The sequence below is a fragment of the Rutidosis leptorrhynchoides genome, chromosome 8 (genome assembly GCF_046630445.1).
Source record: "Rutidosis leptorrhynchoides isolate AG116_Rl617_1_P2 chromosome 8, CSIRO_AGI_Rlap_v1, whole genome shotgun sequence".
Classification (NCBI taxonomy): domain Eukaryota; kingdom Viridiplantae; phylum Streptophyta; class Magnoliopsida; order Asterales; family Asteraceae; genus Rutidosis; species Rutidosis leptorrhynchoides.
In genome coordinates, this window is record NC_092340.1 from 135,336,568 (window position 1) to 135,408,656 (window position 72,089).

General features: G+C 34.0%; 2 protein-coding genes and 1 pseudogene across 3 annotated transcripts; 2 read left to right on the plus strand and 1 right to left on the minus strand.

Annotated features, from left to right (window-relative positions):
• Nucleotides 1-12,321: 12,321 nt before the first annotated feature.
• On the plus strand, nucleotides 12,322-16,653 carry LOC139862550 (uncharacterized). Its single transcript, XM_071851165.1, has 17 exons — nucleotides 12,322-12,500; nucleotides 12,592-12,683; nucleotides 12,981-13,019; nucleotides 13,123-13,176; nucleotides 13,266-13,340; nucleotides 13,519-13,584; nucleotides 13,726-13,768; nucleotides 13,947-13,992; nucleotides 14,133-14,226; nucleotides 14,517-14,569; nucleotides 14,667-14,751; nucleotides 14,858-14,960; nucleotides 15,178-15,270; nucleotides 15,377-15,443; nucleotides 15,593-15,659; nucleotides 15,778-15,831; nucleotides 16,343-16,653. Exons 1-17 carry the CDS (start codon nucleotides 12,461-12,463, stop codon nucleotides 16,481-16,483), a joined length of 1,212 nt encoding a protein of 403 aa, XP_071707266.1. The 5' UTR covers nucleotides 12,322-12,460; the 3' UTR covers nucleotides 16,484-16,653.
• A 701-nt stretch (nucleotides 16,654-17,354) lies between these two features.
• Nucleotides 17,355-36,264, plus strand: LOC139863830 (folate transporter 1, chloroplastic-like; annotated as a pseudogene).
• LOC139864821 (D-2-hydroxyglutarate dehydrogenase, mitochondrial) lies at nucleotides 35,941-41,251 on the minus strand. 2 transcript variants are annotated; one of them, XM_071853391.1, is made up of 15 exons: nucleotides 41,084-41,251; nucleotides 39,159-39,481; nucleotides 38,969-39,070; nucleotides 38,487-38,534; nucleotides 38,231-38,301; nucleotides 38,002-38,120; nucleotides 37,833-37,928; nucleotides 37,630-37,739; nucleotides 37,459-37,539; nucleotides 37,208-37,308; nucleotides 37,000-37,108; nucleotides 36,809-36,914; nucleotides 36,599-36,684; nucleotides 36,393-36,518; nucleotides 35,941-36,270 (listed from the first exon to the last, which is right to left on the minus strand). In XM_071853391.1, exons 1-15 carry the CDS (start codon nucleotides 41,235-41,237, stop codon nucleotides 36,181-36,183), a joined length of 1,722 nt encoding a protein of 573 aa, XP_071709492.1. In that variant the 5' UTR covers nucleotides 41,238-41,251; the 3' UTR covers nucleotides 35,941-36,180. The 2 variants fall into 2 exon arrangements, with proteins under 2 accessions (XP_071709492.1, XP_071709493.1); XM_071853392.1 differs by lacking the exon at nucleotides 41,084-41,251 and having other exon boundaries at nucleotides 39,194-39,382.
• Nucleotides 41,252-72,089: the final 30,838 nt, after the last annotated feature.

Below are 72,089 nucleotides of genomic sequence, written 5' to 3' on the forward strand. Positions count from 1 at the left end.
ATTTAAGTATTGCTTCCGCTGTATATCTGCTACTTTGATGATGATTGCTTGCTATGCTTGGAGTCTTCATTACATATCATATCAATTAAAGACATTTAATGTTCTAAATACAATGTAATCTATTTATCTTCCGCTGTAAAACTCAATAAAATGTCTCATATAGAGTCGTTCTCGTTTATACAACTGTAATTTGATATAATTAGTCACAAATACCCCATACCCTATTTGGGGGTGTGACAATTAATGAGTCTGCACTTCTGCCGAGTAGTTGTTAGGATACATTAATAAGTCAGGACTTGAACCTGGTCTGCATGTCAAAAGTTTTGCTTACCGTTCTTTATCGAAAAATATCTACCTATCATTTTCAGTCTCGACACGTCTTATTGCAATTATTGCATAGATGGTGTACAGACAAATTCATATCACATCACATTAAATCTTGTCTGACACATTTCCTTAATTCCCTCCGTAATCTATGGGATCTTCTGTACTATATACAGGTATTCTATGTAATTAGAATATCATCCGATATCCGAAAATCATTTCATATCAAAATCCTTTAACTGATCGTGAGAGATGGATCCTACATCTAGCTTGGATTCCATTAGTTCCGGAAGCGATTTCGAGAGGTATATTGAAGTAAACTCCAAAGTCAATGAACCAGAAGTGCCTCAACCATTTAGCTATTTTTCTTTCTGGAGGAGATGGGGGTGGGTCCGAGACTTACTCAGTCGATGGAGAAATGAAGAAGGCGAACCCTACCGTGAACCAAACTTACCTCCTAACATCGGAGAAAATGATATACTCATCGGTGAACCTATGCGCAACACTGTTTTCACCCTTCTTGCCAAAATATTCCGCCTCGAAGGTCGCATTACTGCAATCTCAAAATATATTCAACCTCTACTTCCGAATACCAATCGAAGGGGAATAGTAGAAGAAGTTAGGGAACTTCGAATTGATAATCAAGATCTATCGAATCAGATGAGTGGGTGGATAGAAATGATAGAGGGTAGGATAGAAACCCTGACAAGAATGGTGCGTGATTTACAAGCTATACTTATTACACCACCATCATCACCAACCTCAGCACCAACAACACTTGTACCACCGACAGCAATATCCACATCACCAGCCTCGACATCACCATCTGTACCGCGAGCATAATCTTCGTTCTACCTATCGTTCTATCTACTTTATATTTGTTCTACATATCAATCTACATCAATTATCTTCATTCTACATGGCGATTATGTAATCTCTAAGGTCTTAAAGATTATATATTCTCATTCTAACGGTAAACCAAATAAGATTAATATCATATTGAGTCATTTGATTACATCTGAAGAAAATATATATGTAAGTATATTTTCTTAAAGATCGTAATTAAAAATTCTTCTGTACAAATTATTAATGACGAGGATATTTTAACGGGTAGGTAATACCCTAGAAATATTTAGATTTCACATTAATATATTACACTGTACATTCTTCAAATCCGATTCAAAAAGTCATTTGCTATCTTATATACAACCACAGATATACGTATTCATTCACCAAAGAATAACCATTTTTATTCCAATTCAATTTCAATATACAAGTTTCTACCGATCAAAATTCAAGTCAAGATTTGACAAGTGGCATAATGAAGAAAATAATGAATAAACTAAAATTGATTAGTAACCAATTAATTAACTACGTAAAATTTTCTTCAACATCTTCAGATCTTAAGTATTTTAAATTCTAAGATTATATATTGGACTATTGGACTACAAACATTGGACTACTAACCTTTGACAATTAAAAAGTGTTAAAAGAGTAGGAAATATTAATTATAACATTGTGACTTAAAATATCGTTAATAAGTTACACCTACTACAATTAAATAATTCCTCAAGTTTGCCACTTGATTTCACCTTAAACATCCTTTGTATCTTGACGATTACAATCAGCGTTTAATCATCTAAAAACACAATCCTCTTGAAACCACCTCGGATTGATAACCGATGATTCAGATATGGTAGCATTAAATGCAGAGGAAACGGCAAAATTGTAGATGGTCTAAATGGCTAAAATTTTGATGATAAAGAATGGAGTGTTGGGAACGCTCGATAGAAAATTTGGTATTGAAAAACGGATTGAGCTAACCATGAAGGAGACCAAGGATAAATACAAGGACCAAACCCTATATTCAAAGAATCCAGGTAATTCTGGATCTGATAAAATCTTTGGAGAATATCCTGCTCCGAAGTCATGTTTAAATCTTGTGGAAAAATTTTCTTCATCAACTTTCGAACGTAGAAATTCCAAATATCATCATAAATATCTTTGATATTTCTGAAGATATTTTCACAAATATTCTTATATGAAATTTTATACCTCTTCGTGCTATCTGTATTACATTATATTGGGAACTTCTGTAAAACCTAAGTATAAATTATGAATGAATTCTGGAGAAGTGTTAAGAATTAGAGCATGAGTTAGTATAATATAATGACACTTGGCCAACGTGATTATATTACAGTAAGTCATGCTGGAAGTTCTAATGAAACATGATGATTCACAGATCACAACGTCATCATGTGCCATGTTACATGACTCATTCAATCTGTTCAATCTCCGAACATATCAAGAAAATATATTCTTGATAGTTCTATCCTCAGTGAATCTGGTAATTTGACAAATCAAGTCGTGAAAAGATGTTCCTTCATGTTTAGAACGTTATAATCATTCGAAACTCTATATCTACGAATTCTGGATCATTATTTGCTTGACTTAAAATCGGGAAGAGAAAACAAGAGCACGGAGCTCCGAAATATAAAAGGAAATATAAAGCCGATCACAAACACAGAAATTACAAACCGTGTATATCAATACGTATAGCAATATAAAGACACGAGAGAATGATAAATACAATAATCCCTAGAGCATAGTAGAAATAAACAGATTCCTCTGGTGGTAGTTGAAAGAGAAGAGTGATTGATACGATAATCAAGAAAATATCAAGGATTAGAACTGGATTATGCATGTTCACAATCTTAGGAATAAGAATTAAAGAAAGAAAGTATTTGAGTGGTGAAAATAATGAAACGGAAGAGGACAATTTATAATGAAATTATCGGATAAAGCAATCAAGACAGATCATCGCACTTAAGTAAAAAGATCTTAATTTCCTTGATTTTCGAAGAATCGGATCTTTTAGATTTTGAAGATTATTTTTAAATCCCTTGAATTCTGAATTTCAACTGTGACTACGTCAAAAGTTAAGACGAATTCCTATTACCTCATTTCACTCTTTTGTGATAGCTTCACTCGTACGCTTCGAGTAACCGAATCGTTTTATCTATATTACTCAATAAATGATAAGACTCTATTTATCAAATCATATTCGTCATGAAAACATTTTAAGAGTTAACCATGACGACCTCGATCAAATTTCGGGACGAAATTTCTTTAACGAGTAGGTACTGTGACGACCCGGAAAATTTCGACTAATTTTGAACCAAACTCTCGATACGATTTAATATTTTTGACACGATAAGCGAAGTCTGTAATGTTGAGTCTCAAAAACTTTGAACTGTTTTTATATATGCAATTACCCTTTGACCAGATTCGACGATTCACGAACAACTATTTGTAAATAGATATGTGTGTGTATATATATATATTTAAATAGTAATTGAAATATAATTTGAAATATTATATGATTTAGTTATTAGAATTAATTATATGATTTAATTATAAGAATCAAATTGTAAAAATAATAAACGATATAAAATGTTGTTATTGTGAATGAATCTATTTATATATTTATATATATATATATATATATATATATATATATATATATATATATATATATATATATATATATATATATATAGTATATTAAAAATAAATATTAAATTATTGTAATACTGGTTCGATGTTCCGATTGATATTAAGCAAGTTAAATTCAAACTTATGATTTTAAAAATAAACGGTGATCCGAAAATGAGTGATATAAATTATAGACGTATTAGAAATTTATTTAGGATCTAATTATTAAATTTTAACACTTTTTATATTTTACCTGGGATCGAACGCGGACAATTGATTTAATTTTTAGTTAATAAAATATAAACAATTAATGACTGTTATTATGACTAAAATAATTAGAGAAACTTAATTTAAAAATATAGGATTTCTGAGTACTTTTACCTATCAATGATTAACCACGGATCCCAAAATTTAGTCCGCAAATGATGACGGCTAACTCATCACACGTGTATATTTTAAATTATATTATATATTATTATATATTATAATTATTATATTATTATTATTAAAATTAATGATTTCTGTTTTCAATAGATAGAAACGTCTAACCGTAAAGTAAATCACTCAAATGGTGATTGAATTACTGTAGTTAATTGAAAGTTGATTGATCATTATTTGCGAATTCTAATTATGCACGTTCATGAATCAATGGATTAATAAATAATAATTATTATTATATTATTCGATCACTGTTTGATTATTGAAATCAGTGTTTGTTGATTGTCTTTATCCTTCCACTAGCTAGCACATAATTATCTACATTGATAACAAATACACTGTATATTGAGATATAACTACAAGTCCACTTGCATTTCTTTTCTTTCATGTTCTTTTTTTTCTTAACAAATTTCAAACATCAACCATCACCCATCTTCTTCAACAATTACCTTCACCACACCTGCACCATCTTTATGTTTATGGTCGTAATCTACCACGAGATCATCTCCATTGTTCTTGCTTGTACATCATCGTGACGGCTCACACCACCATCACTCGATTTTCCTTCGAACCCGTTGTTTCTGCTTGATATCATTTGATGCTCGTTCTAAACAATCAAATGAAGAAGCAAAGGAAACAAATCTCCATTTAAACCACCTTACTACTAACCTCGGCTATTAGGTATGATTCTTGTTTCTTATTTTCATACGATCACCATCACCCAACCATGACAAATCACGAGCTACTACTACTATTGTCTTCATTGTTTCGGTCTCGAACAAACACTATTACCATAACCACACCACCCATTTAACCATTCTTAAACTACTCCTTTCGTTTTGCAACCAAAATCACCACGTAAATCAGCCATCACTTCACCACCCTTGAACCCACTTAACACACCTTCTTTTCATCTTCCTATTTTCGTTTACAACCAACATAACCACCTCCTTTCTATCTTTTCTCTTTTCTTTTTGGACGTGAACACCACAACCATACTTGTTTCATCGAAACCCACCTGTTTCGAATGGTTGCAACTCATTAAATTATCACCAACCCAACCTCACATCTTCAATAACCGAAACCTTTTCTTGTTCCTTTTGCTTATCAACCCAACGTAACACATCAAGCATGCTGCTTCTATTATATATGAAAGTAATGTCCACTGGCCGGTGCACCACCCCAATTGCGTGGCCACCAAATGCTGCACCTTGGTTTTCTAACTTAGAAAATAACTATAATATAATTGTGGGCTCATTACAATTTGATTAAAGGAGACAGCGAAATTGTTTACTTTATGATTGATAAATGGAGTGTGGGACAACTTACATATTAAAGAACTCTTCTTTTATATTTATCTTACACCCACCATCAAACAATTAAATGAGGGAACTGTTTCTATTTTTAAACCTTCCCAAAATTCGTCGAGCTACTACAGCTGCATTAGCTGTTTTCATTTTACATTACCATTTAAAATAATGTTGATTGTTTGATCTTTTGTTCGGAGCTGGGACCCTTGGATGTCAAGTTGCACGCATGCTTATGGCTTGGGGTGTAAATTTGAACATGTCGTCTGGCACTAAATGTCTTTTGTTGGGTTAATGTAAATGGGCCCCTAAAACCTACCGAGCATGTTACACTCTTTCTTCCCTTTGATCGAATCCCAGTAGCTGCAACTTCTGTTTTGTTTTAGCGGGCCGGAGATTGGAGTTGGGCCACCATAATCTATTTGGGCCGTGTATAGGACTTACAATGTTGGGCCACAAATTTAGTTCTGTTGGGCTGCTGTTATCAATGTGAGACGTCACCAAGGACCTCATGCACTGCAGGTAATTTCTCTTGCGAAACCCACCTACAGCTGCACGAACTTGTTTGTTTCTGTGTGATTTAAAACTCACGAAGGAAATGAAGTTTGATGATGGCGAGTTTAATGAAACGGGTTTCGAATTATTCTGATCATTTAAGAAATGATTATAATTATGATCATAAGGATAAGATTATGATTATGATGTTGATAGTAATTAAATGATATATTTGATCATGCGGTGATCGAATGTTAAAGAAGAAGAAAGGAACAATTCGAATTATGGGTTATATATTTATTTTCGCGAGTTATAACATATAAACAGAAACAGTTCAATGGTTAGGGGCATGTGTTTGGTAAGCGAGAGGTCTTGTGTTCGAGCCCCGGTTGTAGCATTTTTTTGGAAAAAGAATTAGGGAAAAACATAAAAAAAACAAGGGTTATATATTATTTAGATAGGAATTATTTCAGAAAAATCTAAATGGATTGATGGTTAAAGGTGGTATTGGGTTAGCGGGACGTAGCGGGTTCAAACCCGGATTTGGGCATTTTTTAAGGACTACTTCTAAGAGGTAGTATTACTATTACCATTAGTATTATCATTGTTATCATTATTATTATTACTTTTATTATTATTATTATTGATATTATTATTATCACATCATTATTATTATTAAAGATAAGTATTAGTATTATCGTCACTATTAGAATTATCATTTTTTAAAAACTAACATTAGTATTATTATTAGAATTATCATTATTTTTATCATTATTATCTTTATTATTATTTATATGAAAATGATTATAAATATTAATTTTATGAATATTATAATTTTTATTATAATTATTATTATTATTATTATTATTATTATAATTTTTAACATTAATATTATTATTAACATTATTATCATTACCATCATTTTTACCATTACTAGTAACATTATTATTATTATAAGAACTATATATTTATTTTTACAAAATTACTATTATTATTATTATTATTTAAACAAACAAATGATATTTATATATTACAAGTATACTAATATTACATAATAATATGTTTTAATATATTAACTAATATATTATTATTTATATTAATATAAAATTAATTAAATTATATATACATATATATATATATATATATATATATATATATATATATATATATATATATATATATATATATATATATATATATATATATATATTGGTAGGATCAAGAGGGAAGTAACCATTCGGGGGGAAGCAAAAACTTTTTTTTTTCATTTTTTGAAAAAACTTTGTTCACGAACATTATAGATGAAATGAAAATATGAACATTTAGTAGAGACACTTTGTGATAAATGTTTTTATTTTGACGGGAAAATGCTCGAAGAAGTAATATATAACAATTATCGTATTTTTCGAGCGTATTTTGAGGTTTTAGCTATTGGGGTTTAGATATTAGGGTTTAGATATTTGGGTTTATAGGGTTTAGATATTAGGGTTTAGAAATTTAGGGTTTAGGGTTTAGATTTAGGGTTTAGATTTAGGATTTAGATTGAGTTTTTAACACGAACGGTTTAGAGTTTAGGGTTTAGGGTTTGGTATTTTGGATTTATGGAATAAACCCAAAACACCAAACCCTAAACCCTAAACCCTAAACTCTAAATCGAGCTAAATTTTACTTCACAAAACATGAAAAATAAAACGTTCATATTCTTCACGAACAATATTATCTTGAATGTTATTTTTGTCGATCATTTTCCCGCCTAAATAATAATATTCATCACGAGGTGTCTCTTCTAAATGTTCATATTTTCGTGTGATATTGATGCCGGAAAAAAAAATTCAAAAAAAAAATGAAAAAAAATGCTTCCCCCCGCTTCCCCCCGATTGGTTACTTCCCCATTAATCCTGCCCCTATATATATATATATATATATATATATATATATATATATATATATATATATATATATATATATATATATATATATATATATATATATATATATATATATATATATATATATATATATATATATATATATATAACATTTAAAATAACAAAAATATTATTAAAATAAATAAGTAATATATTATATATTTAAAATATATAAAAAGTTGTTTGATTGTGATTATATGTGTTAATATATATACTTGATATAGGTTCGTGAATCCGACGTCAACCCTGCATTGTTCAGTTCCGTCGTATGAATATTTTTACTACAAAATATCGTATTGTGAGTTTCATTTGCTCCTTTTTTCAATGTTTTTGCAATATATATTTTTGGGACTGAAAATACATGCGCTGTTTTTATAAATGCTTTACGTAATAGACACAAGTACTCAAAACTACATTCTATGGCTGGATTATTAAATCGAATATGCCCCTTTTTAGTCTGGTAATCTAAGAATTAGGGAACAGAAACCCTAATTGACGCGAAACCCTAATATGGCTGGATTATTAAATCGAATATGCCCCTTTAGTACTTCGAATTTATCATGTCCGATGAGAGTCCCGGAATGATGGGGATATTATATATGCATCTAGTTAAGGTCGATTACCAGGTGTTCACCATATAAATGATTTTTAATTCGCGGGTTACGCGTATTATTTTGTACTCGGGTTACGTGTACAATTAAATATCTGAAATCTTGTGGTCTATAAAAATGATGGAAATGAATATTGATTATGATAAACTAATGAACTCACCAACCTTTTGGTTGACACTTTTAAGCATGTTTATTCTCAGGTATGAAAGAAATCTTCCGCTGTGCATTTTCTCATCTTAAAGATATTACATGGAGTCGTTCATGGCATATAGAGGTCAGAACCTCGCAATGGGACCATCTGTTAAAGACTTCGTCCAGGAAGATTAGGACGGGTCGTTATAACTTTTTTTATTATCATCAGAGAGAAGGGAGATCGTTTCCTGTTCCCGAGCAAGGGACGCCTTCGAAACTTCCAAGGCCTCCCGAGCAACCCGTAACTCATCTCGGGTAGGGTCCAAGGCTTCCTTTGCTGACACCAAATCCCTCTCGAGACGGGCTATGGTCCTCGACAATTCCGCCACACACCAATTATCATTTTCAAACATCACACAATGATCGTGAATACGGCGAGCATCAGCCTCGCTCCTATCTAAATCATCCGCCGCAAGATGTTGGGTAAACACGGAAAACTGAGAGTGCAAATGTCGTGCCTGTGTGGAGGAAAGAGCAACGAATGCCTCTTTTAGGGCCGGAAAAGTAATGAAGTTCAGATACTCCCTGTAAACTGAATAGTCGGAAGAGGTACAACGAAGAAGATCACGGAACAACTCAATATTACAGCCGAGCAAGACATAAACATTCTCCCCAGCATTGGTCGCTAGCCGGGGGCAAGAATCTGAAGCCTCCACAACAGGCTCTTTGCCAGGACGGTGCCCTTGAACCGACTCCCTCTCAACAACCGGTTCTTCCTCAGCCACCCGTCTCTCCTCCACAATCGGTTCAACTCTTTCCCAGGAAATAGCCCCTTCCAACAAGGGTACCACGGGAACAGATGCTTGCATCCCTGCTGGAGCAACACCGGTACGACCTACACAGAAAACCTAGTTAGTACACAATGTTCAAACAAGACACAAGCTGACAAAACTATGAAGAGCGTATACCTTCATTCACCACGGCCGGCTCAGTTCGACGCCTAGTGCGGCGAGTCAACCTATCTTCTGAAGAGCCGCCATTTGAAGATTTCAGGTCATCAGGAGAAGGCGCCCCGCGACGGCTAGTGGATGCCGGGGCCACACCCTCCACCACATTGTCGGTAAAGACCATCCCGTCTAGACTCTCCGACCAGAGAACCTCCGAAACGGTCAGCTCTGCAAAACTCATAAATGTCATCCAATAAACCACAACTATGAAAGCATAGGAAAAATTGCATGGATGCATACCTCTTCCACCCCTACGAGCAACAGGGATCCTGTCAGAATGTCTCCAATTATTGCTAATGTTTTCCATCACCAACACGTTCTCGTTATATATCCTTTGAGGGATTTTCAGGCCCCTCAATTGGTCAACCATCTCCTCACCTAATTCCGACAGCTGTCTCGGTTCTCTCACGGTCACGGACCTAAACAAATAAGACTGCTCATCCCTCATCGGGAAATCAGCACACTTCGCGAAAACAAACGATTGCACCCAATTATCTGCAATCACCGACGGCTCCCCAAGGAAATCAATCTCGTCAGTAAACGTATACCACCCTTTACGGTATGACATCAGTCGGAATATGCTTCTGAAAATATTTAAACTCAGGACCATCCCTAGACCATTGAAATACATTTCAAACAAAACAATTGAGCGAACACCTGAGATGGTAAAAGTTAAGGACCTTCTTGAAGAAACGCGTGAATGTATACCTAAGATTTGACACCTCGAAAGGTCTCAAATAAATAGCACAGTGATTTGGTGGGGGCCCACACGCACGATGCTGCGATCTGGGTATCACCAACCCCAACTCTCGTAATCGAGGGCATATATAATAAACCCTATCAAGATAGGCCTGATCAACGTTGCTGGGTGCACGAAACACGTCATGAAGAATGTTAGCAGGTCTGGGAGGCATACTGAATGAGGAAGAAAACACAGAAAGATTAAAAATCAAGGAGGATAAGAAAACCTTTTATGTATTATGCAAAATGAAGAATATCGAGTGGAAAAATTTAAGTGAAGATAAGTGGTCGTTTATATAGGCAAACGTTCTATGCGGGCCCCATAAAATTCAAAAAGGTGCATCGAAACATGCGAAGCACTTTACTATGATTAAGACAGCATGTAACGCGCATTAATTGCATGTCAAATCACGCGCGTGGAGTATGTCACTTTAAGTTTGGCAACGCAGCTGTCCCAGCCGACCTCACCAAACTGGGGGGGGGGGGGACTTGATGATACGCATAATGATCCGTCTCAAAGAGACACTAATTAACAGCATCCCGGCTAGCGTCCTTACCCGGCACAAGCCTATCCCGGAAAAGAACGTCTTATCGGCATCACCTCAGAAACCTGACCAGAAGATTACTTACACATGCACCCGGGAAGAACCACGTCGGACAGCAGCTAGCCGGGAATGTCATCCAGCCTGGATAAGCATACACGCTACCAGCATCATCTAGCCGGATGCAGAGCCATTAAGAAGATAAGGATTATATTAACCAGTGGCGGAACATAGAGCAACCCAAAGGGGGTATCCGCCCCCCTGGATTTAACTGGAAAAAAAATGTACACTAAAAAAAAAATTACCAAAAAACCGGCAACAATTCTGCCCGGTCATGACCCCTCCCGACTAATCAAGGCATTCACCCGTAATGACCTAGTCGGGGCTACCACACTGCCGGAATTATCACAACTTCCCGGTTTGGTATTCTGACATGGTACAAGGATAACGTCCCGGGACAATCACGCTGTACCGGAGCAAGTGCGTTGTCCCAGGGTAGACACGTCATCCCAGGATGAGTGCACTGTCCCGGAACAAATACTCGATCCCGGAACAAACATACAAACAAGCTGCACGACACGTCAGCCCATGAATCCAGGAAAGTTTGTTAGGATCTGCTCGATTATTCCCATGAAAGGGACAGGTGCCACGTCACCCCTCAGGATTGGCGAAGTTTGTTACAACCATGAAAGGGACATGTGTCACGTCACCATTCCCTGATAACATCTATAAATACGCAAACAAGGTCATTTACTTGACAACACTGGATGCATTAATGTTACTCTGCCCAAATTAATTACGTTAGCATTTCTCCAGTCGTTAATACAATTCTGATCAATACCCCGGTCATTATCAGAATTAATCTTCACCTTAAGATATTAACTTATTCGATTCCGATCGAATAAGGTTGATCTAATCGATTGTTTTACGCGTTAGAAATCCAGATTCTAAATCGGGGTTTGCACAATTATTATTGGAGTTAAAACATTCAATCTATTCTTTTTCCCAAATCTAGCACTCAAACTCGAAATCTATTAACACCAGATGATTTTGGTTTGGTCAGTGATCAAGAGATTAAAACCATTATACATGAAATTGAATTAAAGAACTTGAAAAAGATGGTGTTTTTAGCGCGGATAAAATCTATATTTATCGTTACCGTATTTGGGTTTTTTACGAACGACCCGTAACCAAATTTGACCCGAAGTAGACCTGAATCCCAAATGGGTATTTCCCCCAAATTCCAAAAACCCAAAACCAATACAAACATAAAATAACTGCAGCTCAATATAATCTCATGATCATCATCAGTTATTCGATTTATCACATTTAATAGTGAAAATTACCAGGTATCATATCCTTGATTTATTCATCAGATAACGAATATCAAACCTCAAATCTGTAAAGTTACAGCCTATTACTTCCCCTAGTTTTTGTAATATGAAGCGCAAGATCAGTTTCATCCTAACAATTATCACTGGTAAAAAATTAATTTCATTAGTTACATTATAGCCACGTTTTATTTTCTACCATTTTTTTTATAATTTGTTAACGTTGTTTTATATTTCCAGCTTTGGTGTATCAAACAACAAGTGTTGCTTCAGTGGTGGTGCCTGCTACCAACTGTTATGTTCTTGACAATTCAAGCCACATTTATGACTTTGTATCCTACTTTAATCCATTTGCATCAATGGATAACTTTTTGTGACGTTAGTTTGGCTAGTGGCGGAACTTGAACCCAAGCACAGATAGATAGGGCGAGTGCAAAAATTTATTTAATTTTTCGTTGAAGCTAGGGCGAACACAAAAAAACCTTATTTTTTAGTATAATTTTTTTTAGTGTAAATTTTTAAAAAAAGAAAATTCAGCTGGGGCGGATGCCCCGCCCTGTCTCCACAATGCTCCGCCCCTGAGTTTGGCTATGGCGGGAAAAAATTGGTTTCTTTAAGATATTATGCAGAGTGATTGGCTTGGACATCCGTTCGAGTACGATGGAGTGGTAATATCTTGTATAACAATGAGTCATTTTGATTGTTGTAGTTTGTTGTAAAAAATTGAGTATTTTGTTTAGTTCAAGCTGAGTGTGGTTATATTATGTTTAGGGTACTGACTATGTAGTTCGGTTCTGTAAAGATGTGGAAACTAGAGCACAACAGGTAAATTTTAATTCATGTTACATAAAATAATGTTGTTTGTTAATGAATAATGGTATGATTGCAAATGTAAATGTATGGGCTTACTGCAGGGGTATATTAATTTTGGCAGATTCGATGATTTCAACTATTTTGTTGCTAATTCAGGAAAGTATAAGTTTGTTCAAGTAAGCTGAACTTTAGAATGTTGGCTACATCAATGAAAAAAATATGAATTTTCTTTATTTTATTTGTCTGTTTTAATTGCTTCCATAGGATTTATAGTTTAAAGAACTATATGTTGTTTTATTGAGGAACTTTGTTTGTTAGGTATAGTCTTGATTCTTAGATTGTTTATTATGTCAGGAATTTTACAACGGTGATCTTCAACATTGTGAAACAAGTTATGATAAAAGAGGGCGTACAGCTCAGGTAAGGTTAACGACATACTGCAGAAGTTAAGTTATACTAATACAGTTATTTAAGCCTTTCTGGTTTGGTAGGGGCAGAATCATAGATATAGTTAGTTTTCTTTTTCATTTGCCTAATGCTTGATTCATTCATTGATTACAGTTAAACGTCATATGTGGTGATTGTCCAAATGCACGGTGCAAAAGTATGTGAGTTTACATAGAATGTTTGACTTATTATCCTTTTAGTTTATTGACATAAACTGATAGATTAATTGTAATGGGCTACACTAATTATGCCTTAAGAAACACGAGCTTTGAAGGTACTATTGCTACATTATCACCAACGCTAATTACTATCATGTTTTTCTCATCGATGCTCAGGTGGACTTGAATGTGTATGCAGCGCCACACTTGACTCGGATTGCAGGTTTTTGTAGCAAAAAATCTTGTTTTTCTTTGATGATGATTTTTGTAATTCTACATGATACTTCAAGTGTGATAGTGTAGCTGTATATAAAACATTGTTCTCAGATAAAATTACAATTTATTTCCAAATTTTGAGTGCAGAGTTATTGTTGAACTTGCAATTCCGTGTGAAAAACCGGGTGCACGCGTGTTTGAGGGATTTACAGTGGGTTTTCATCCACGGTCATGGGAAATTGTAAGATCTTATGCTAAATTTTTCTTCTTAAACCATCACTTAATACTTACATTGACAAAAAATGTTGCAGAACTCGGGAGTACTCGGCAAAAAAAGTCTTCCGAGTACTCGGATTACTCGGTCAAACTCGGCCAAAACGCGGGATTACTTGGGAAATGGTCAAAGTCAAACTTGGTCAACATCCGAGTACTCCCTAAAAATTCCTGACCGAGTACTCCCCGAATAGCGATTTTTGCAACCTTGATGACAAATGATATTATATAATTGGCTCACTGTTCAATGACTCGTAGGTTTACAATGGCATGACTCAATACGGTTATGAAAAAGCTTACAAAGACTACAGGTCCGTACCCCTTTTTCCTTGCTTACGTAAATTATTATTACTATTACTTCACATTATCACATACTTTTTAAATAATGCTCAACGTTGTTTATTGCAGTTTTGGCACCGACGAGACTCAAGTATCACTCTATATGACCGCAATTGCTTCACTTTCTCAACTAGTACAAAAACCAACCATAAAAGTATATTCATCCTTCTAGATAAGCAGATATACAAATTCTTCTTCTTTTTTTTCTTCTAATGACTGAATTCGATGTTAAGTCGTGTTTGATTTCGCATTGTTACTAGGTTTCACCTGACACTGGTTTAGAGGTTACGTTGTCTGGCTCGGGATCAACTGGGAGTCCACCTACAACTTTGTCTCCAACGTTGTTGAATATTAATTGGAGATGTACGTAATTTTATGTTATGTTTTATAGGTGGCAATAAATATTTAACTCTTTTTGTCCAGAAGTATAAATTATTATATAAATAAACAATGTGTGGAAAAGGTTAATCTATTATATATATAATCAAATATGTCAAACTAATCTAGTGCATGACATGATATAGGAGTTTTTTTTTTTTTTTTTTTTTTTTTTTTTTTTTTTTTTTTGCATTAATATTAGGTGAAACGGCACGTGATACTCCATATGAGGTTCAGGTAACAATCCCAGTGGAAGGTTATGATTCTATCCAATTTAGCCTTACAAAATTGTGTGGTAATACTCTGTTTCTTATCTTCCAATTTTAAAATATAATTGACTTTTGATCGGTTCAAAGTCTAATTAATTTACCTGATACATAACTTTATATAATATATTGCAGAATTTAAGCAAAACGGAACAGGAAAATCTACTAAAGGATGGACTGTCTTCGGAATTATTTCATGCATGTACGTCAAATATATTTATATGTATTTGTTCGATTCTTATATCCTTTATCTGTTATATAGTCTTTCTGTTTTATCGTTATTTGGAATTTGGATGATTGATTTGTTCATTATTACAAGTTCTTTCGTGCTAACATAATGTCATGGAGCAGATTCTTTGTAATATTAACTTTGTTCTGCTGTGGTGGCTTTGTTTACAATACTCAAGTACAAAAACAGGTAGGCTATTCAATATTAATTACTTTATTATTATTTCTTTTATGTTTATATATAGTATACAATGGTATTCTTAACTTTTATTTTCTGCTTACAAAATCCGACTTATTATCAAATGTAGCATGGAATTGATGCACTGCCGGGGATGACCATTTTATCTGCATGTTTGGAGACTGTAAGTGAACATTTTAGTACTAGGATAAATACATACACATAAATTTTTACTTTGTTGTAAAAAACCCCGATTACTCCTTTTTTATCCGTTTGATTATTCGGTCAACATCGGTTAATGGCTCAAAATCAGATTTGTTGGACAAAGTCAAAATTGGTCAATATTTTAACATGTATTTCAACTAGAATTTAAGAGTTTTTCAACAAATGAACGATTTTGTTTATGTTTTTACACAATTATGTGAAAGTTTAGATTTATGTTTATGGTTTTCTTCTATATTTACACATATAATTTTGAATTTTATTATTTAATGTATAAACTTTGCAATCCATAAAACATAAATTAATCCCCGAATTGCGAATTACTCCCACCAAAGTCCCGACCAAGTACTATCCGTGTAGTGAGTTTTACAACCTTGAATGCATATGTCTATTAGTATATAACTAGTATATTATTTAATGATATACTTATATTTATTCCTTTGTAAGACTTTATTGACCCCAAAACGATGCAGATGAGTGGTGTTGGAGGAGGGTCAGGTTACATGCGGCCAGATGACTTGAATAATGCTTATGCTAGTGAAGCCTCATGGACACGTGAGCCTGCTGCGGTTCCAGGAACTTCTAGGACAAATGTGAGAAGATACGGAACCTAATTACCCTTTTGCACTATTATACCATTTCATTACTTCGGTTCTGATACGTTAATTTGAAGAGACAAGGTAGAATCAGGCATCCAGATGGTGTAAAGTCGCATGGCGTTTCTTTTACTGTTACACCCTCGAAATATGGTTGAAGTGTTCTCAACATGAGTGACGGCCTATATAGTATATTTATTTATTTGTGTACTCTTCTCTATGGAGTTGGAATTTTGATATGGTGTAGTAATTTAGTACTTGAGCAAAAATTTTGTTGTCAAAGAACCAAGCTATTTGGTACAAGTTTGAAATTCCCCTATTATGTTGTTTAGAAGCAAGCTATCTGGTATGGTTTAAAATTACCATGTTTACTTATGAGGGTCCAAACAAATCAAAACAAAACCTCAAACCCAACACAAACTCAAAGCCGAACCCACACTCCCGCTCAAGTACCAGTTGCGGTAGGCCCACTTAGTTGAATCCCTAGAGTATTGACATATACCTTATGTGATTCGAAGCATTAATTAGTAGCTCATAAGTAAAAGTCTTCAAATTTATACGGGGATACTTCGGCGTCTCATCGTTCCATAGACGTTGATGTGCAACTTCAAGCTCACCGGAATGTAAAGTCGTGTATTCCATATCGGATAGAGAATGAAAGTTTATGTACTTTATAAACTTATAGTAGTGGCTAATTAGTATTTTTCACCATGTTTTTAGTTGAAATCTGGAGGTATCCGATTAGTCCACCGCTTTAACTTGGCGATTGTCTCTCGAGTTGCGACGCGCACTCGACTCGTGCATCTATTTGGACTGATTTGCGGGCCGTTTCATGTAGAGGGACGTGTGGTTGAAAGGATGAAGATTAAGATTGACCAACATAATTTGAATGAAACCGACTATCATATTGTCTTCGGGTTCATTCGCAAATACAAAATCATATGACTCGATTTCTATAGTTTCTCGACGACGGTTTCGGCTTTGGCAATGGGAAAACGCCGTCGCTGGGGCGATCGCCGGACTTGCTACAATCACCTTTACTCATCCCCTTGATGTTGTCCGTACCAGATTTCAAGGTAATTTTTATCAATCTGTATGCTCAATTACTCTAATTTTATTATTTCCAGCTTTATTTGATTTATTTAAAGTTACGATTACATGAAATTGAACAGTGTATGATGGTCGGAATCCTAATCTTCCGTGCTATAAGAACACTCCTCACGCTCTCTTCACCATTGGCCGATTAGAGGTCCGTTAATTATTACGTTTAAATCATAATTTCCATATTTCTAGGGTCGGAACTCAGAATAGGATTTGTTTGTAATCACATAAATTCATATTTATTACGTAGTATTATTGTTTGTTAATGTTTTACATGCAAATTATATGAACGTAAATTGATTGATGTTGGGACACAGGTACCAATTAACTCAAAAAATAACAAGTGTATTAATAGAAACAAAATGGAACTTTCTGTTTACGTTTTGAAGTGCAAACAGAATTGAACAACTAAAACCAATTTGTCTACATTTTTAATCACTGCATATATTGTCAAGAACTAAAGTGGGCTATATATAGCCAAATAGAGAACCACGTGCATACACTATAATAGCACTAGCACACTACTCACAATCATCCTAAAGAACCGGTACATCGTATCACCTCTCAATCTCTCATGCAAATGTACAACTTCCACATTCGACATATACGGTCCACTATGCACTACTGATTCAAACTACAAATAATTAATTAAAACATATAAAACAAATTCTTCCTATAACTATGTTATGATCCTTTTACTATTAAATTTGAGTATAGCACGGAACAAGTTGGATTTTCTCTCTTCTCTCTCCTAAAAGGGCGATCCAGATCTGGTCACGGTTCACCGCCTCCCACCACTCGAATTTTTAGTTTTTTCTTTTGATTTTTGCATCTCACCACCCCCGCCAATCGATTCAGACATACTCGAATTGCAAACTCTGAAATTTTCACTCAGTTCCGACCACCACTGCCATCCCACGCGCCGCCTAGTTCCGCTGCCGGTATTCCACGCGCCGGCGCGTGAGCATCTGTTCCACCGCCGTTCGCTGCCGTTTTCTTTCAGTACGACTGTCTTGGATCTCCGACCAAAACCCTGGTGAGTATTGGTCTGATTTGTTGCTTTCAAATTTGAGTTATAGTTCTGAGATACCTGCTATCTGCTGCTATTGCTATCTGCTGCCATTGCCACTTCATAGAAGTCTCCATGTGGAACGAACCGGACTTACTAAAAACTATACTACACTACGATTAGGTACACTGCCTATAGTGTTGTAGCAAGTTTTAGGTATACCCATCCGTTAAATTAATAAAACTTGTGTAATATTTCGTCGTATTTTGTAGTAAAATATAATAGTATTTCGTACCCTACTCGCAACACATCAAGTTTTTGGCGCCGCTGCCGGGGACTCGGCGAAACGCTATATTTTTAATATATATTTGTGTAAATATTTTTATATATAATTTTTAGAAAAACAATATAAAATCTATTTAAAAAAAAAAAAATACTGGAATCCAATCCCATGCGATCGCATGAGCTGGCCGTGATAATTCCATGCGATCGCATGGTAAACTCTGACACGCCTGATCAAACCCTATTCCAGCATTAATTACGTATTATTAATTATTATTATTATTAAAACCCTAATTAGGGTTATATTTAATAATAATTTTTTTTAGTTTTTAATTAATTTGTATTATTTAGTTTAATTAGTTTTATTAATATATAAAAATTAATAATTTTATAAATAAATAATATAAAAATAATATTTTTATAAAAATTGTACTTTTTACAACTTTAAGTTTATTTTTATATTTTATATCTTTTTATTTGTTTTAGCATAATATTTGTATTTTTCGCTCGTAATTAGTTTTAAGACATAGTTTTTGCCGTAGTTATTTTTTATTTCTAGATTTTTAGGCTTTGCCGTAAAATCCTTTAAGTGCTTTTTCTTTAGAATTAAGATTTAGGCGCTTTAGAATTTTGCGACGTCGTTTTTCGCTTTAATTTTTTTAGTGCCTTATAAGTAATTGCCGTTTTCCGAATAAAATTGCATTTACCTTTAGACCTTTAGGCGCAACTTTTTAGATTTAGTTTTTAGACTTTTAAGTTTCGACGTTTTTCTTTCTTATTTTTATTTTTCGACGTTTTTCGACGCGTAATCTTTTTCTTTCTTATTTCTCGACACGCTAGTTTTTAGGACATAGATTTTTATTTTCCAAACGAAAAATTATTTTAAGCGGTTAAATTGATAGACATCCAAATTTTCTGCTTCGTAGTAATAGTTGGATTTGTTAGTGGCTGAGTTGTGAGCTTCCGATTTAAAGGGTTCTGGCTCCCTGCTGCATCTATTGGCTATTCGAAACGTGGGCAAAAGCAGAAAAATCTATTAATTTGATAACTTATATAATTTTTATTTTTATAACTAATAGGATAATTAAGTAAATGCACCACATTGTAGCTAAAATTTGGTAATAAGCGCATTATGGAAAATTTCGAGAATATTTTGGAAACTCTTTATGACATGCGAAATCAATTTAATCAATACTCTCAAACGGGTGTTGATGACAATTCGTTCGGTCAATCTTGGATCACGAATGACGAAACAATAACTGGTTGTGAAATCTGTGGAGATTATCACTCAACATGGGAATGTTATTATTACGTTCCTATAGAAAATTATGCACTCATGGAACCGGAATGGAATGATTATGAGGAATACAATTCTAATTGGGATTATTCCCAAGAATATATCCAAACTCAACAACCAGAAGACGAGGAAAATTATGTGCCTGAAAATTCTTTAGATTATATGAAAATCAAACTCGAAGAACTTGATGCTCAAAATGAACAAATGAGAGAGTTTGTAAATCGGCAAGCTGAAACTCTATCAGATTACACACCTGTTGATCTGAGGAGTCGTGTGCAAGAAAATCTCATATCATCGAATTTTGATGAATTCGAGAGCTCCGAAATCACCTACTATCCCGATGATACTTTTTATTCAGCTTTACCAATTTCACAACATATCGACACATTAGCCTCTACGTATGAAATCATCGATCCATCAATGGATGAAGAAGAAGTAAGGGTGACAAATTGGTACTCTTGGGAAAACGATAACGTTGAAAATTTTACCCCCGAGACCAAAGTGGAGGAACCGATAAGGACCGTTAATGAAGAAGAATTTGCTTCAATCCAGCCACAATCTTCCAACCCAATATTCTCAATAGATGAGTCATCTACCGAAGAAGAACTACGAGCTGTAATAGATAATGACACCTCGGATTTCACCCAATTGGGTAATAGAGGTGAAAACTTTGATCCCGAGAATAAAAGGAAGGAAATGTTAGGAATTGTCCACCCTATAATATGTATGTCGGTGTATATCGATCCATTTGACCAAGAACCAGAAAAGAGACAAATCCATTTACTAAAAGCTACACTTAAAAAAGAATTAAGTAGTGACGATCGGGTGAGTCTAAACTTTAAACCCATTGATATATTTTATACCACCCGAGATGTAAATAACTGGCTCACTATTTTAATTCGTGGAACTTATTCTACTGACTTCACATGTCGTCAGCTAAGTATGGGGAAGTCTAACTCCACTTAACATTAAATTAGGGGTTCGGATTAGTGCATAACTCGTCAATAAAAATGCATGATGTGTAAGGGTAAAAGACGCATTTTCAAATATTAGCAAACAGTTCAGAAAAGCAACCGTTTTTGAATAAAAACATGTGTGATAAAACAAGAAGGAATGAACGATGAGGCGCGCCATCTATCATTCGACGAGCTTTGTAATTACAAATTGGGTATTTTTAATCACTTTCTACACTAATCACCCTCATGAATTTATAATTAGAGTCTGATTTCATGCTAATGAGGGCATTGCATGATCTCAAGTGTGGGGAAGGGTTATAAATTCTCTCGGGTTTATACTTAATTTATTTGCCAAATTTTGTGAAAATTTTAAAAATTTTCAAATAAATGAATTCAAAATCATGTTTATACATATTTATGAACGATGAAAACTAGGTGTTAATACCGAAATTATTGTTACCTCGAAAAGGACATAAATTGAGAAACAACTAAAACGCTTGAATTTATTTATTAGGTTATAAAAAGACGCATGAAAAAAAGCCAAGTGTGGGGAGAATGTACCAAGTTATTCAATTAAAAAACTATCTATCACATGTTTCTGTAAAGTTATTGCAGGTGCTTTTGTTTTGGACTAAATTGACTGTTTTACCCGCAATATTATAATAAAGATAAAAGAAAAGATGGATCTACACGATGAATCAATTCCATCATTAAAAGGAAGTAAATTCTTTCGAAAAAGACACGCGCTTCTTGATTTAGGTCAGGAAGTTGTCGTCCAGACCAGCTGTAGGTTGACGAAAAATCTAAAAAAGTCATCTCTAAAATCAGCAGGAAATCCACGAAACTCAGCATCAAACAGGGTCGCCAAGTGGTCAGACTTATCCTAACCATGAGAGGATCTGTCTCGTAAAATGGGGAGGACGCCGTGCAAATTACCTTGATAAGACTAATGAATCAGACCCCTAGAAAGGATAATCTCCTTAAAGATTAAAAATCAGCTTTTAAGCCTGATATTACTCAATCCTTGAGATTGACCTTAAAGATTGAGAATTACAAACTCATGGAATTCGATGAAATCTAAACTCGAGCTTGAACGAGAAAATATTCTGATCAAATTAAAACCGATTTGTTTTCTGAAAACCTATTTTCAATGCGTTCATTACCATTGAACGTAAAATCCTAGGAATTCACCTGGAATTCATTAGGTCACCTGAACCAAATCGGGTGTCAACCGTAAGAACGGTGGTTGCATAGCATGGTCAAAGACAGGACCTTGTGCCAGACCGAAAAACCATAAGGGTGAGCTTTACTATTGCTCTTACAAAGGATAGTAATTGCATCTGACACGTTATATACCATAATTAAAAGCATGTCAGGGGACATTGCCTTAACAGTAGCTTGTTCAACGCTTTCCTTTACAACCGGACGGTAGTTTATCGAAAGGTAATATACGGAGCAAGTATACTGGACGTGTTGCTTTCCTAATACAAGGTTAGCAAGTGGGTGACACAAAACCATAAGTTTTAAGCTAAAATTTTCAAATCTGAAACCCACCAAACCCACAAAAACAATTTGCAAACACCGGTGAAGGGTTATTCCGGAAAACTTATCTAGGATAAAATCTAGAATGAATTTTCAAAAGATCAAATGTTTTCATAAAGATCCAATTTCCTTAAAGGATCTAAATTTTCATAGTCATGTGGGACTGTAAACCACATCGTTACTATCATTTTTATACCACTGTATCAAAATCACTGATGTATAAAGTGTGAGAATAAAAAAGTGATTCGAGTGAAGTGTGATTTTATTTCAAGTTATGTATTGCTTGAGGACAAGCAACGTTCAAGTGTGGGGATATTTTATAGTGTTCCAAATGAACATATATTTAGTAACAATATCCTCCCAATATGTAAATTATTTAGTTGTAATTGTCCTATTTTAAGTTGTAATCGTTTATATTAAATAAGTGCGAAGACAAAATGCGAAAACGACGATTTGAAGACGCAAATGACCAAAAAGCTCAAATGTACAAGATACAATTCGAGTGGTTCAAATTAATGATGAGAAACGTCTAAAATTGACAAGAGTACAAGTTACGAAATGAAAAGCACGAAGATTAAAGAATTGAAGAAAAAGCGTCCTAAAACTGGAAAATTGAGTTAAAAGACTTGCGCGGATTTTGGGAGTTAAGGAAAATAATTTTTTGTGCAAATTTCAAATTGCAAAACGCAAAGTACAAGATATTAAATCGTACGAAAGGACGTTCGAAAATCCGGAACCGGGACCTGAGCCAACTATCAACGCGCGACGTAACGGACTAAAAATTACAAGTCTACTATGCACAAGAATATAATATAATATTTAAATAATTATATAAATTATTTATATATTATATATATTTAAATAAAATGTCGACAAGCTAGGAAACAAACCAAGTTTGGCTGGATCCAGCTGGCCATGCGATCGCATGGCCTGGCTGCCTTATTCCCATACGATCGCATGGCAGGGAAAAGGTGGTCACATTGCTATAAAAAGGCAGTTTGTCGAACGAGTTTAAACACACCATATCTACATATCTCTCCCTCTGTTAATATATATATATATATATATATATATATATATATATATATATATATATATATATATATATATAATATATTAGTTTAGTTTTATATTAGTTAGTTTGGGTTATGTAAAAGTTATTTTACGGGTTTTAAAGTCAAAGTTCTGTCTGTGTAAAGCTACGCGATAAATACTCAATGTAAGTTATGTTCTCCTTTTTAAATTAATGTCTCGTACTTAAGTTATTATTATGCTTATTTGAATCGAAGTAATCATGATGTTGGGCTAAATATTAAAGATGGGGTTATTGGGCTTTGTACCATAATTGGAGTTTGGACAAAAGAACGACACTTGTGAAAATTAGACTATGGGCTATTAATGGGCTTTATATTAACTAAATGATACCTCATTAAATTAATATAGAGATTTACAATTTGACGTAGATATAAATAACCACATACGCTCGATCGGACACGATGGGCGGGATATCTATAAATACCAATAATTGTTCATTTTATCGGACACGGAACTGGATTAATAGTTAATAGACTTGTTGAAACAGGGGTGGATTACATTCAAGGGTAATTGGTGTAATTGTTAACAAAGTAGTAAAACCTTGTTTTACACGCAGTCGATAACCTGGTGTATTCATTAAACAAAGTATTAAAACCTTGTTACAATTCGAATCCCCAATTAGTTGAAATATTTGACTTCGGGAATAAGAATAATTTGATGAAGACTTTCGCACTTTATATTTATGCCTGATGGACTATTATGGACAAATCCGTATGGACATATTGAATAATCCAGGACAAAGGACAATTATCCCAGGGTAATAAATAAAAATCAAAACGTCAAACATCATTAGTACGGAAGTTTAAATAAGCATAATATATTTTATTTCATATTTCCTCGTACTTTTATTTTTTTTTTGTTATTTTAATTATTTTTATTTATTTTACGCACTTAAATTATCGTAATTTATATTTTGCATTAGGTTTTAATCGTGACTTAAAATATAAAATCGACAAACCGGTCATTAAACGGTAAAACCCCCTTTTATATATTATTATATATAATTATATATATTTTGTTCAAATATAATTGTTTAAAAATATAGTGTAAAATAAACCGTCTCCCTGTGGAACGAACTGAACTTACTAAAAACTATACTACTCTACGATTAGGTACACTGCCTATAGTGTTGTAGCAAGGTTTAGGTATACCCATCCGTTAAATTAATAAAACTTGTGTAATATTTCGTCGTATTTTGTAGTAAAATATAATAGTACTTCGTACCCTACTCGCAACACATAAGAAGTGCATCACAAGCTATTACGAAAGTGGGTGCCATCACAACACCACACAAAAAAGTGCAAATAAATAATAATGTGTGTCCTAACAAAAAGCAGTTAACACAAAAAGATTTAGAGGAAAAGCTCATGAAAAACTTGTGCCTCTATTGCGATCAAGGATATGTGCACGGGCATAGGTGTAGTGGACAACGGTATGTGATAGAAATATTGGGAAAAAATGAGTCTGGAGTGCAATCTGGTGACAAGAAAGTAAAAGAAGAAGAAAAAGAATTAGTGATTGAGAATAAGAAAGATAAAAATGCATTAGTACCATACCTTTCTATTAATGCTTTACATGGAACCAATGCGTTTCAAACAATGAGGGTTATTGGACGTGTCCAGCAACAGGTGGTTCACATCATGATTGATTCAAACAGTACGCACAATTTTTTGAATCTAAGCTCGGCAAAACGATTTGGTTGTCGATTTAATTCGTTTGATCCAATGCAAGTGATTGTACCCGGAAGCAACAATATTACTACTACTAGTGAATGTGAAAGATTTATGTGGCAACTTAATGGTCAAACTTTCGCGAGCAACATGGTTATCACTTCCTTAGGTGGTTGTGACATGGTATTGGGAATCCAATGGTTGAGGACCTTAGGAGACACCCTATGGAAGTTTGATGATCTTAAAATGTCGTTCATTTACAAAGGTCGCCGGTTAGAACTACGGGGTACACAACAATCAGGGATGTACAAGGCGAAATTGAAAAGGGTGGAACTAAAACAAGTTCACTTAACTGCCAAAGAAGATAATGAAGAGTGTTCAGAACAAGAATTGAGTGAGGCATTGTTGAAAGAAGATACAATAGCGATAGTTAAACGTAGGACTAAAATCTTTGATAGTCAGCTTCGTGATTCTGCAATTGCAACTTCTGTTGAAAAAAATGAAATTGAAGTTACAAGTAATGAAGGAAGTGAAAAGACTAAAGTGGTGGATATCTATGATGAGCTACCTGATGAAGATTCATGTAAGGGAGGATGTGCTAATTCTACATACATTGAACATACACGGAATATATATCAAGGCAAGCAGGATAGCATGTCAAAGAAGGAGTATGGACTGAATAAACATTACACTTCAGATTCTAATACTTCTTGCCTTGCACTACACAAAAATTTTCAAAGAATTAAGTGTCCATCATGTCCTACTGTACATTCAGAGTCTGATATTGAACAAGTGAGAATACAATCTGAATATGAGAAGTCTCAAGAACTGGTGAAAATTGGCGTGATCACTGGAAAGGTCCGTAACAGATTCGAAGTCGAGCTTATAGAAATATGGGTTAGTGATGGTCCAAGGTATGAAGACACTAAAATTGCAAAGGATGGATACTCTACTACGTTTAAGCACCCAACCCTTTATATTACTTATGAAGTGTTGTTCTTAATTAGAGAATTGGGTCAGATTTCAAATTATCGATCCAAAAGTAAGAAAATGATGCACTTGTGGCCCAAATAGAAATCTAAAATGCCTTGTTTATACAACATTGTTGCAGCTTGTTACCAATACAAAGAAAACAAGAAGTTTGTATCACTGATTCAAGACATGGATATTGATAAATAAGGTGTTAATTCTTCTATATGCACATGCTATTCATCCTTTTGTTCAATTCATGAGAGAAGTTTTCATAGGGAGCTTGACTTCAAGTTGGAGAACTTACATGGGCCTGATTTCAAGATTGTAGTGTTATTGTCAACAAGTTGTTAGAAGACTTGGAAAAAGGTTGTAATCTTCAAGGATTCTTGAGGACAAGAATCTCTTTAAGGGGGATGGATTGTTATGATCCTTTTACTATTGATCACATGTGTAGCACGTGACAAATATAAGATCAGTTAGTGAATATAAATAGATTGTAGGATAGGGATTTAATAGCTTATGATTTTGTATTGTGTGAAAACACATTTCCTCTCTCTAATTCTCTGTAATTGTGAACTGTCAATTGAATAACATCAATAAAAAGTTCATTTCGATTCAATTCCGAAGCTGATTCTTCCTTCGACGCTTCCAGGTTGTTTCGAGATCTTTCTCGATTCATTTGAATTCAGAAAGATCGTATCAAACTAAAACATAAACGTGGCACTAGCAAATTACCCATTATTCCTATTATAACTTGGTCGACATATACCACCAAGTCATAATACTCCAAATGTGATGAGACGTGTAAAATCGATTAACACCAACAATTGAAACTTGAAATGCTACTCCACTAATCTACAATTAAAATAAAATATTTTCGTTCAACATGTATATAACTCTTTTTTTTTTCCTCAAATTTTGCAAAGATTGAAGATACACTCAATTCGAAATAAATTTGTAATCCTAATGCATTGTGTTTTTGTAATTTAAAATTTTGCAAAGATTGAAGATACCACATCAACTGTCAGAGGTGTATATCTAATTAAGGAGAAAGGATCAGATCATCAATGCATCAGTAGATAACCAGAAAGGGACTTTCATTGCATCTCAATAATGCATGCACATGTTTTATTTGATATCATCGTCTTTTATGCTTGTAATTAAATTGTTACCCATATTTTTCCAGGGTCTCGGAGGGCTATATTCTGGCTTTAGTCCTGCAGTGTTAGGTTCAACCGTCTCATGGGGTCTATACTTTTATTTGTACGTCAATGGATATCTGGTGCTTATTCTAGAGTTCTATTATTTTCATGTGTTAGAATTGGCATGCAATTTTCATGCGTAATTGACTTCTTGACATATAGTATTTCCGGTTTATAGTTATAACACTGCTAAACAGAGGTATATGAAGAGACATGACAAAACAAGTGCATATATTCACCTTGCTTCAGCAGCAGAAGCAGGAGGGTTGGTTAGTTTCTTGTACTAACTAAAGGGGTTCGATTTGTTTGATTAATCACAAAACGAAAGGTGTTCAATTTGTTTTTCAAATTTAATCTTTTACTTATGGAATAATTATTACTTTTTTAGGTATGTCATATTACCAATCCTGTCTGGGTTGTCAAAACAAGATTACAACTTCAGACACCTCAGAATCAATCTCGGCCATATTCGGGTTTTGGGGGTATGCTCAATCAGTCAATCTCTTATGTTAAACTGGACATAATGTGCTTTTTGAATTATTATTTTTTTAATTTCCATCTAGCTCTTACTTAATCACTACTGAATTATATAAATTTGGATCTGATTAACCTAATTGTATTTATGGCAGATGCTTTGAAAACCATATTGAAAGATGAAGGATGGAGAGCATTATGCAAAGGGCTTTTACCTGGACTTTTTCTGGTTAGATTTGGTATCGTTATTACTGTTCTAGATGCTATGAGATATGTTATGTTCTTTTGTTGTCAGCTGCAATGCTCGTTTTATATTGGTCAATGTTACCATAATAATTGTCATGCTATAGTTTTCCAATAAATGGATTACACGCTAACATATTCTCCTGCAGGTCACTCATGGTGCCATTCAGTTTACAGCATATGAGGAGCTTCGTAAAATTATAGATGATTTTAGGACTAAACGTAATCCGTCCGTTGCTAAAAATTCAGAGTTACTAGTAAGTTTATCTTCAGAATGACTTTTCAAGGGTCGTGCCCATTGTTATCTATCTATCTATCTATCTATCTATCTATCTTCTATCTTCTATCTTCTATCTATCTATATCTATATCTATATCTATATATCTATCTATATATCTATATTCTATATCTATATTCTATCTATATTCTATATCTATATCTATATCTATATATCTATATCTATATTCTATCTATACTCATACGTGTCATCCCCACATCCCTCCTCCCATTTATCTAATTTCCTGATTAACTTGAATTTTCTCCCTAATTACGAGGTTATGCCACGTGTCTATTTCCACACCCAATCCAAACTATAATCACACTACGTAATTAACAACAAAAACCAACCCTCGATCGTTAGAATAACCAAATCAATTCAACCCAATTTTCATACCCTAATTCAGAACAATTAATTCACTCTGACGTTCATCCATCTAGAAACACGAATTAGGGAGTGAATTCATCCATGAATCTACCCGAATTTCATCCATCTATCAACAATTCAAATTGATGACGTGATTAGGTCTCACGGAAAGATGAGGCATACATACTTCAATAGAGGTTCGATTTTCAATTGCATTAATTACAAACCAGTTTATTTGATCTCACAATATCAATTTTGATAGATTGTAATTTTACTCTTTTTATAACTTGATTTATTATGTTTTTATGAATGAATTTGACGAATTGTGCAAATGGTATACCATTTGATATCACATGATTCATGTAATTTAAAGATCAATTTATGTTTTTTACAAAATCATTACTCTTATTGTATTGCATTTTATGTAAATTGATTCATACGTCAGGCTTACAATCAGAAGTATCTTATAGTATTGATGTATAAATCACAACCAAATATATGCATGTGCCTGATAATATTTTTTCCCAATCATTTTATAATTTTTGCGAATTTTTTTACTTATTACGAAATTATATTTTTAATCATGTTTGACAGCTTGGTTAACGTGTTTTTAGTATGTCATATCCTTCAAACTCGCATATATTTTTTGGGTGATGATTTATAGATGTTTCACCGAATTGATCCACCGTTTTTATTAAAGTTTTCAGGTATATTTATTCAATTAGATTTCGATTTGTATCAATGATGTTTCATGACTTGAAATTTAATCTTACAGTTTATAATATTGATGTCAAAAAAGGTAAATGATTTGAATACAATTTAAATTTGTAATAACTGATGTTTTTTTGTTAATGTTGCTTTTTGTATGTAATCAAAAGTTAATGATTATAAACACTTTAGAAGGCCGGATATGCATCAAGGAATAATGAAACATGTATAAATGTTTTTGCAGGCATTTTTTTTTGTTGATAATTTAGGCTAGCTCTATCATCAAAATCTTGTGAAATTAATAGCATGTATTTTATGGTGTTCACATACTTAACTGTCTTACGTTATTTTATATTAGTTAACATTTATAAAAGGACTGAAAGTTTTGACATGGAAGTAGATAAATGGAATAAGAAAAAAGGTAAACTGATTGGCTCTACCACTGTCCAATTTATTTTGCAGGTCTCTATTACTTTGTCTGCTCAATGTCACGCCTATCGTTTGAATGATTTTGCCACCGCTTAAACTAATTTTATCTCTCTTCTTCATCAGTATCCCCCAAGATGGAGTTTAATACCAAAGACGAGTTCCCTTTCGATAAACTTAATATTCAAAATTATAAGTTCTCCTTTTTTTATACGGATTTTATATCAATATGGCTCATTTGATATCACTGGTAGGTCAAAGTACCACCAATAACAGCAACTTAACAGTCTCGGTTGCAATGACTCCTTTGCAAAGGTACATTTCTTTTATGATAGATCACAAATCCTGGATTTGCATCGAGTTTATCAGATGGCTTCTTTCAGCTCATTAATGCTGAAGGCACAACTTGGTAGGATCCTAAGTTCTAACAAATTTAAGAACTTTCTTTCTCATGTAATAACACTTGAACTTTTAATTAATCATATTCTACAATAGCTTTTTATATATAACTTAGGAAAATGCATATGAAAACACGAGTTGCTAATTTAAGTATATATAAGTGGTCTTCTCAATTTATATGGCACCTTATTCTTTTTCCATTTTTTTTTTTTTTTTTTTGTTTAATTGAAGAAAATATAACCCTTGTAAGATCTTATTATGTGACATTAAATTCTTAGTTTATAATTTCAGGTATCTACTTGCTCAACGTGTGGTGGTGATGGTAAGATCGTAACTGAATACTGCAATTTTTGTTGAGGCGAAGGTAATGTTCAGTCACCTAGAAGTGTCAAAGTGACCATCCCCGCTGAAGAGGTTTACCGGGATGCACAAAGTGTCAATCTGATTTGCAAGGTGCAGTTGCCACTTTCCATGACGAGGTTTACCGGGATGCACAAAAAGACAAGTTTTTAATGAATCTCTGTTACTAAAAGGTAAATACAATACAAACGCTTTTTCGACCCGTTTATTTAAAAATGGGTCAATTTAGTCTTTTTTGTGCATAATGATCCAAGTGTTTTTATGTGTAGTTTGCGAGACTCGTAAACCATTGTATTGTACCCACTAGACTCATTTTTATACCCATTTACTGATTGACTCATTTTAGGTGTAGTTTTACCCATTCCACAAAGTTTATATTGTATCTTCATTGGCAAATGATTTAGATTATGACAATAGTTTTTCTTTTGCTTATTCACTATAGGTGTAATATTATTATATGCACATAAAGAGGCATTTGAAATATAACCGCAAGGGTGTTGCTGGAACTTTCAGTACAGAGTTCGTATATACCTGTGATGAAAGGTAATATCCAAGTTTAATTCATTTGTAAATTGTAAGCTGTAAACTTGCTTGCTTTCTTATATACTCCATAATATGATATATATCAGTTACTTAAAAGAGTACAAGCAATGATGTGTATTAACGAAGTGCATCAATATGAGTCGGATGATATGCATTTAAGGTAAACACATTACCATCTACCCCTTCTCACATTTAGTTATGTGCATTTGCAATTTTAACATTATTGTTTACCTTTTTGAGTTTTTGCAAAGCATCATGTGGGATTGAAAAGTTTAGGGATATATTCTACTGTTATAAGGTACAGTTGCCACCTTCCATGACGAGGTTTGCCGGGATGCACAAAAAGACAAGTTCTTAATGAATCTCTATTACTAAAAGGTAAATACAATACAATCACTTTTTCGACCCGTTTAATTTAGTCTTTTTTGTGCATAATGATCCAGGTGTTTTTTATGTGTAGTTTGCTAGACGCATAAACCATTGTATTGTACCTACTAGACTAATTCTTATACCCATTTACTGAACTCATTTTATGTGTAGTTTGACCCATTTTATGTGTTCATTTGGGATATATTCTACTGTTTAGGGATATATTCTATTGTTATAAGAAACAGTTGCCACCTTCCATGACGAGGTTTGTCGAGATGCACAAAAAGACAAGTTCTTAATGAATCTCTATTACTAAAAGGTAAATACAATACAATCGCTTTTTCGACCCATTCATTTAAAAATGGGTCAGTTTAGTCTTTTTGTTCATAATGATCCAAGTCTTTTATTGTCATTGTTTCATATTGGTACTTTTGTATGTTTGAATGGTGGCTGCAACTTTGAATTATTTTTCTCTTAATGTCATCTTAGTGAAATGAGCTTATTCAATTGTCATTCAATAAATTATGCAAGTTCATGCAAGTTCTTTTATGTGTCTCTAATTGTCATTCATTAAATCATGTAACTTCTTTTATGTGTCTCTATAGTCTATACTAACTTCTTTTATGTCATGTCAGTTCAATGCTTTCATAATTACTTGCAACTAATAAATATATATATATATTTTTTTTATCTTTTTATTCATAGTGACGATGTTGTCTTGTCTTGCACTTTGTGGTGAAAGTTACATAAGAATTTTCTCGAGTATATGCAGCAACATGTTGATCATGAGTGTGTCTGATCATACAATTTGGAAGGACCAAGAAGTTGGGAAGTAAGTTATTCCAAACTAATAACTATACATACAATTATCGGCTATGCATTTGTTGATGTCTATATTAAGCTACCTTGACAGTACACTTTTATCAGAAAGTTCAATCATATCATTTGATCATTGTGCTTTCAAAATTGTAGAACAACTCACCGTTAGTATAGAATGGAACTTCACCAACATACTGATTGATGCCAACGTCCAGCCTGTCAAAGATTTCAGAACACGGTAAATACTATTATATTTTCACTATAATGGTTATTATTATTATTATTATTAGAATCACTAGCATATAATATTTAATTAGTTAGTCTAAACTTTAAAAACTTCACATTTCAGCCCGGTATCTATGTGGTTCACGCACAAATAAAATGCCTGATGAACCATGGTCTTATATAGGTTGCAAAAAGTGCCACTGTAAAGCGCACATTGTCGATCCACAAGTCGACTTGACACTCGACATAGATGCATTGTTGTCCTTGAAACGTAAGTGTCCTACACATGGCAACAATTCACCTGTCTCTTTAAGGTCATTATATATATGAAATGGTAATGTTTACAACTAAATTCTGGGATCTTAGGATACAATTTTGAACTTACATTCGCTTCTCATTCAGGTACAAAGTTAGTGTGCTTGTGGTGGAAGTGACTGAGGACAATCCTAGGACAACCCCCCTCACGTTGTTTGGAAGTTAAGTGATCAAGTACGTTCCTCAGTCTGCTTATCAGTAGAAGAAAACTATACCTGAGAATGTTGAACGGCCGGACGAATTGGATTTGCTAATAGGCAACACTCTTTTGTTCAAGGTTGAGGTTACTCATGATAACCTCAGCAAAAAATTTACAAACTATACAGTTAAAGATGCCACATACGAGTCAGATTTTGTTGAAAAATTCAAGGAAGAGCATCAGAAACAGCAGGTAAATTACTACTATATAATTATGTTGTAAATTATTTATTTAAGTAATTTACTACTTTATAATTATGTTGTAAATTACTTAAATTCATTTCAAGATTTTCCATTATAATATATATATATATATATATATATATATATATATATATATATATATATATATATATATATATATATATGTTTTTTGTTTTTTTTTAACTTCTTCCAAACACAATGATGTTGCTTCCGGGCCTACGTAGTGGTAAAAGAGTATTGTGCTTCAATTTTGTAGAACGCAGATACAAATGGAGGTTGAAACAAGAGAAGTCGAAAAAAAACCAAACTTCTGTGTGTTTTATGGATTTAGCCGTTTTCGAAATGAAAGTCAACTAAAGTCTGGCACAAAATGTTTACTCACTTATCACTTTAAAGAGCGTGTGTTTTTTTTTTTTATCTTTTTCATACTTACAACAATCCATAAGTTTAAGATGTGTAATGAATAAATGTATGAAAAAATATTTTTCAAGTATTGGTGATGTGTGTTCTTTGAAATTTAGAAATTCAACAAGAGTACTTGTGACATTGTCCATATAATATCGTTAATTCATATACAATTTTTAGATTCTATATATTGTTTGTGGATGAGTACCCGTGCAACGCACGGGCTCATAAATCTAGTTTGCATATATTTCTACATAAGACGGATGTTTTTTATACCCGAATCTCAAAGATTTTGTATACTACAGTAATACATGTTATGTTTAGCTTTACATGAAATATATTTAGTACCTTTACTTTCTACATTATTAAATTTGTTTTCCCGGATTTTGCTCAGACTACAGTTGATTAAGCAACTTTAGGAGCTTCCTCTAAACTGGCTGCCATTTTCTTAACATACCTTTTCCAGGTAAGAACTATCAGTATGTAAACTTCTCACAATTCCAAGTTTAAAATTGAACTTAATTAATTAACTAGCTCTGTAACACTCTCAGGTCATTCGCTCTCGTTTACAGGTATGGTTAACTTTGTACATCTTTCTTATAATAATAACTTTTTTTTTTTTGGTTTCTTTGGGCTTTGTAATTTTAATTGATCACTACTAACTGCAGCAACGGCCCATGTTAGATGGGGTTCCAAGATATGTGGATAGCGGGGATGCCATGACGAAAACTGCTCGGTTAGTGTTTTCAATTGTAAAATTTCAATATATATATATATATATATATATATATATATATATATATATATATATATATATATATATATATATATATAGGGGCAGGATCAATGGGAAAGTAACCAAGTGGGGGGAAGCAAATTTTTTTTTTTTTTTTTTCCATTTTTTTTGAATTTCTTTTTCCGGCATCAAGATCACACGAAAATATGAACATTTAGAAGAGACACTTCGTGATGAATGCTATTATTTGGGCGGGAAAACGATCGACAAAAATAACATTTAAGATAATATTGTTCGTGAAGAGTATGAACGTTTTTTTTTTTCTTCATGTTTTGTGAAGTAAAATTTAGCCCGATTTAGAGTTTAGGGTTTAGGGTTTGGTATTTTGGGTTTATGTAAACCGTTCGTATTAAAAACTCAATCTAAACCCTAAATCCTAAATTTCTAAACCCTAATATTTAAACTCTAATATCTAAACCCTAATATCTAAACCCCAATAGCTAAAACCTCAAAATACGCGCGAAAAACACGATAATTGTTATATATTACTTCTTCGAGCGTTTTCCCGCCAAAATAAAAACATTTATCACAAAGTGTCTCTACTAAATGTTCATATTTTCATCTCATCTATAATGTTCGTGGACAAAGTTTTTTCAAAAAACGGAAAAAAAAAAAAAAAAAAATTTGCTTCCCCCCGCTTCCCCCGATTGGTTACTTCCCTCTTGATCCTACCCATATATATATATATATATATATATATATATATATATATATATATATATATTTTTTTTTTTTTTTTTTTTTTTTGTCATATTTGGGTTGCAGGTTAGAGGGTCCTAAAGGTTTTTACAGAGGCATTACAGCAAACCTTTTGAAAAATCTTCCTGCAGCTTCAATAACTTTCATTGTGTATGAAAATGTTCTGCATTTGCTAAAACAGACCGGGAACAACAATTGACGTGTATTATTCCTTTATCTAGCTCTACTTCTCTCCACATTGATTGTTGGTCTGTTATTTTATAGCTAGGAACACTAGTCACTGTAGCACAATGTTGAAATTTTTGCTATTCTTTCTAGTAGAATTGTACCACGATTGGGTGCAAACGAACATAAAACCTTCCCCAACAGGGAAGATAACCATTTAGTTTCAGTTTTCACATGTATACATGTATATTCATTTTTGTGAATATGACACAAATTATTACTTAATCATGTGGATTTTCATGGTGCCAATTTGATAGAATTAGAAAGAAAAAAAATAAAAATAAAAAATGAATAGTATAAGACCCCTTAAATTGTTTTCATTCTGGGATATGGATAAAGCCACATCTTTATGTTGGAAATCTATGTTACATAGGTGTTGTATCCTTGGATGTGATTGATAAACATAATGTAACTGAACAGAATGTCACACTTGTACATTGAAGACTTCATGTGTCAAAACTCTGTTTTAACATTAAAGGCTTCATGCTTTCAATCTTTAACAAATTAGAAAAGTTGCAGATCGAGTTTATAACTTCAACTACAACAGGAGGGAAGTTGGGATAACTTTGTAAGGATTGAGTAAGCCATTGGGATCAAACAACTTCTTCATTGAAGCCATAAGTTGTACCTGTACATTTACATTTGATATTTCATTTCTTAGATTGTTCGTTTATAGGTGATTTTATTTATTTATTTAATTTTTTTTTTTTTTTTGAGCAATACGAAAGATAACAAATTAAGTAGACTCACAGTTTCAGATGACTTGCTGTAATAGATCTTTTCAGCTTTCATGAGACCTAAACCGTGTTCAGCACTAATACTTCCCCGATGCCGAGATGTCCATTCATACACAAACGGTTCAATTTGATCCAGAATCTGCATTTCTTTCTTACAACAATTAGAACCAAATAAAATGTCCATTTCTACTTATTGTAAACCATGAAGACGAATCTTACATCTTTATCATACTGTGAAGCTGACACATTTAGATGGAGGTTGCCATCTCCAAGATGACCATATCCCACTACATTTGCTTTATCACCTAAAATATTTTTAAACAGAAAATAAACCAAACAAGTAATAATTTAAAACAGATTGGGATAACTAGTTAGCAAAAATCATTTTCAGAAACTTGCTGTATATCGAAAATAGAGGATTATGGTTACCGAGACGTGTTCTCATTTCCTCAACAATATCATACATCTTATCAACAGGTAAAGAAAGATCATACTTGTATACAGCTCCAGCTTTCATCAATGCTTCTGGAACACCCTGAAAGTATTTTTTATATAATTAGCATATTAAATAATAATGTGATTACTGAATATAAGTAATTGTAAGTTACAGAATCGCAAACCTCACGAATATGCCAAAATGATGATGATTGATTGAAATCCTGTGCAATGGCACCATCAGTTACCAAACCGCTTTCCATCGCATGAAGAAGAAACGCCTCAAGTTTTTCCCTAGAAAAAACAGTGCATATGTACGTTGACTGTTTAAAAATATATATAAAAAACGAAACTGGTTATAGAATTAAAGAAGATTATAAAGCAGTAAGTTACTTGTCATTAGATTCATTGCTGCCAGTTGTCTCAATAAGAACATAGAAGTTGTAAACTGAGGATGGTAATGGATTTCGGACACTGTCTAGATGGTCAAGAACCTGTGCATCATGTAAAAGGGAAAAAAAAAAAAACTATTTTTACAGTAGACCGTAACGTAATGTTACATTTATTATTTCATGCATGTGAAGCTAGTAAGACCACATTAAACTTTAGCTATAATAGCAGATAGTAACATTTGTGGGGCCTACCAGGTTCATTGACTGGGCATCGAGAAACTCGAATGCAGATAATATTTCACCAAGTCTTCTCCGAGCTTCAAATAAAAGTTTCTGATAAAAACAGAAACGGAATCATTTTGCGTTGTTCCTGTAATTTTAGCGTGTAATCCAGATCAATATGAGGAACTAATAATTGCTTACGTGGCAACTAATATAATCTTGACAAGCAAGAAAAGCTACGTTTACTGAAGACAATTTCGGAGGTGTTAGAATGGAAACCTTGGTTATGATACCTAAAGAACCTTCACTTCCTGCATAGTACAAGTAGATACATGAGAATCAAAATAGCCAAACTGAATATAATCTATCCAATATACGATCGTCACATATAAGTTTTGTCACACCTATAAACAAATGCTTTAAATCATAGCCAGTATTATCTTTCCGCAGAGTACCGAGCATATCAATCACGCTACCGTTTGCCAAAACAACTTCAAGACCTGATACATAAATATGAACACATATGTTAAATTATGTTAATCGAGATGCTTAAACGTAAACGAAAAAACTTACCAAGAACAGTTCCGTGAAGAGACCCATAACGTACTAGGCGCAACCCACCAGCATTGGTAGAAACATTTCCACCAATCTGGCAGCTTCCTTTTGCGCCCAAATCTAACGGCATAATAAAACTGAAACACAAAAGTAACTGAACAAAATGTCACCCAAATGATTTACAACGATAATAAGTGACCAAATTTGCTTATTGCAAAATGATATATCTAGATCATGTTTATATTACCCTTTTTTGTCTAGAAAAGAAATTAGATTTTCCAGTATACACCCTGCTTCACATACCAGCACTCCACTAACCTGCAAGATTACAAAACTTGATCAATTTATTTAATTAAAAGTATTATTTATCTAACATGAGCATAGACACCAATTTATATCTGGAAATTAGTAGCTAAAGATTCTCACATCTAAAAAATAAATAAATATAACAAACTTATAAAAAGAGGATTAAATTAACAAAAGTTTAAGACTGACCTCCCTACCTCGTCAAATGAGATGATATTATTCATGCGTCGAGTATTAACAATAACCTGAAAGTAGTCGTTAGACCGCAGTAAGCCAAAAAATAAAGCACACGAAAATAATTGAATTCAAAACTAAGGTTGCGTTTGATAAAACTGAATGATTCAAAGTCTCTTGAATTAACTTTGTTCTGAATAAAAATAAGCTGTTTGATGATCATTTTGAATGTACGATATGAATTGGATAAAATTACCTTATTAAGGTGTTACATGAATAAAAAAAACTTAATATATCTATTTTTGAAGTGTTCCGGATATTACATAAAATGTAGGTGCTTGCTGATTAAGAGAGTGTTTCAACTCTAAATGGTTCCAGCACTAAATTCCGAATCATTCAGCATCATATGTCATTCAGAAACAAACGTGCTAAATGTTGAATGATTTAACATTCAACGTTGACCCATTCAATTAAGAGGTAATCAAACACACCCTAACTGTATTACCTCATCAAATACAGGGACACTTCCTCCAACAAGACCTGTGTTTCCACCTTGAGGAACAACTGCCAAACATCTGGAGTTGCAATACTTAAGAATTTGAGATAACTGCATGTAAACATATGTAAAACGAATAACTATTTGTGATTTAATCCAGCCTTAACAACAATTTTGGAAAAAGAAACAAGATATCAACCTCATCAGTATTTTCAGGTTGGAGCATAAGCTTACTTGAACCTTTGTACTTATGCATCCAATCCGTATTTGCGGCTTGTAGTTCTTCATTGTCCTGAATAACTTTCTTCACACCTAATATCTTTTGAAAATAGATAATATCATCATCATTAAGAGTTGAAAACAAGGAGTTTCTCTGAACACTTGTGGAGGCTACTGAGGCAAAATTTCGGTATTGAATTGCAGTCGTATTTTGCATGTGGATTAAAGAAGTCTTCTGAAGATCCCATCGGTATCTTGCAAGAAACTGCTTTAGAGGTACAGGGCTACAATGATGTGTGACACCTGCAATATTAGAATATAATTATACAAATTGAACACGCAGCTGCCTAGCTTTAATGAAACTGAAAATCGTCTCTTATGTGGCGATTTATCGATGAACTTATAATGAGTATTAGCTATTTACTTATAATTAAAACTTTTGGTCTTGTTATTAAGTTCGTTTATATATACATATGTACATATGCTGATATGTAATGACGCGCATAAAATACGCTAACATATCGCGCAAGCTTATGACCACATAGCCTCACTCGATCATCCCCAAAAGCCAGCGGCACACACTATTTGGCGTGATTCAGCTACATAGCAACGCGCATAGAGCATCGCGCTCTCGGGAGAATGCGCGGTATGATGGCGGGGATTGAATAAGACAAAAGACAGTACAAGGTACTAAAGACGGAATCTCAGTGGTCGTACGAATGGCAGGACGTGGCAAAATAGCACGATATGGAGGGGACCACGTGAGTGCACGATCCATACGACAGAATAGTATCAACGAGAAAGAGGCCCTACTCACTACAAAGGAATACACCACAAGATCGAACTCCACTCATGCCTCTCCTGCATCAAGTTGACCGCCAGAATGGAGCTTCGTAACATGTTGACGAAGACTTCCGAACTGAGGGTGATTGACGCCCAATAGACTAGCTTCAGCCACTCAACAACTGTCAGACCTAAAACCCGCCAGGAAAATCTTTACAGGAAGTGATCGATTCCCCTCCCTCTTTTCTTGTCGCCTACGTGGTAGAGAAAAGGACAACCACTCTTGCCTATAAATACTCACATCCAACTCTACATTACAGGCATTCGGGACAGAGAGAAAAAAATCTTCCACAGCGCTCTATCTGCACAATTATAATAACGGATCTCAGGTAACGATCCTCGAACGCTAAGTCCTAACACCGTCCAATGAGCCATTAATTCCGGCTAACCCGAATGATGGTGGGTTACGTTTAACCACCCTTTCTGAGATCATCATCTTGTATGAGGGTTATTCATGGTACTCCGGACGGGAGAGTTAAACTCAAGAAACCTTAAATCCCCCTTTATTGTTGATCTTGCATGAACCGAACCCTTTGGACCATTTTATGCTTGATCAATATGCATTTATAATACTAAGCTATCAAGCCTCCAAAGTGTAAAATCAATATAAACAGATATATTTGATCGATCATATTTCATAACTTGCTATCTATCATAGAATATACTCCGTATATAATTAATGTGAGTAATTAGGTACATTTCAAAATGCTTAACCACAAAATTAACACCTAATAAACACTATATCCATGAAGCCCCACACACACACACACACACACACACACACACACACACACACACAAAATACACATTATTTTAGCGTCTCATTTCAACATTTAACAACACCTAATTAACACAAATCCATGAAGCTAGGGTAACAATTTTTGTAAAAAAATAAGTAACTGCAACTATAATATAAAAACCTCAAAACAAACACAATCATGATTCTTATAAGATGATCTTCAAGCAACTGAAGCAAGTAAATTAGGGATAACTAAATGTACATACACAAATTACTAAATAAAGCTATCAAACAAACGAACACGCAAAAAAGCGTAATTATACCTGGTGAAGTTGAATAATAGGATGATCGGATGAAATGAGGAATCAATCGGCGATTATGATCGATGACGTTGAATTTATTAGAGACGTGTTTGTTTTGGTTTATGAGTAGAAGACGATAAGAACAAGTCGTAACAGAAGAAATTAGTTTCCCCATATTCGTTTGCTTGTGTGACTGGCACTTGGTTGCTTTAGCTGGTCTGAAAATTCTGTAAAACGTCGTCGTATTATCAAAAGTCAATTTGCTACTCGATACTTTAATCATGTTTAATTTTTAACTTGTTAAAATTTCTCCTTTATTTAATGATAAAAGAAAATCTTAGAATTATAAAAATATTTTTTTTTTTTTAAATTAACGAATACTATAAAACAAAGGTTAATTCATCAAAAGATAACGAACCGAAAAAAGATACAACATTATAACAGAAGGCTCGAAACTAGAAAATAAAATCATAACCGTTATCTACGAACGAGCCTACTGTAAAAATAAACAAAGCAACGCAAGCAAACAACCAAGTAATCAAACACCAATCTAAACTAACAACTAACTAAATGATCGTCACAAGCTCACTGTTACTTATTCTGACACGAATCGAAATATTTTGCCAAGACCTCTATAGATTCTTCGTAACTCCGGGATTCATTTCTCGATAGTTTCGAACCTATACGCTTACCCCTAACCATTATAGGAGTCGAAAATTTTGAGACTCCGTCGGAGCACCCACCATACACTCTGATGAAGACGTTTTATCTATTGAAGGACTTTCACTGCCCTGAACCAATAGTGACTTACCAATATACTCCAAACCTTTCAAATTTAACCCAACATCACTACTTACAGAACAAGATGACTCGCCAACTTCTTTGAACGTTTTTTCAACCAAACCAAAGCAAGGTATATTAATCGGTGATTTAGCCTTCACATTAACGGGTACCCCCTTTTCTAGTGAACCGAATTGAATACTAGTTAACCTCTCGTTCATGTCAACCGCCATGAGTACCCCAACAATCACCGTCCATGTTCTTATCTTTTATCGATGACCCTCGATCAGTACATCATTAACATAAGCTAAATGAACTTTATCATCACCAACTTTGAACACATGTGAACCTCCTACCTTGTTGAACATATGGCCATTCAACCTATTTGCACCATCCTTATCAAGTCAACCAATACTTGATTTCTCGCTATTTATGGAACCTGAAAAAACGTAACTGGCACCAAACATGTGAAGTAATCTTAGCCAACTCTTCTATCACATCCCTACCCAAACGACCAAATTGAATATCTCTATTTATGTCGTCATTTTCAATTACCAGCTCAACATCATTTCTATTTCTAGTTTTATCCACAACAATCTTGCAAGTGTCATAGTGAGACGCGTCGAAAGCAAAAGCCGAATACAAATTAACATGACCACTCTCCACATTTCAATCAACAAGCATTTCGATGTGACGACCCGGAAAATTTCGACTAATTTTAAATCAAACTCTCGATACGATTTAATATTTCTGACACGATAAGCAAAGTCTGTAATATTGAGTCTCAAAAATTTTGAACTATTTTCATACATTCATGTAACTTTGACCATTCCCGACGATTCACGAACCACTATTTGTAAATAGATACATGTATATTTAAATATATGAATATATAATAATAATTTGAAATATAATTTGAAATACTATATGATTTAATTATTAGAATTTATGTGACGATCACTCCAAATCCATATGGACGAATACGTCATTCATCGATTTCATTGTGAGGTATTTGACCTCTATATGATACGTTTTGTAAACATTGCATTCTTTTGAAAAGGCACACCATAAATGAATATTTAAATCAAAGGTTTTCGACATCTGATGATTTCTACATATAGACAATCACCGTAAATAATAGTTTACAATAGTCCTTCCTTTGACAATGCAGTCAAAATAAGATACATGGTGATGATTTGGTGAATGCAACGTTTTCTTGAAAAAATATGCCATGTAAGACTCCCTGCACATAGCTTGTCTAACATATAAGCAAACAGCGGAAGACTTCTAGGGAACCTGAGAATAAACATGCTAACAAGTGTCAACACAAAGGTTGGTGAGTTCATAGTTTTAATGTTGCGCTTAATCTGTATATAAAGGTGGATCACAAGATTTCAGTTGTTTCATCCAGAAATGTTTATCAAAATATTCTACAAAATTGAGCACCCTGGTAACTAAACTTAACGTATATATAATTTATACCCTTTGTATAATCATCTTAATAATACACGCAAACCAACGTGTACGCTTCTCAAATAGTATACGTCCATTAAAAGGCTAGTGCTCTAGCTCGGACGGGGATATCAAGCCCTATGGATCCATATATAACTACTCGCGCCCACCAGTTCTTATAACCGACAGTTACTAGTTACCAAAGCTAAGGGATTTTCGGTTCAAACTCGGTGTAGAATTTAGTATGTACTTGTATCCATTGCGTTTAAAATAAAGTGCATGTATTCTCAGCTCAAAAATATAGATTGCAAAAGCATTTAAAAAGGGAGCAAATGAAACTCACCTTAGCAGCATATAAAGTCGTTCACCAAAATGTGACCGAAACTCGGATTACCAAATAACCGTAGATCTCAACCTAGAGAACATATGTTGGTCAATAAATGTTTATCAAGCAAGGTCAGGTCATAGTGTATCACAATCCTAATGCTAGAGATCGACATATAAAAGTTATCCAAAGTCGTTTCAAAAAGTCAATTTTAACAATAGTTCAACAAAACGAGACGTACCTTATATAAGGATTCATTTACTCGGTTGGTAATATTCAAAAATCCAATTTATCAATCTTACAAACAAGTTGTTTAAATATTAATTGCAGATTCAAAAGCAATTTCAATTAACGTCAATTATAATTCAGTTGATCATATCTTTTAATCCGTTCATCGAAACTATTCGATATCTAAATGAAAAGTTATTGATTTTTCACCAGCTTTCCAAAAACATGCATATCATATACCTTTTACCAGTAATATATGTATTTAATTCGTGATCTATTATAAACTGTTTAACGACAAAATTTAGCATACAAGTATGCATAAATATATATACTCGAGCACTAGACATGGATACACAATTAATATACAAAAGATAAGATATGAATGCTCACGTATCAATATTGTGATTCAATATTGTAGGAAAGCGCGTAGACGCAACAGAGATGATAAACACTAGGTTTGATTCATAAATATACTCCCGAACATTACCCATAATTTCCTTAGCTCTATCCCACTTGAAAACCCATTTTGAAAGTGACACGCTCAAGACCTCGTCGTAGTATTTTATGTATAATATTAATACTACTAATAATAATAAGATTAATAATAATATTAATCTTAATAATAATAATAATAATAATAATAATAATAATAATAATATAAATAAAATAAATAAATACTTACGGAGTAATTGAATCAAAACAGAAGCAGAAATGATCGAGCTTTTATAGGTGTGGCCTGTCTCCAGACCCTATGCGATCGCATGGTTCTGAAGGCCATTGGCCATGCGATCGCATGGCCCATTTTTCCAGCTCACATAATTTTGGCAACTAGCACGTCGACATATTTTTATAATATATATATATATAATATAATTTAAATTAATTAATTATATATTATATTTTATTCTCGTGCATAGTTGATTTGTAATTTTTGTTCCGATAAGTCATACGTCGTCACTCGACTTGTGTCCCGGTTCCGATTTTTCGAATGTCCCTTCGTACGCTGAGAAAATTCGCTCTTTACGTTTCGTGACACGTACCTTTGTCAATATATAGTCTTAAATTATCAATAAACTATATCACTCAAAGTGTATCTTAAACTTTTGAGTGTTTTGGTCATTTACTTCTATAAATCATCGTCTCGTAGTATATACATATACATTTTCATTTTGAAATAGTATTTTACTGTAGCAAAGTTACGTGTAGCAAATAGTGAATTTTTACTGTAGCAAATAGTGATTTTTTTACTTCTATAAATCATCGTCTCGTAGTTTTTTTTGCTGTAGCAAATAGTGATTTTTGAAAACACTGTAGCTTTTCGGGTACTGTAGCAATTCGAAAATACCGTAGCAAATTAGTGTTTTACTGGTTCATCTTAAACGTTTTAGTTAACTTATCTAAATATCAATCGAATCAATAATCGAATGTTACTATCGTTTACCAAATAACTTAAAATCATATATATATATATATATATATATATATATATATATATATATATATATATATATATATATATATATATATATATATATATATATATATGCACATTAAGTTATATATATATTGTTTGTGAATATTCGAGAACAGTCAAAGAATAATTGATTACATGAATATAGTTTCAAAACTTTGAGACTCAACATTACAGACTTTGCTTATCGTGTCGAAAACATTAAATCATTTAAAGATAAAGTTTAAATTTGGTCAGAAATTTCCGGGTCATCACAGTACCTACCCGTTAAAGAAATTTCGTCCCGAAATTTAAGTGAGTTCGTCATGGCTAACAATAAAAATGTTTTCATGACGAATATGAGTTGATAAATAGAATTTTATCACCGTTGAATAATATGGATAAAACAAACTGTAACGACCCAGATTTTTCCGATCATTTTATACATATGAGATTAATATTTACATAAATTAAACATTACCAACATGATAAGCAATCCAAATTATTGAGTTTTGTGTTTTTGAAAAGAGTTTTACACAACGTTTGACCGTCCAATTTGACCGATGATATCACGAACTATATAACATACTATAATTATACGATTGTGTACATATACGTATTTATACATATTTAACATGATCTAAGGATGGTTTAACAACTCATTGTGTACTAATAACAATGAGTTATAAGTATACTTTGGGACTACTAACTTAAGTTTTCAAAACGGTAACTATACGTAATGTTATTTGACATATATACCTATAACCTATAATGCTTATATAAGTATCATATAAATAGGTATTTAATCACTTTTAAAGGGCTTAAATACATAAAACAATATAAGTATATTTACAAAAGATAGTTATATTTGAATTCTCGTTCCGTTTCCTCAAGATTTCTACAAGTATATCTAGGGTATATGTAACCGTATCATACCCAGCTTCTATACGTATTTACTATTGGTAAATACACATCAAATCAATATCCTATTCAACCAAAGTTCTGCCCTAGATATGAGGTAATTTGGATTTGTAAGCTCGCATGGAAATTACACTAAATAACAACATAAAAATTTTGTTTTTGTCCCCTTGGTCACGCCATTTAATGGCCATTTTGCACACCATTTTGATACAATTTTCCTAGTTCCATTTCTAGTTAAACACACACTCTCATAAGCCTTAAACACCCTTAAACATCTCAGAAAATAACCATGAAGATCTAGCCTCAAAAACAAGCTTTAATCATCATAAGAAAGTTTGATGAAGAACATATCAAGATAACCTTCCAAGTGTACAAGTTTACTTCCAACCTTTCAATCCAACTTCACCACTCTTTAGGATCAAGATTATTTCCTATCTTTTCCAGTAGCTTTATCCAAGTAATTAGAGGTAGTAACCTTGTTCATAATCTTATTCAATTCATATTCATATAGCTATCTTATTTTGGGTTATAAATTATAACAACAAGAACATAGTTTGAATGATTTCAAACTTGTTCGCAAACTAAATAGATCCTTCTAACTTTACTTTTAAAACACTTCAAGACCTGTAATATATCATAACTTAACAAGATACAACTTGTTTTTACAAAGAACACCTTAAAACTGAATCTACGTCGTCGGAGTGCAACCGGGGGCTGTTTTGGGTTGGATAATTAAAAACCATCTTAAACTATGAATTGGAAGTTTATATTCTAGAAAAATGTTATTTCTTATGAATATGTTAATATATAAAAATCTCATGGCATAACTCAAAGTGTAAGTATTTTAGTAAAAATGATCATCTAGATGTTGTTTTTATGATGGAAATGATCACTTTCATAAGATTCACCCAAGTTTGACCTATAACCTGTGATTTCGAATGTAAACCAAGGTATTTACAGTTAATATTCATAAATAATGACTCTATCCAAGGAAGTGGCAAGTTGAATCAACAAAAACGGAGTTGTATTGAAGAAACTACGACTAAAACAAAATCGGGTATCCGAAGCTAGTTTAGCTACGAAAATATTTTGACTAAAACCAAACTAATCATATCTTGGCTAATTAACATGATATTTTATATATATTTACTCATGATTTGATTTTACATATTTCAGGACCACCCGTAAACAACACGAGAAGATTAATTATAAGACCTCATGATTGTACGCAACACGTCATTTGACAACACGGTACTTTATGTACGCAACACGTCATTTGACAACACGGTACCATGGGTCGAGATTAATTCCGATCAATACGAATACGATGGGATCTTTATTTATTTTATTGAGCAACTAATTGTGGACCACTAACATCGGACTGCTAACTACGGACTAATAGATATTAAAAGTATTATAAGTATATATGTAACGATTATTTGAAAAGAAAATATGTTGATATATTATATATATGGTTAGGTTCGTGATATCTATCAGAGACCAAGTCGTGTTAAATATCTTCAAGGCAAAAGTGAGTATATGGTCCCATTTTTTAAACTCTAAATATTTCGGGATGAGAATACATGCATTTTATGATTTACGTTATGGACACAAGTGATTAAAAATATATATTCTACGTTGAGTTGTACCACTGGCATACTTCCATGTAACTTGGTAACTACTATTTACATGCGGTATTGTAAACGCGAATTCTGTTGATAGATCTATCGGGCCTGACAACCCCAACCGGACTGGACGACCAGTATTCAACGGTTGCACAGTACTTCGTTTCGGTGACTACGCTTGGTACGGTGTAGTGAGATTTCATAATAAAGGGAATATGCGACGTTGATTAAATGTTAAGTATGGTTATCAAGTGCTCAACCACTTAGAATAATTTATTAAAACGTTTATGTATATGAAATCTTGTGGTCTATATTTATAACGCTGCTAGCATTAAACCTATATCTCACCAACTTTATGTTGACGTTTTAAGTATTTTTATTCTCAGGTGATAAATAAAAGCTTCCGCTGCATTATACCGAATTTAAGCAAGATTTGGAGTATGCATATTTGTGTCAAAAATAAAACTGCATATCGGAAGATTTGTAATGTGAAATATGTTGGAAATCGTATTGTTATTTTCAAATGTAAAGTTTTTAAGACTAAGATTATCGCTAAATGATAATCATTATTATGTTGTTTAAGCCTTTGGTTATAATAAAGATTATGGTTTGTATCATAAAAACGTATGCAGATTTTTTAAAAATGTCACATATAGAGGTCAATACCTCGCAAGGGACGCTTCAGGTGGTATCAGAGCGTTGGTCTTAGAGAACCAGAAAATTTGCATTAGTGTGTCTTATTGAGTTTGTTAGGATGCATTAGTGAGTCTGGACTTTGACCGTGTTTGATTTCGAAAACTATTGCTTATCCTTGTTGGTTAAAAATTAATATGTAAATATTATGTGGTACTAACGTGCTAGTTGTTGTGTGATAGATGTCTGGTTTAGAACTTGTTATCACATTCAGCGACTCTGAACCAGAATCCTCAGATAGTGTTCCAGTCATTAACCTATCCGATGATGAAAATGACACCTTTGGGGAAGACTCACAATTTCCGAATGAATCAATTGAAGAGGAACCGGAAAGTGATCCTGAGGAGGAAGAAATACAGGAAATTACGAAAGACAAGTTCGAACAAGGAAAGAAACGAAAGGCTACTGAATTGGAAAATCCAAATCCCGAGTTTAGTGAGGATGTTGTGGCACCAACTCCACCAGACACTTCCACCCCTATTCCCGCTATTCCTATTAGTTCTATCCCGGCATCCAGTTCTTTGGCCCCTCAGCTAAAACGTAGGGAGATAGCTAGGATTAGCGTTAAGCGATTCCCTGAACACAAACGTTTTGGGATATAGGCTAAATGATGCGCTGTTGTTTTAAACCATGAGATCATATAACGTTTTGTATAATATTACTAGTGTGGTTTGCTTGATGTTTGATGTAAGATAAGCATATGTAAAATAGTGAAGTGTGAAATGCAATAATTTTCCATGGTTGAGTATTATTTGGGTGGTAGTAATTGATTTCCGTACTAAGCTATTAAGTATGAACTTTAACGGGTAGGTACTGTAGTGACCTGAACTTTTCCATATTTATATATATTAATTGAGATTGATATTTACATGATTAAATGTTTCCAACATATTAAGTAATCAAACTTGTTAAGACTTGATTAATTGAAATATGTTTCATATAGACAATTGACCACCCAAGTTGACCGGTGATTCACGAACGTTAAAACTTGTAAAAACTATATGATGACATATATATGAATATATATATATAGTTAACATGATACTATGATAAGTAAACATATCATTAAGTATATTAACAATGAACTACATATGTAAAAACAAGACTACTAACTTAATGATTTTTAAACGAGACATATATGTAACGATTATCGTTGTAAAGACATTTAATGTATATATATCATATTAAGAGATATTCATACATGATAATATCATGATAATATAATAATTTAAAATCTCATTTGATATTATAAACATTGCTTTAACAACATTTAACAAGATCGTTAACCTAAAGGTTTCAAAACAACACTTACATGTAACGACTAACGATGACTTAACGACTCAGTTAAAATGTATATACATGTAGTGTTTTAATATGTATTTATACACTTTTGAAAGACTTCAATACACTTATCAAAATACTTCTACTTAACAAAAATGCTTACAATTACATCCTCGTTCAGTTTCATCAACAATTCTACTCGTATGCACCCGTATTCGTACTCGTACAATACACAGCTTTTAGATGTATGTACTATTGGTATATACACTCCAATGATCAGCTTTTAGCAGCCCATGTGAGTCACCTAACACATGTGGGAACCATCATTTGGCAACTAGCATGAAATATCTCATAAAATTACAAAAATATGAGTAATCATTCATGACTTATTTACATGAAAACAAAATTACATATCCTTTATATCTAATCCATACACCAATGACCAAAAACACCTACAAACACTTTCATTCTTCAATTTTCTTCATCTAATTGATCTCTCTCAAGTTCTATCTTCAAGTTCTAAGTGTTCTTCATATATTCTACAAGTTCTAGTTACATAAAATCAAGAATACTTTCAAGTTTGCTAGCTCACTTCCAATCTTGTAAGGTGATCATCCAACCTTAATAAATCTTTGTTTCTTATAGTAGGTTATCATTCTAATACAAGGTAATAATCATATTCAAACTTTGGTTCAATTTCTATAACTATAACAATCTTATTTCAAGTGATGATCTTACTTGAACTTGTTTTCGTGTCATGATTCTGCTTCAAGAACTTCGAGCCATCCAAGGATCCGTTGAAGCTAGATCCATTTTTCTCTTTTCCAGTAGGTTTATCCAAGGAACTTAAGGTAGTAATGATGTTCATAACATCATTCGATTCATATATATAAAGCTATCTTATTCGAAGGTTTAAACTTGTAATCACTAGAACATAGTTTAGTTAATTCTAAACTTGTTCGCAAATAAAAGTTAATCCTTCTAACTTGACTTTTAAAATCAACTAAACACATGTTCTATATCTATATGATATGCTAACTTAATAATTTAAAACCTGGAAACACGAAAAACACCGTAAAACCGGATTTACGCCGTCGTAGTAACACCGCGGGCTGTTTTGGGTTAGTTAATTAAAAACTATGATAAACTTTGATTTAAAAGTTGTTATTCTGAGAAAATGATTTTTATTATGAACATGAAACTATATCCAAAAATTATGGTTAAACTCAAAGTGAAAGTATGTTTTCTAAAATGGTCATCTAGACGTCATTCTTTCGACTGAAATGACTACCTTTACAAAAATGACTTGTAACTTATTTTTCTGACAATAAACCTATACTTTTTCTGTTTAGATTCATAAAATAGAGTTCAATATGAAACCATAGCAATTTTATTCACTCAAAACGGATTTAAAATGAAGAAGTTATGGGTAAAACAAGATTGGATAATTTTTCTCATTTTAGCTACGTGAAAATTGGTAACAAATCTATTCCAACCATAACTTAATCAACTTGTATTGTATATTATGTAATCTTGAGATACCATAGACACGTATACAATGTTTTGACCTATCATGTCGACACATCTATATATATTTCGGAACAACCATAGACACTCTATATGTGAATGTTGGAGTTAGCTATACAGGGTTGAGGTTGATTCCAAAATATGTATAGTTTGAGTTGTGATCAATACTGAGATACGTATACACTGGGTCATGGATTGATTCAAGATAATATTTATCGATTTATTTCTGTATATCTAACTGTGGACAACTAGTTGTAGGTTACTAACGAGGACAGCTGACTTAATAAACTTAAAACATCAAAATATATTAAAAGTGTTGTAAATATATTTTGAACATACTTTGATATATATGTATATATTGTTATAGGTTCGTGAATCAACCAGTGGCCAAGTCTTACTTCCCGACGAAGTAAAAATCTGTGAAAGTGAGTTATAGTCCCACTTTTAAAATCTAATATTTTTGGGATGAGAATACATGCAGGTTTTACAAATGATTTACAAAATAGACACAAGTACGTGAAACTACATTCTATGGTTGAATTATCGAAATCGAATATGCCCCTTTTTATTAAGTCTGGTAATCTAAGAATTAGGGAACAGACACCCTAATTGACGCGAATCCTAAAGATAGATCTATTGGGCCTAACAAACCCCATCTAAAGTACCGGATGCTTTAGTACTTCGAAATTTATATCATATCCGAAGGGTGTCCCAGAATGATGGGGATATTCTTATATATGCATCTTGTTAATGTCGGTTACCAGGTGTTCAGCATATGAATGATTTTTATCTCTATGTATGGGATGTGTATTGAAATATGAAATCTTGTGGTCTATTATTATGATTTGATATATATAGGTTAAACCTATAACTCACCAACATTTTTGTTGACGTTTTAAGCATGTTTATTCTCAGGTGATTATTAAGAGCTTCCGCTGTCGCATACTTAAATAAGGACGAGATTTGGAGTCCATGCTTGTATGATATTGTGTAAAAACTGCATTCAAGAAACTTATTTTGTTGTAACATATTTGTATTGTAAACCATTATGTAATGGTCGTGTGTAAACAGGATATTTTAGATTATCATTATTTGATAATCTACGTAAAGCTTTTTAAACCTTTATTGATGAAATAAAGGTTATGGTTTGTTTTAAAATGAATGCAGTCTTTGAAAAATGTCTCATATAGAGGTCAAAACCTCGCAACGAAATCAATTAATATGGAACGTTTTTAATCAATAAGAACGGGACATTTCAGTTGGTATCCGAGCGTTGGTCTTAGAGAACTAGAATTTTGCATTAGTGTGTCTTATCGAGTTTGTTAGGATGCATTAGTGAGTCTGGACTTCGACCGTGTTTACTTGAAAAATGATTGCTTAACAAATTTTGTTGGAAACTATATATTTTTAACATGTGAATATTATGTGATATATTAATCTCTTAACGCGTTTGATATTATGTGATAGATGTCTACCTCTAGAACAAGTCCCATTGACTCACCTAATAATAATGAAGAGTCAAATGTAAATTGGAATGATTCGTGGACTGATTCACAAGTTCCCGAAGAGGAACCGGAAGAAGAGTCGGAACCGGAAGAAGAATCGGAACCGGAAGAAGAATCGGAACCGGATGAAGAAATAGAACCGGTGGGGGAAATAATAAAACGGTTAAGTAAAAGAAAATCCTCAACCAACCGACCAAGGTTAATTATGGTCAATGGTGTTTCCACCAAGGAAGCAAAATATTGGGAGGATTACCAATTCTCTGATGAATCAGATTCCGACGAGAATTCCGATGATGTTATAGAAATTACCCCAACTGAATTTAAAAAGGCAAAAGAAAATAATAAGGGAAAGGGCATAAAAATAGAGAAATCTAATTCCAACCCCGATGAACTTTATATGTATCGTCAACCCCCGAAGTCCTTAAGTTGTAACAATGACCCGGGAACCTCTAAACCACCAGGTTTTTCTAAACCAATGTGGAAAACGACGGCTCGTATTAGGGGAACATCATATATCCCTAGAAACTTGGCAAAATGAACCAAAACCGAAGAAGAAGAAACAAGCGAGTCGGAATAAGATAGTTGTATTCGTGTGGTGTAATATATGTAATATAGTGTGCTTATGCTTTATGATATATGTAAAAATTGCTTGTATTAATAAGTATTTTTTTTATGAATCTAACTCTTGTCTATTTTACAATATAAAAACACAAAATGGATAGACAACCCAATATTTTAAGAGACCTACCCGGAGACATGATTGATGAAATCTTGTCTAGAGTCGGTCAGAATTCTTCGGCACAATTATTTAAGGCGAGATCAGTTTGTAAGACATTCGAAGAACGTTCCAAGAATGCCTTGGTTTATAAAAGGCTTTCATTCGAAAGATGGGGGATATCACATTGGGAAATCCATAAGTTACGATGTGTTTACTTTGACGCATATATTGCGGGGAACCCAAATGCTATTTTACGCAATGGGTTAAGAAATTATTTTGACTCAATATATCCGAATATTAGACTTCGTGATTTAGAAAAAGCGGCTAACATGCAACATAAAGAAGCATGTTATGCTTACGGATTAGTAATGTTCGCTTCTCACCAAAGTGAGAACAAGAACATCGGGCTACAACTATTAAACAAAACATTCCCACAAGTGACGGAGTCGGTAATTGGGGTAAGAAATGAGGTTTTTAGATTGTTACGGGACTGTTGGACATTACGTAACCCTCGTCCCTTTGACGACGTTACAACACGCTGTCTTATCAACGTCCATAACGGTTATGTTCCACAAGACCAAGGATGGGAAGTAATCCTAGTAAAACCAGAATGCATGACTTGTTTCTGGATGTATGAATTACGTGTCTTTACTGCCTTTGCTGAACGACTTGTGTACTAGCTAGAATTATCTTCACAACTATCTTGTATCAAATTTATTGTGTGCTATATTTCATGCTATATGTAAAATAAGCGGTATTGTAAGTTTGTAAAATATTGTGTAAAAGTTTGAACGCGAAATATTATTATAATCAGTTTTTCATATAGAATTGTAGTAGTTGAATTGTATATTAGCTACTAAGTATGAACTTAACGGGTAGGTACTACCCGAATTTAAACTTATAAAACGCTAATATGAAGAAAAAGCTTTTATAAATGAGTTCATATTATGCTACGAAATACTATTAACTACTCTTAATATTCTGTATGATTAACTTGTTCCATTTGACTATTTTGAAGGAAATGGCACCGACTACTCGACACACCGTGAATATAAATGAAGAAGAATTCCGTACTTTTCTAGCTTCAAACATAGCCGCAGTACAGGCTGCGCTACATACCAATAATAACCTTGGATCTAGCAGTACAGGAAATCGTGTAGGATGCACCTACAAAGAATTCACTGCCTGCAAACCTTTGGAATTTGATGGAACCGAAGGACCGATCGGATTGAAACGGTGGACCGAGAAGGTCGAATCGGTGTTTGCCATAAGTAAGTGTACTGAAGAGGACAAAGTGAAGTACGCTACGCATACCTTCACAGGTTCTGCGTTAACATGGTGGAATACCTATCTAGAGCAAGTGGGACAAGACGATGCGTACGCACTACCGTGGTTAGCATTCAAGCACTTGATGAACGAGAAGTACCGTCCCAGAACCGAGGTCAATAAACTCAAGACAGAACTTAGAGGGTTACGAACCCAAGGATTTGATAATACCACGTACGAAAGACGATTCACAGAATTGTGCCTATTGTGTCCGGGAGCATTCGAAGATGAGGAAGAGAAGATCGACGCGTTTGTGAAAGGATTACCGGAAAGAATCCAAGAAGATATAAGTTCACACGAGCCCGCCTCCATACAACAGGCATGTAGAATGGCTCACAAACTAGTGAACCATATTGAAGAAAGAATTAAAGAACAGACTGCTGAAGAGGCTAATGTGAAGCAAGTCAAAAGAAAGTGGGAGGAAAACGGTGATAAGAATCACCAATACAACAACAACAGCAATTACAACAATAATCGCAACAATTATCCCAACAATCGCAACATCAATCGCAACTACAACAAACGGCCCAACAACAACAACAACAACAACAACAACAACTACAACAATCATCCCAACAACAATAATAACTGCAACAACAACAACAATCAGAAGCAGCTATGCCAAAGGTGTGAAAAGTATCACTCGGGGTTCTGCACCAAATTTTGCAACAAGTGTAAAAGAAATGGTCATAGCGCAGCAAAGTGTGAGGTCTACGGACCAGGGGTTAATAGAACGAAAGGAACAAATGGTGTCGGAACGAGTAATGGCGGAGCAAGTAGTGTCGGAGCAAGTTATGCCAATGTAGTTTGTTATAAATGTGGAAAACCGGGCCACATTATTAGAAATTGCCCGAACCAGGAGAACACGAATGGACAAGGCCGCGGAAGAGTTTTCAATATTAATGCGGCAGAGGCACAGGAAGACCCAGAGCTTGTTACGGGTACGTTTCTTATTGACAATAAATCTGCTTACGTTTTATTTGATTCGGGTGCGGATAGAAGCTATATGAGTGGAGATTTTTGTGCTAAATTAAGTTGTCCATTGACGCCTTTGGATAGTAAATTTTTACTCGAATTAGCAAATGGTAAATTAGTTTCAGCAGATAATATATGTCGGAATCGAGAAATTAAACTGGTTAGCGAAACATTTAAGATTGATTTGATACCAGTAGAGTTAGGGAGTTTTGATGTGATAATCGGTATGGACTGGTTGAAAGAAGTGAAAGCAGAGATCGTTTGTTACAAAAATGCAATTCGCATTGTACGAGAAAAAGGAAAACCCTTAATGGTGTACGGAGAAAAGGGCAACACGAAGCTACATCTTATTAGTAATTTGAAGGCACAAAAACTAATAAGAAAAGGTTTCTATGCTGTTCTAGCACACGTTGAGAAAGTACAAACTGAAGAAAAGAGCATCAATGATGTTCCCATTGCAAAAGAATTTCCCGATGTATTTCCGAAAGAATTACCGGGATTACCCCCACATCGATCCTTTGAATTTCAAATAGATCTTGTACCAGGAGCTGCACCAACAGCTCGTGCTCCTTACAGACTCGCACCCAGCGAGATGAAAGAACTGCAAAGCCAATTACAAGAACTTTTAGAGCGTGGTTTCATTCAACCAAGCACATCACCGTGGGGAGCTCCTGTTTTGTTTGTCAAGAAGAAAGATGGTACATTCAGGTTGTATATCGACTACCGAGAGTTGAACAAACTTACCATCAAGAATCGCTACCCACTACCGAGAATCGACGACTTATTTGATCAACTACAAGGCTCGTCTGTTTATTCAAAGATTGACTTACGTTCCGGGTATCATCAAATGCGGGTGAAAGAAGATGATATTCCAAAGACTGCTTTCAGAACACGTTACGGTCATTAAGAGTTTATGGTCATGCCGTTTGGTTTAACTAACGCACCAGCTGTGTTCATGGACCTTATGAACTGAGTGTGTGGACCATACCTTGACAAGTTTGTCATTGTTTTCATTGATGACATACTTATTTACTCAAAGTATGACCAAGAACACGGTGAACATTTGAGAAAGGTGTTAGAAGTATTGAGGAAGGAAGAATTGTACGCTAAGTTTTCAAAGTGTGCATTTTGGTTGGAAGAAGTTCAATTCCTCGGTCACATAGTGAACAAAGAAGGTATTAAGGTGGATCCGGCAAAGATAGAAACTGTTGAAAAGTGGGAAACCCCGAAAACTCCGAAACACATACGCCAGTTTTTAGGACTAGCTGGTTACTACAGAAGGTTCATCCAAGACTTTTCCAGAATAGCAAAACCCTTGACTGCATTAACGCATAAAGGGAAGAAATTTGAATGGAATGATGAACAAGAGAAAGCGTTTCAGTTATTGAAGAAAAAGCTAACTACGGCACCTATATTGTCATTGCCTGAAGGGAATGATGATTTTGTGATTTATTGTGACGCATCAAAGCAAGGTCTCGGTTGTGTATTAATGCAACGAACGAAGGTGATTGCTTATGCGTCTAGACAATTGAAGATTCACGAACAAAATTATACGACGCATGATTTGGAATTAGGCGCGGTTGTTTTTGCATTAAAGACTTGGAGGCACTACTTATATGGGGTCAAAAGTATTATATATACCGACCACAAAAGTCTTCAACACATATTTAATCAGAAACAACTGAATATGAGGCAGCGTAGGTGGATTGAATTATTGAATGATTACGATTTTGAGATTCGTTACCACCCGGGGAAGGCAAATGTGGTAGCCGATGCCTTGAGCAGGAAGGATAGAGAACCCATTCGAGTAAAATCTATGAATATAATGATTCATAATAACATTACTACTCAAATAAAGGAGGCGCAACAAGGAGTTTTAAAAGAGGGAAATTTAAAGGATGAAATACCCAAAGGATCGGAGAAGCATCTTAATATTCGGGAAGACGGAACCCGGTATAGGGCTGAAAGGATTTGGGTACCAAAATTTGGAGATATGAGAGAAATGGTACTTAGAGAAGCTCATAAAACCAGATACTCAATACATCCTGGAACGGGGAAGATGTACAAGGATCTCAAGAAACATTTTTGGTGGCCGGGTATGAAAGCCGATGTTGCTAAATACGTAGGAGAATGTTTGACGTGTTCTAAGGTCAAAGCTGAGCATCAGAAACCATCAGGTCTACTTCAACAACCCGAAATCCCGGAATGGAAATGGGAAAACATTACCATGGATTTCATCACTAAATTGCCAATAAGAGAAGATGACAAGATGGAGAAGTTAGCACGACTGTATTTGAAGGAAGTCGTCTCCAGACATGGAATACCAATCTCTATTATCTCTGATAGGGATGGCAGATTTATTTCAAGATTCTGGCAGACATTACAGCAAGCATTAGGAACTCGTCTAGACATGAGTACTGCCTATCATCCACAAACTGATGGGCAGAGGGAAAGGACGATACAAACGCTTGAAGACATGCTACGAGCATGTGTTATTGATTTCGGAAACAGTTGGGATCGACATCTACCGTTAGCAGAATTTTCCTACAACAACATCTACCATTCAAGCATTGAGATGGCGCCGTTTGAAGCACTTTATGGTAGAAAGTGCAGGTCTCCGATTTGTTGGAGTGAAGTGGGGGATAGACAGATTACGGGTCCGGAGATTATACAAGAAACTACCGAGAAGATCATCCAAATTCAACAACGGTTGAAAACCGCCCAAAGTCGACAAAAGAGCTACGCTGACATTAAAAGAAAAGATATAGAATTTGAAATTGGAGAGATGGTCATGCTTAAAGTTGCACCTTGGAAAGGCGTTGTTCGATTTGGTAAACGAGGGAAATTAAATCCAAGGTATATTGGACCATTCAAGATTATTGATCGTGTCGGACCAGTAGCTTACCGACTTGAGTCACCTCAACAACTCACGGCTGTACATAACACTTTCCACGTCTCGAATTTGAAGAAATGTTTTGCTAAAGAAGATCTAACTATTCCGTTAGATGAAATCCAAATCAACGAAAAACTTCAATTCATCGAAGAACCCGTCGAAATAATGGATCGTGAGGTTAAAAGACTTAAGTAAAACAAGATACCAATTGTTAAGGTTCGATGGAATGCTCGTAGAGGACCCGAGTTCACCTGGGAGCGTGAAGAACAGATGAAGAATAAATATCCACATCTATTTCCAGAAGATTCGTCAACACCTTCAACAGCTTAAAATTTCGAGACGAAATTTATTTAACGGGTAGGTACTGTAGTGACCTGAACTTTTCCATGTTTATATATATTAATTTAGATTGATATTTACATGATTAAATGTTTCCAACATATTAAGCAATCAAACTTGTTAAGACTTGATTAATTGAAATATGTTTCATATAGACAATTGACCACCCAAGTTGACCGGTGATTCACGAACGTTAAAACTTGTAAAAACTATATGATGACATATATATGGATATATATATAGTTAACATGATACTATGATAAGTAAACATATCATTAAGTATATTAACAATGAACTACATATGTAAAAACAAGACTACTAACTTAATGATTTTTAAACGAGACATATATGTAACGATTATCGTTGAAAAGACATTTAATGTATATATATCATATTAAGAGATATTCATACATGATAATATCATGATAATATAATAATTTAAAATCTCATTTGATATTATAAACATTGCGTTAACAACATTTAACAAGATCGTTAACCTAAAGGTTTCAAAACAACACTTACATGTAACGACTAACGATGACTTAACGACTCAGTTAAGATGTATATACATGTAGTGTTTTAATATGTATTTATGAACTTTTGAAAGACTTCAATACACTTATTAAAATACTTCTACTTAACAAAAATGCTTACAATTACATCCTCGTTCAGTTTCATCAACAATTCTACTCGTATGCACCCGTATTCGTACTCGTACAATACACAGCTTTTAGATGTATGTACTATTGGTACATACACTCCAATGATCAGCTCTTAGCAGCCCATGTGAGTCAGCTAACACATGTGGGAACCATCATTTGGCAACTAGCATGAAATATCTCATAAAATTATAAAAATATGAGTAATCATTCATGACTTATTTACATGAAAACAAAATTACATATCCTTTATATCTAATCCATACACCAACGACCAAAAACACCTACAAACACTTTCATTCTTCAATTTTCTTCATCTAATTGAATTCTCTCAAGTTCTATCTTCAAGTTCTAAGTGTTCTTCATAAATTCCAAAAGTTCTAGTTTCATAAAATCAAGAATACTTTCAAGTTTGCTAGCTCACTTCCAATCTTGTAAGGTGATCATCCAACCTCAAGAAATCTTTGTTTCTTACAGTAGGTTATCATTCTAATACAAGGTAATAATCATATTCAAACTTTGGTTCAATTTCTATAACTATAACAATCTTATTTCAAGTGATGATCTTACTTGAACTTGTTTTCGTGTCATGATTTTGCTTCAAGAACTTTGAGCCATCCAAGGATCCATTGAAGCTAGATCCATTTTTCTCTTTTCCAGTAGGTTCATCCAAGGAACTTAAGGTAGTAATGATGTTCATAACATCATTCGATTCATACATATAAAGCTATCTTATTCGAAGGTTTAAACTTGTAATCACTAGAACATAGTTTAGTTAATTCTAAACTTGTTCGCAAACAAAAGTTAATCCTTCTAACTTGACTTTTAAAATCAACTAAACACATGTTCTATATCTATATGATATGCTAACTTAATGATTTAAAACCTGGAAACACGAAAAACACCGTAAAACCGGATTTACGCCGTCGTAGTAACACCGCGGGCTGTTTTGGGTTAGTTAATTAAAAACTATGATAAACTTTGATTTAAAAGTTGTTATTCTGAGAAAATGATTTTTATTATGAACATGAAACTATATCCAAAAATTATGGTTAAACTCAAAGTGGAAGTATGTTTTCTAAAATGGTCATCTAGACGTCGTTCTTTCGACTGAAATGACTACCTTTACAAAAACGACTTGTAACAAATCTATTCCAACCATAACTTAATCAACTTGTATTGTATATTATGTAATCTTGAGATACCATAGACACGTATACAATGTTTCGACCTATCATGTCGACACATCTATATATATTTCGGAACAACCATAGACACTCTATATGTGAATGTTGGAGTTAGCTATACAGGGTTGAGGTTGATTCCAAAATATATATAGTTTGAGTTGTGATCAATACTGAGATACGTATACACTGGGTCGTGGATTGATTCAAGATAATATTTATCGATTTATTTCTGTACATCTAACTGTGGACAACTAGTTGTAGGTTACTAACGAGGACAGCTGACTTAATAAACTTAAAACATCAAAATATATTAAAAGTGTTGTAAATATATTTTGAACATACTTTGATATATATGTATATATTGTTATAGGTTCGTGAATCAACCAGTGGCCAAGTCTTACTTCCCGACGAAGTAAAAATCTGTGAAAGTGAGTTATAGTCCCACTTTTAAAATCTAATATTTTTGGGATGAGAATACATGCAGGTTTTATAAATGATTTACAAAATAGACACAAGTACGTGAAACTACATTCTATGGTTGAATTATCGAAATCGAATATGCCCCTTTTTATTAAGTCTGGTAATCTAAGAATTAGGGAACAGACACCCTAATTGACGCGAATCCTAAAGATAGATCTATTGGGCCTAACAAACCCCACCCAAAGTACCGGATGCTTTAGTACTTCGAAATTTATATCATATCCGAAGGGTGTCCCGGAATGATGGGGATATTCTTATATATGCATCTTGTTATTGTCGGTTACCAGGTGTTCACCATATGAATGATTTTTATCTCTATGTATGGGATGTGTATTGAAATATGAAATCTTGTGGTCTATTGTTACGATTTGATATATATAGGTTAAACCTATAACTCACCAACATTTTTGTTGACGTTTTAAGCATGTTTATTCTCAGGTGATTATTAAGAGCTTCCGCTGTCGCATACTTAAATAAGGACAAGATTTGGAGTCCATGCTTGTATGATATTGTGTAAAAACTGCATTCAAGAAACTTATTTTGTTGTAACATATTTGTATTGTAAACCATTATGTAATGGTCGTGTGTAAACAGGATATTTTAGATTATCATTATTTGATAATCTACGTAAATCTTTTTAAACCTTTATTGATGAAATAAAGGTTATGGTTTGTTTAAAAATGAATGCAGTCTTTGAAAAACGTCTCATATAGAGGTCAAAACCTCGCAACGAAATCAATTAATATGGAACGTTTTTAATCAATAAGAACGGGACATTTCAGTTGGTATCAGAGCGTTGGTCTTAGAGAACCAGAAAATTTGCATTAGTGTGTCTTATCGAGTTTGTTAGGATGCATTAGTGAGTCTGGACTTCGACCGTGTTTTCTTTAAAAATGATTGCTTAACATTTTTGTTGGAAACTATATATTTTTAACATATGAATATTATGTGATATATTAATCTCTTAACGTGTTTGATATTATGTGATAGATGTCTACCTCTAGAACAAGTCCCATTGACTCACCTAATAATAATGAAGAGTCAAATGTAAATTGGAATGATTTGTGGACTGATTCACAAGTTCCCGAAGAGGAACCGGAAGAAGAGTCGGAACCGGAAGAAGAATCGGAACCGGAAGAAGAATCGGAACAGGATGAAGAAATAGAACCGGTGGGGGAAATAATAAAACGGTTAAGTAAAAGAAAATCCTCAACCAACCGACCAAAGTTAATTATGGTCAATGGTGTTTCCGCCAAGGAAGCAAAATATTGGGAGGATTACCAATTCTCCGATGAATCGGATTCCGACGAGAATTCCGATGATGTTATAGAAATTACCCCAACTGAATTTAAAAAGGCAAAAGAAAATAATAAGGGAAAGGGCATAAAAATAGAGAAATCTAATTCCAACCCCGATGAACTTTATATGTATCGTCAACCCCCGAAGTCCTTAAGTTGTAACAATGACCCGGGAACCTCTAAACCACTAGGTTTTTCTAAACCAATGTGGACAACGACGGCTCGTATTAGGGGAACATCATATATCCCTAGAAACTTGGCAAAACGAACCAAAACCGAAGAAGAAGAAACGAGCGAGTCGGAATAAGATAGTTGTATTCGTGTGGTGTAATATATGGAATATAGTGTTCTTATGCTTTATGATATATGTAAAAATTGCTTGTATTAATAAGTATTTTTTTTATGAATCTAACTCTTGTCTATTTTACAGTTTAAAAACACAAAATGGATAGACAACCCAATATTTTAAGAGACCTACCCGGAGACATGATTGATGAAATCTTGTCTAGAGTCGGCCAGAATTCTTCGGCACAACTATTTAAGGCGAGATCAGTTTGTAAGACATTCGAAGAACGTTCCAAGAATGTCTTGGTTTATAAGAGACTTTCGTTTGAAAGATGGGGGATATCACATTGGGAAACCCATAAGTTACGATGTGTTTACTTTGACGCATATATTGCGGGGAACCCAAATGCTATTTTACGCAACGGGTTAAGAAATTATTTTGACTCAATATATCCGAATATTGGACTTCGTGATTTAGAAAAAGCGGCTAACATGCAACATAAAGAAGCATGTTATGCTTACGGATTAGTAATGTTTGCTTCTCACCAAAGTGAGAACAAGAACATCGGGCTACAACTATTAAACAAAACGTTTCCACAAGTGACGGAGTCGGTAATTGGGGTAAGAAATGAGGTTTTTAGATTATTACGGGACTGTTGGACATTACGTAACCCTCGTCCCTTTGATGACGTTACAATACGCTGTCTTATCAACGGCCATAACGGTTATGTTGCACAAGACCAAGGATGGGAAGTAGTCCTAGTAAAACCAGAATGCATGACTTGTTTCTGGACGTATGAATTACGTGTCTTTATTGCCTTTGCTGAACGACTTGTGTACTAGCTAGAATTGTCTTCACAACTATCTTGTATCAAAGTTATTGTGTGCTATATTTCATGCTTTATGTAAAATAAGCGGTATTGTAAGTTTGTAAAATATTGTATAAAAGTTTGAACGCGAAATATTATTATAATCAGTTTTTCATATAGAATTGTAGTAGTTGAATTGTATATTAGCTACTAAGTATGAACTTAACGGGTAGGTACTACCCGAATTTAAACTTATAAAACGCTAATATGAAGAAAAAGCTTTTATAAATGAGTTCATATTATGCTACGAAATACTATTAACTACTCTTAATATTCTGTATGATTAACTTGTTCCATTTAACTATTTTGAAGGAAATGGCACCGACTACTCGACACACCGTGAATATGAATGAAGAGGAATTCCGTACTTTTCTAGCTTCAAACATAGCCGCAGTACAGGCTGCGCTACATACCAACAATAACCTTGGATCTAGCAGTACAGGAAATCGTGTAGGATGCACCTACAAAGAATTCACTGCCTGCAAACCTTTGGAATTTGATGGAACCGAAGGACCGATCGGATTGAAACGGTGGACCGAGAAGGTTGAATCGGTGTTTGCCATAAGTAAGTGTACTGAAGAGGACAAAGTGAAGTACGCTACGCATACCTTCACAGGTTCTGCGTTAACATGGTGGAATACCTATCTATAGCAAGTGGGACAAGATGATGCGTACGCACTACCGTGGTCAGCATTCAAGCACTTGATGAACGAGAAGTACCGTCCCAGAACCGAGGTCAATAAGCTCAAGACAGAACTTAGAGGGTTACGAACCCAAGGATTTGATATTACCACGTACGAAAGACGATTCACAGAATTGTGCCTATTGTGTCCGGGAGCATTCGAAGATGAGGAAGAGAAGATCGACGCGTTTGTGAAAGGATTACCGGAAAGAATCCAAGAAGATATAAGTTCACACGAGCCCGCCTCCATACAACAGGCATGTAGAATGGCTCACAAACTAGTGAACCAGATTGAAGAAAGAATTAAAGAACAGACTGCTGAAGAGGCCAATGTGAAGCAAGTCAAAAGAAAGTGGGAGGAAAACGGTGATAAGAATCACCAATACAACAACAACAGCAATTACAACAATAATCGCAACAATTATCCCAACAATCGCAACATCAATCGCAACTACAACAAACGGCCCAACAACAACAACAACAACAACAGCAGCAACTACAACAATCATCCCAACAACAATAATAACCGCAACAACAACAACAATCAGAAGCAACTATGCTAAAGGTGTGAAAAGAATCACTCGGGGTTCTGCACCAAATTTTGCAACAAGTGTAAAAGAAATGGTCATAGCGCGGCGAAGTGCGAGGTCTACGGACCAGGGGTTAATAGAACGAAAGGAACAAATGGTGTCGGAACGAGTAATGGCAGAGCAAGTAGTGTCGGAGCAAGTTATGCCAATGTAGTTTGTTATAAATGTGGAAAACCAGGCCACATTATTAGAAATTGCCCGAACCAGGAGAACACGAATGGACAAGGCCGTGGAAGAGTTTTCAATATTAATGCGGTAGAGGCACAGGAAGACCCGGAGCTTGTTACGGGTACGTTTCTTATTGACAATAAATCTGCTTACGTTTTATTTGATTCGGGTGCGGATAGAAGCTATATGAGTAGAGATTTTTGTGCTAAATTAAGTTGTCCATTGACGCCTTTGGATAGTAAATTTTTACTCGAATTAGCAAATGGTAAATTAATTTCAGCAGATAATATATGTCGGAATCGAGAAATTAAACTGGTTAGCGAAACATTTAAGATTGATTTGATACCAGTAGAGTTAGGGAGTTTTGATGTGATAATCGGTATGGACTGGTTGAAAGAAGTGAAAGCGGAGATCGTTTGTTACAAAAATGCAATTCGCATTATACGAGAAAAAGGAAAACCCTTAATGGTGTACGGAGAAAAGGGCAACACGAAGCTACATCTTATTAGTAATATGAAGGCACAAAAACTAATAAGAAAAGGTTGCTATGCTGTTCTAGCACACGTCGAGAAAGTACAAACTGAAGAAAAGAGCATCAATGATGTTCCCATTGCAAAAGAATTTCCCGATGTATTTCCGAAAGAATTACCGGGATTACCCCCACATCGATCCGTTGAATTTCAAATAGATCTTGTACCAGGAGCTGCACCAATAGCTCGTGCTCCTTACAGACTCGCACCCAGCGAGATGAAAGAACTGCAAAGCCAATTACAAGAACTTTTAGAGCGTGGTTTCATTCGACCAAGCACATCACCGTGGGGAGCTCCTGTTTTGTTTGTCAAGAAGAAAGATGGTACATTCAGGTTGTGTATCGACTACCGAGAGTTGAACAAACTTACCATCAAGAACCGCTACCCACTACCGAGAATCGACGACTTATTTGATCAACTACAAGGCTCGTCTGTTTATTCAAAGATTGACTTACGTTCCGGGTATCATCAAATGCGGGTGAAAGAAGATGATATTCCAAAGACTGCTTTCAGAACACGTTACGGTCATTACGAGTTTATGGTCATGCCGTTTGGTTTAACTAATGCACCAGCTGTGTTCATGGACCTTATGAACCGAGTGTGTGGACCATACCTTGACAAGTTTGTCATTGTTTTCATTGATGACATACTTATTTACTCAAAGAATGACCAAGAACACGGTGAACATTTGAGAAAGGTGTTAGAAGTATTGAGGAAGGAAGAATTGTACGCTAAGTTTTCAAAGTGTGCATTTTGGTTGGAAGAAGTTCAATTCCTCGGTCACATAGTGAACAAAGAAGGTATTAAGGTGGATCCGGCAAAGATAGAAACTGTTGAAAAGTGGGAAACCCCGAAAACTCCGAAACACATACGCCAGTTTTTAGGACTAGCTGGTTACTACAGAAGGTTCATCGAAGACTTTTCCAGAATAGCAAAACCCTTGACTGCATTAACGCATAAAGGGAAGAAATTTGAATGGAATGATGAACAAGAGAAAGCGTTTCAGTTATTGAAGAAAAAGCTAACTACGGCACCTATATTGTCATTGCCTGAAGGGAATGATGATTTTGTTATTTATTGTGACGCATCAAAGCAAGGTCTCGGTTGTGTATTAATGCAACGAACGAAGGTGATTGCTTATGCGTCTAGACAATTGAAGATTCACGAACAAAATTATACGACGCATGATTTGGAATTAGGCGCGGTTGTTTTTGCATTAAAGACTTGGAGGCACTACTTATATGGGGTCAAAAGTATTATATATACCGACCACAAAAGTCTTCAACACATATTTAATCAGAAACAACTGAATATGAGGCAGCGTAGGTGGATTGAATTATTGAATGATTACGATTTTGAGATTCGTTACCACCCGGGGAAGGCAAATGTGGTAGCCGATGCCTTGAGCAGGAAGGATAGAGAACCCATTCGAGTAAAATCTATGAATATAATGATTCATAATAACATTACTACTCAAATAAAGGAGGCGCAACAAGGAGTTTTAAAAGAGGGAAATTTAAAGGATGAAATACCCAAAGGATCGGAGAAGCATCTTAATATTCGGGAAGACGGAACCCGGTATAGGGCTGAAAGGATTTGGGTACCAAAATTTGGAGATATGAGAGAAATGGTACTTAGAGAAGCTCATAAAACCAGATACTCAATACATCCTGGAACGGGGAAGATGTACAAGGATCTCAAGAAACATTTTTGGTGGCCGGGTATGAAAGCCGATGTTGCTAAATACGTAGGAGAATGTTTGACGTGTTCTAAGGTCAAAGCTGAGCATCAGAAACCATCAGGTCTACTTCAACAACCCGAAATCCCGGAATGGAAATGGGAAAACATTACCATGGATTTCATCACTAAATTGCCAAGGACTGCAAGTGGTTTTGATACTATTTGGGTAATAGTTGATCGTCTCACCAAATCAGCACACTTCCTACCAATAAGAGAAGATGACAAGATGGAGAAGTTAGCACGACTGTATTTGAAGGAAGTCGTCTCCAGACATGGAATACCAATCTCTATTATCTCTGATAGGGATGGCAGATTTATTTCAAGATTCTGGCAGACATTACAGCAAGCATTAGGAACTCGTCTAGACATGAGTACTGCCTATCATCCACAAACTGATGGGCAGAGTGAAAGGATGATACAAACGCTTGAAGACATGCTACGAGCATGTGTTATTGATTTCGGAAACAGTTGGGATCGACATCTACCGTTAGCAGAATTTTCCTACAACAACATCTACCATTCAAGCATTGAGATGGCGCCGTTTGAAGCACTTTATGGTAGAAAGTGCAGGTCTCCGATTTGTTGGAGTGAGGTGGGGGATAGACAGATTACGGGTCCGGAGATTATACAAGAAACTACCGAGAAGATCATCCAAATTCAACAACGGTTGAAAACCGCCCAAAGTCGACAAAAGAGCTACGCTGACATTAAAAGAAAAGATATAGAATTTGAAATTGGAGAGATGGTCATGCTTAAAGTTTCACCTTGGAAAGGCGTTGTTCGATTTGATAAACGAGGGAAATTAAATCCAAGGTATATTGGACCATTCAAGATTATTGATCGTGTCGGACCAGTAGCTTACCGACTTGAGTTACCTCAACAACTCGCGGCTGTACATAACACTTTCCACGTCTCGAATTTGAAGAAATGTTTTGCTAAAGAAGATCTCACTATTCCGTTAGATGAAATCCAAATCAACGAAAAACTCCAATTCATCGAAGAACCCGTCGAAATAATGGATCGTGAGGTTAAAAGACTTAAGCAAAACAAGATACCAATTGTTAAGGTTCGATGGAATGCTCGTAGAGGACCCGAGTTCACCTGGGAGTGTGAAGATCAGATGAAGAAGAAATACCCGCATCTATTTCCAGAAGATTCGTCAACACCTTCAACAGCTTAAAATTTCGGGACGAAATTTATTTAACGGGTAGGTACTGTAGTGACCCGAACTTTTCCATGTTTATATATATTAATTGAGATTGATGTTTACATGATTAAATGTTTCCAACATGTTAAGCAATCAAACTTGTTAAGACTTGATTAATTGAAATAGGTTTCATATAGACAATTGACCACCCAAGTTGACCGGTGATTCACGAACGTTAAAAACTTGTAAAAAACTAAATGATGACATATATATGGTTATATATATAGTTAACATGATATTATGATAAGTAATCATATCATTAATTATATTAACAATGAACTACATATGTAAAAACGAGACTACTAACTTAATGATTTTGAAACGAGACATATATGTAACGTTTATCGTTGTAACGACATTTAATGTATATATATCATATTAAGAGATATTCGTACATCATAATATCATGATAATATAATAATTTAAAATCTCTTTTGTTATTATAAACATTGGGTTAACAACATTTAACAAGATCGTTAACCTAAAGGTTTCAAAACAACACTTACATGTAACGACTAACGATGACTTAACGACTCAGTTAAAATGTATATACATGTAGTGTTTTAATATGTATTTATACACTTTTGAAAGACTTCAATACACTTATCAAAATACTTCTACTTAACAAAAATGCTTACAATTACATTCTCGTTCAGTTTCATCAACAATTCTACTCGTATGCACCCGTATTCGTACTCGTACAATACACAGCTTTTAGATGTATGTACTATTGGTATATACACTCCAATGATCAGCTCTTAGCAGCCCATGTGAGTCACCTAACACATGTGGGAACCATCATTTGGCAACTAGCATGAAATATCTCATAAGATTACAAAAATATGAGTAATCATTCATGACTTATTTACATGAAAACAAAATTACATATCCTTTATATCTAATCCATACACCAACGACCAAAAACACCTACAAACACTTTCATTCTTCAATTTTCTTCATCTAATTGAATTCTCTCAAGTTCTATCTTCAAGTTCTAAGTGTTCTTCATAAATTCCAAAAGTTCTAGTTTCATAAAATCAAGAATACTTTCAAGTTTGCTAGCTCACTTCCAATCTTGTAAGGTGATCATCCAACCTCAAGAAATCTTTGTTTCTTACAGTAGGTTATCATTCTAATACAAGGTAATAATCATATTCAAACTTTGGTTCAATTTCTATAACTATAACAATCTTATTTCAAGTGATGATCTTACTTGAACTTGTTTTCGTGTCATGATTTTGCTTCAAGAACTTTGAGCCATCCAAGGATCCATTGAAGCTAGATCCATTTTTCTCTTTTCCAGTAGGTTCATCCAAGGAACTTAAGGTAGTAATTATGTTCATAACATCATTTGATTCATACATATAAAGCTATCTTATTCGAAGGTTTAAACTTGTAATCACTAGAACATAGTTTAGTTAATTCTAAACTTGTTCGCAAACAAAAGTTAATCCTTCTAACTTGACTTTTAAAATCAACTAAACACATGTTCTATATCTATATGATATGCTAACTTAATGATTTAAAACCTGGAAACACGAAAAACACCGTAAAACCGGATTTACGCCGTCGTAGTAACACCGCGGGCTGTTTTGGGTTAGTTAATTAAAAACTATGATAAACTTTGATTTAAAAGTTGTTATTCTGAGAAAATGATTTTTATTATGAACATGAAACTATATCCAAAAATTATGGTTAAACTCAAAGTGGAAGTATGTTTTCTAAAATGGTCATCTAGACGTCGTTCTTTCGACTGAAATGACTACCTTTACAAAAACGACTTGTAACTTATTTTTCCGTCTAGAAACCTATACTTTTTTGTTTAGATTCATAAAATAGAGTTCAATATGAAACCATAGCAATTTGATTCACTCAAAACGGATTTAAAATGAAGAAGTTATGGGTAAAACAAGATTGGATAATTTTTCTCATTTTAGCTACGTGAAAATTGGTAACAAATCTATTCCAACCATAACTTAATCAACTTGTATTATATATTATGTAATCTTGAGATACCATAGACACGTATACAATGTTTCGACCTATCATGTCGACACATCTATATATATTTCGGAACAACCATAGACACTCTATATGTGAATGTTGGAGTTAGCTATACAGGGTTGAGGTTGATTCCAAAATATATATAGTTTGAGTTGTGATCAATACTGAGATACGTATACACTGGGTCGTGGATTGATTCAAGATAATATTTATCGATTTATTTCTGTACATCTAACTGTGGACAACTAGTTGTAGGTTACTAACGAGGACAGCTGACTTAATAAACTTAAAACATCAAAATATATTAAAAGTGTTGTAAATATATTTTGAACATACTTTGATATATATGTATATATTGTTATAGGTTCGTGAATCAACCAGTGGCCAAGTCTTACTTCCCGACGAAGTAAAAATCTGTGAAAGTGAGTTATAGTCCCACTTTTAAAATCTAATATTTTTGGGATGAGAATACATGCAGGTTTTATAAATGATTTACAAAATAGACACAAGTACGTGAAACTACATTCTATGGTTGAATTATCGAAATCGAATATGCCCCTTTTTATTAAGTCTGGTAATCTAAGAATTAGGGAACAGACACCCTAATTGACGCGAATCCTAAAGATAGATCTATTGGGCCTAACAAACCCCATCCAAAGTACCGGATGCTTTAGTACTTCGAAATTTATATCATATCCGAAGGGTGTCCCGGAATGATGGGGATATTCTTATATATGCATCTTGTTATTGTCGGTTACCAGGTGTTCACCATATGAATGATTTTTATCTCTATGTATGGGATGTGTATTGAAATATGAAATCTTGTGGTCTATTGTTACGATTTGATATATATAGGTTAAACCTATAACTCACCAACATTTTTGTTGACGTTTTAAGCATGTTTATTCTCAGGTGATTATTAAGAGCTTCCGCTGTCGCATACTTAAATAAGGACAAGATTTGGAGTCCATGCTTGTATGATATTGTGTAAAAACTGCATTCAAGAAACTTATTTTGTTGTAACATATTTGTATTGTAAACCATTATGTAATGGTCGTGTGTAAACAGGATATTTTAGATTATCATTATTTGATAATCTACGTAAAGCTTTTTAAACCTTTATTGATGAAATAAAGGTTATGGTTTGTTTAAAAATGAATGCAGTCTTTGAAAAACGTCTCATATAGAGGTCAAAACCTCGCAACGAAATCAATTAATATGGAACGTTTTTAATCAATAAGAACGGGACATTTCATGAACCACTAATCTTTCCTCCGGAACCACCAATTA

Coding starts and splice junctions, on each gene's coding strand:
- LOC139862550 (XM_071851165.1), top strand. CDS start 12,461: ATGAAGCGCAAGATCAGTTTCATCCTAACAATTATCACTG. Junction 15,271..15,376: donor TAGCCTTACAAAATTGTGTG/GTAATACTCTGT, acceptor AATATATTGCAG/AATTTAAGCAAAACGGAACA. Junction 15,832..16,342: donor TATCTGCATGTTTGGAGACT/GTAAGTGAACAT, acceptor AAAACGATGCAG/ATGAGTGGTGTTGGAGGAGG.
- LOC139864821 (XM_071853391.1), bottom strand. CDS start 41,237: ATGGGGAAACTAATTTCTTCTGTTACGACTTGTTCTTATCGTCTTCTA. Junction 39,071..39,158: donor AACCTGAAAATACTGATGAG/GTTGATATCTTG, acceptor GTTTACATGCAG/TTATCTCAAATTCTTAAGTA. Junction 37,929..38,001: donor TCTTCACGGAACTGTTCTTG/GTAAGTTTTTTC, acceptor TTTATGTATCAG/GTCTTGAAGTTGTTTTGGCA.